The sequence below is a fragment of the Chelonia mydas genome, chromosome 13, assembly GCF_015237465.2.
Source record: "Chelonia mydas isolate rCheMyd1 chromosome 13, rCheMyd1.pri.v2, whole genome shotgun sequence".
NCBI lineage: Eukaryota > Metazoa > Chordata > Testudines > Cheloniidae > Chelonia > Chelonia mydas.
Window position 1 is genome coordinate 10,599,453 of NC_051253.2, and position 72,089 is coordinate 10,671,541.

At 43.3% G+C, this 72,089-nt stretch overlaps 1 protein-coding gene and 1 long non-coding RNA gene across 2 annotated transcripts; one reads left to right on the plus strand and one right to left on the minus strand.

The window, feature by feature from the left end:
- Positions 1-11,916: 11,916 nt before the first annotated feature.
- EDN3 (endothelin 3) lies at positions 11,917-46,966 on the minus strand. Its single transcript, XM_037877117.2, has 6 exons — positions 46,499-46,966; positions 46,046-46,321; positions 45,236-45,512; positions 14,914-15,090; positions 14,359-14,464; positions 11,917-13,471 (listed from the first exon to the last, which is right to left on the minus strand). The coding sequence occupies exons 2-5, from the start codon at positions 46,095-46,097 to the stop codon at positions 14,392-14,394; spliced, it is 579 nt and encodes a 192-aa protein (XP_037733045.1). The 5' UTR covers positions 46,098-46,321; positions 46,499-46,966; the 3' UTR covers positions 11,917-13,471; positions 14,359-14,391.
- A 5,382-nt stretch (positions 46,967-52,348) lies between these two features.
- On the plus strand, positions 52,349-57,801 carry LOC122462646. The gene is made up of 3 exons (XR_006285334.1): positions 52,349-52,570; positions 52,813-52,959; positions 54,813-57,801. It is a non-coding gene; the product is annotated as an uncharacterized LOC122462646 (long non-coding RNA).
- The last annotated feature ends 14,288 nt before the right edge of the window (positions 57,802-72,089 follow it).

Sequence of the window (72,089 nt, forward strand, 5' to 3'; positions counted from 1 at the left end):
AGAAAGAGCCAGCTGGCCCTGAATCTTCTTGGCGCTCTTCAGTAAGTAGTTGCCTGACCCTTTCCCCCACTCTGGCTCTACGTTGAAGTTGGCTGATTAGGCCCACTCCTCCCGTAATCCTCCCCCTCCACACACACACAGTGGGTTGCCTGCCCAACCCTCACCTTTTTAGTCCACTTTAGCTAGAAAGGGTGATATAAGAAGTATAAAGATTCACTGAAATCCAGGATAGGACCAGACCCTGGTTGTCTATGGTGCATGAATTGCTGTCTGTCTAGCTGCAAAGAGCTGAGCATTCTCACTAAAGCCAGGGGGCTACTCACCTTGGAGCGCTCAGCACTTGCAGGGTTAATCCCTTAGACTGTAAACTCGTTGAGCCAGGGAATCAGTTCTTCTCCTCTCTTTGGTACACCAGCAAGCCATGCGACTAGAAAGGCAGGAGAACTGTAACCTTAGGTTGTTGCAATTTATTTCAATCTCCTTCACACAAGAAAGTCAACAAGAACAATTAAGATCAGATGAGCAGCTAGCTCAGTTTCATGGTTCAAAAACAAAGGCATATCATTTATACCTGGGGCTGTTTCACATTAGACCATGAAGAGTCTGGTAACTGAAACGTCCGAAAGAAACAAACGTTAAACCATTTGATAAATGAGAAGGAAAGAAATGAATTCAATGTGTCCTAAGGAAACAGGGGTTTGTTGTTGGGTGTTTTGTTGTTGTTTGGGTTGCGGTTTTTTTTGTTTTTTTGTTTTTTTTTGTTATTTCCATTTTATTTATAGTAATTTAGAACAAATGGGGAGTTTGTGTATCTGAGATAATCCTGTGTTGCAGACTGTTACAATTTTCTATAAACAAATGCTGCAAATAAAACCCCTTGATTCAATTTACGCTTTAATTCTAAAATCGAGCTTGCTGGAGCAGTGGGCTAATAAATGGGCTGTGCTGGGCTTTCTTGCATGCCTCTCTGATTTGCACCGGGAAAACCAACTCTGCCTGGACAGCAACATAGTTCTGCCTTGACATGCTGGATACAGATGTCATCTCACTGCAGGATAACTAGCACACAATTGGGATACTGCTACCTGAACACCATGACCATTAACATTCTTCACACATTTCCTTCTGGCATTTTTCATGGCGAGGCGGTGTGTCAACTCTCGGGCCTGCTGCGGCCATGGGCTATTTACTTAGTAACACAGCTCTGCTTCACGCTGACATCCAGAGTTATAAACAGCAACTACACAGGTCTCTGGTTTCCTCAGCCAGATGCAGGTCAGCACTTAATACTACCACATCAGATACTTGTTCTGATCCATTCTTTTTTTCTCGGATACTCTCCATCAAAAGCACCCAAGATCCAGGTTTTCAGCACGGTGCCCTCAAAGAAGGCATGTCTAGTCTGCACATGCCTTTACCAGGTCTGTGCACATACTTAATCAGACATCTAGCAGTCCATATGCATGCTCCTTGTGATGACTGCATTTATAACTCTGGTGACTGCATGGGCACATGGTTTTACACTTCCAGTTGCTCTTCTGCAATTCTGAAAATCTGGATCCTATGAAACAAAATAGCAGCAGTAGTGTGTGCCTGCCCGAGGGTATGTCTACACTTCGGTCTCGGGGTATGACTCCCTGCTCGAGGAGACACACTTGCACTAATGCTGATTGAGTTAGCATGCTAAAAAATACTGTTGCCATGGTGGAAGGAGGGGCTAGCTGCCCCAAGTACAGTCCCGTCCAAGATGCTAATAATGGTCATTAAAAATTAAATATCAACTTACCAATGTGTCTTGGTCTTCACTGGACTGCATCACCAAAGCACATTAGTTTTAGCCATTGGGGAACACGTGAGAAGTGTAACGGATCACGTGATAGTGGGGCGATAAGTTATGTCTTAGATTGGCTAAACCATGTGTCAATCATTCTGTGGCTGTGTAAGCACTGTGAATGATGCAGTAGTAGCGAGGCTTTGCATTGCATTGTAGTTGCTATGGTTTGACCATTGCTAAGCAGTAAATTTGAATTGTGTCGAGGGGAATCCAGGACAAATGTTGTCCCAGAGGCATTCAGTCTGGGACCGGGACTTGAAATCTACATTTCGGGACTCTCCTGCCCAATTAGGGATGGGCGGTCAACCTAATTGGAGCAAGTGAGTCAAGTAACTAGGAACTACATTATGAGAAGTCCCAGTTCAGTAGCAACTTCTGGTTTGACTCACAATACCGCTCACTGGTGTTCCCTTTCTCACAGATAGGTACTTCAGGAGCAGGAACTCTGGAGCTCTTGCAAATGATAAGGCAATGATTGCCTCTAACTAACGTAAGCTAGTGTGAACATGTCATCACATGGAAGATGACTTTAAAGCCCTCTAGGGACACTAGGCATAACCATTTATGCATAGTCCCTCTGTTTTTATTTATGATTGCTTATATAATAATATGGTTTGTCTCTCTTCCCCAAATACTGCCATCTACTGGATGGGATGTCATTAGCACACCTGATCAAGTGTTGGTGATCTTGTCTGCTTTTACTGCCTGTAACGTAGAGAAGCTGTAAGCCCTGAAGTCTGAACTTTTCCCAAGTGCCATATAAGCCTTATTTTGAGGGCTTATGTGCAACTAAAGAGGTGCTTTTAGCTTATGTGGGCCCTAACTTCCACTGAATGGGAACTGAGGGCCAGATTTTCAAAGGTATTTATGAACCTAAAGATCCAGATAGGCACCTAGTGGGATTTTTTCAAAAGCACCTAAATTGGGTTAGGTGCCAAAATCCTATTAATTTCAAGGGGAGTTCAGTGCCTTACTCACTTAGGTGCTTTTGAAAATCCATCTAGGCATCCATCTGCAGCTTAGGCACCTAAATCCCTTTGTAAATCTGGTCATGTGTGCCTAGCCCCTTTCCCCGCCCCCGCCCAGGTACATCAAAAACCCCAGCCTACCCTAGTATAGTTATATTCCCATGATATAGTTATATTTCCATGTTATATTCCCATTTTCCTATGGTTTGCTAGGCCATACCCAGTTTACTTTGTCTACAATGGTGGCTCTCAACCTTTCCACACTACTGTACTCCTTTCAGGAGTTTGATTTGTCTTGCTTACCCCCAGGTTTCACTCACTTAAAACTACTTGCTTATAAAATCAGACATAAAAGTACAAAAGTGTCACAGCACACTGTTGCTGAAAAATTGCTGACTTTCTCATTTTTACCATATAATTATAAAATAAATGAATTGGAATATAAATATTGTACTTACATTTCAGTGTGTAGAGCAGTATAAACAAATGATTGTCTGTATGAAATTTTAGTTTGTACTGACTTCACTGGTGCTTGTTATGTAGCCTGTTGTAAAACTAAGCAAATATCTAGGTGAGTTGAAGTACCCCAGGAAGACATCTGCGTACTCCTAGGGGACATGTTCCTCTGGTTGAGAACCACTGGTCTACAACACTGCAAAGTCCTGATGGGCTGTTGACTTCATCCAGCCTAGCAACTCCCTATTGCAACAGTGTTTTGCACAGCTTTTAAATGCACAGAAAAACATCACTCTATAGATATCGATTGTTTAAGAAACAGATACGCGCCATATTGTAGTGGCAGCATTTTGCTCTATTTTGCATATGGAGCTATAAGAGTTTCATTTTAAAATGCTGGTTTCATCTTAAGTTTCTTTCCTTTCATCCTTTCTTGCATACGTTATTTCTCTCTGGTGTGCTGTCTTATTTTGTTTTTATTCTCTGAGGAACAACTGACATTTTAAAATTGTTTAGCCAATTGTTTGTGGGGAAAGAAGTAAAATCAAATCTTCCAGTATTGTTGTTTGCAAATCTAATAAGAGTAAACAAAATCAAAACAAATGCTAGTGAAAAAAATCCATATATTATTGCTTAATGTGAGTAATGTTGCTGAACACAATAGAAGGAGAAGTCATACTTTTAAGTAATTAGGATGAAATTCCTCCTTGTTTGAGCCGCGTCCAGCTCTCATTGACTTGAATAGAAGTTGGATCTGATTCTCAAAGCACAGCTTTAAAAGAAGTGGTTAGCTAGTAAATGGTAATGTGATGTCCACTGACACAGCATTAATCATTTTATATGCTCTGGTTCTACCATTCAGATAAAACTGTATGGTCCCCAAATAGTTCAGCATTAAAATATTATTTTTAATGTACTGTCATTTTAAAGTGCCAAAGTGACTGTTTCCACGTGGTTAGTACATACGGTAACAGGGAAAATGAGTGGTAGAACATAGAACTCCAGATACATGGCAAATTGCAAAGACTTCTGCTCATCTGAAAGCTATTAGCCCAGATCCTCAGTAAAGTGGCATAACTCCACTGAGTTCTGCCAGTTTATTCTGAGTATCTGGCTCATTATGTCCATTATTAAACATCATATGATAGCATATGGCAAGTCTATATTGTAGTCCAACTAACCACCCACTTAAAAAGTCCACTGTTACCATAATATCTGAACTCCTCACTACTTTTAATGGAGTTATTCTCACAACACCCCTGTGAGGTAAAGGAAGTTACTGTCCCTGTTATGCAAATGGGAAACTGAGACAGATTATTAAAGCTATTTAGGAGCCTATAGGTGCAGAGAAGTGCATAATGGGATTTCAGAAATGTCAAGCAGCCTAATTAGTTTAAAAATCTAGCCCTAAGTGACTTGCATAAGGTCACAGGAAATCTGTGGCAGAGCAGAGAATGGAACGTTGGTCTCCGAAGCCCAGGCTAGCCCCCTAGCTAATGTTCCGTTTTCCCACTCTTGAGAGCTACTATCCTTCAGCATGAGTAAGTCAGCACAAAGAAGCCTTCAGAATGTAAATTTAGGCACTGCTGTCTTGATGAGTTCCAAAGCCATTTAGAAAAGCTTGGAAGCCAAGAGACCAAAACAAAACAAAACGAACAACACAACAAACCACCATCACCAAATTTTATGGGCAAAAATTACTTTTAAATAAAGTTCAAGATACCATTTTACTGTAAACAGAACAGTTCAATATTCTTTGTTTAAATTGCCTGATGTATTGTAAGCCTCTTAATCCTGTGAGGTTTCTCTGTTCTGGAAACCCCTCCACAGTAGATTAGAAGTGTATAATTTCCGAACATTATAGCCACAATAGCAGACATTGTTTTCAATCTCATCTGTTTAAAATTTTGCTTGACTATTATTCCAGTGGCTTCCAAGCCATGGATTTAAAGGTTTAAAGTTCCCATGGCTGGAATCTGTTCCTTTTCTCATGATAGCCTTTTGTTACCCTTTCATTGTCTTACTCCCATCACCTACATATCATGCTTAGTTCCAGGAACATTCTTTTCTCCTTAAATCATCCAAGACCAGACTTTCCCAAGTGGCCTCCTCTTTTGCGTGACACCTCATTTTCCAGCATGCTGAGCACTTTCAGCCACATTGATTTCACCTGGACTAGCTCACGCTCAGAGCCTCTGAAAACCAGCTCCTAGAGAGACAATCTTGAAAGATGGTGAAGTGAGCATGGGTGGAAGCTGCTGAGTGCCGCCAGTGGGAACCCAGGGTGAGAACCTTGCAGGGCTGAGCCCTTGGTGTCAAAAGCTGGGCTCCCCAAAAATCAAGGTCATTTTTGAAAATGTGGGGCCTTAAATATGGATAGCCTTTTACCCTGCTGCAACGAATCGTGCAATGTTGTAATAGAATCAGTTTTACTTCTATTATAAAGTGGAGGATTTAGGGCTCGTGCAAGTGAGGCACAAATAGCAGTGGCCAGAGGTACACAGTATAAGTACTGGTTTCAGGGTAGCAGCCGTTAGTCTGTATCCGCAAAAAGAAAAGGAGTACTTGTGGCACCTTAGAGACTAACAAATTTATTTGAGCATAAGCTTTCGTGAGCTACAGCTCACTTCATCGGATGCATTCAGTGGAAAATACAGTGGGGAGATTTATATACATAGAGAACATGAAACAATAGGTGTTACCATACACACTGTAATGAGAGTGATCAGGTAAGGAGAGCTATTACCAGCGGGGGGGGGACCTTTTGTAGTGATAATCAAGGTGGGCCATTTCCAGCAGCTGACAAGAACGTCTGAGGAACAGTAGGGGGGAATAAACATGGGGAAATAGTTTTACTTTGTGTAATGACCCATCTACTCCCAGTCTTTATTCAAGCCTAAGTTAATTGTATCCAGTTTGCAAATTAATTCCACATATCTATTATTAATTCCGCATATCTATTCAGGGGACAGCATCATAGGACCTAATCACATCAGACACACTATCAGAGGCTCGTTCACCTGCACATCTACCAACGTGATATATGCCATCATGTGCCAGCAATGCCCCTCTGCCGTGTACATTGGCCAAACCGGACAGTCTCTACGTAAAAGAATAAATGGACACAAATCAGACGTCAAGGATTATAACATTCAAAAACCAGTTGGAGAACACTTCAATCTCTCTGGTCACTCAATTACAAACCTAAAAGTGGCAATTCTTCAACAAAAAAACTTCAAAAACAGACTCCAGTGAGAGACTGCTGAATGGGAATTAATTTGCAAACTGGACACCATTAACTTAGGCTTGAATAAAGACTGGGAGTGGATGGGTCATTACACAAAGTAAAACTATTTCCCCATGTTTATTCCCCCCCTACTGTCCCTCAGACGTTCTTGTCAACTGCTAGAAATGGCCCACCCTGATTATCATTACAAATGGTCCACCTCCGCCCCCCCCCCCCCCCCCCCCCGCTTTCCTGCTGATAATAGCTCACCTTACCTGATCACTCTCGTCACAGTGTGTATGGTAACACCCATTGTTTCATGCTCTCTGTGCATATAAATCTCCCCACTGTATTTTCCACTGAATGCATCCGATGAAGTGAGCTGTAGCTCACAAAATCTTATGCTCAGATAAATTTGTTAGTCTCTAAGGTGCCACAAGTCCTCCTTTTCTTTTCTTAGTACAAGTATTGCAAGCTTCTCCACGTAAGTTGTGTTAATGCGCATCAGTCCTAACCTGCAGCATCCCTGATATTTTCTAGTCTTTAGCCATCTCTCCTGCACCCTGTATGGTGGTTTAGGGCTGAATGGCTAAGCAGTAGCTGTGTTGGGACTGCTGCTACTTATGATACTCATTGTCACATCACCCTTATGGTGTCCTCCCTTGTGCGTCTGTATCCATGAATTGTGTCTCATCATATACTTGGATCAGGGTTAGCCAGTAGGTGGACCGCAGGCCAAATCCAGACCACCAGATGCTTTTGAACGGACCCCAAAATCTTTATTTACTTATCATCATTATTGTTGTTGGAGTGTGAAAAATGTTTCTCTGGAGTCTGGACCTTGATTATACCCTGACCAAGAAATAGGGACCTTGACAAAAAAATAATTGACTACCCCAACCAAGACTGTGAGCTCTTTGGCATAAGGACCGTCTTTTTGTTTGTATGAAAGGAGCCTAGAAATGGGGCCTCTTGGCATTATCATAATATAAAAAGGAATAAATAATGTGTCACTAATGACTAGGACCAGACCACTAAATATTTTACAATGAAAAGCTCACCGAGGTTTCTTCACCTGGAATTTTCTTCCCAATGAAAAACTCATGGACCAAATTCTGATCTTAGTCATTCTACATTTACATTAGTATACTGAGCGCAGAATCTGGCCCAGTATGTGTATTTTATGTCCATTTTTACAGTGCTATTTTAAAAATACTTTTGAGGGTGCTGAGTCCCTGGAACTCCCAGTGCTCAGCAGCAAACAGATATCACTTACGAAAAATGTTGATCTGTTATGAATAGTAGGAGCTTTTGTACAAGTGGCCCTGTGCTGGGGCAGTCCCCCCACCCTAGGAAAAGGTTAAAGAGGCTCCTTTGGGCACAACCACTCTCAGACCAGCTCATCAGGGCTGGGCAGGTCCTGAAAAGGAGGCTCCTTGCTCAGGGCAGGGTGACATTCTGAAGGAGCAGGACTCCCAACTCACAGCTCTGCAGCCCCTGGAAGGACGGGTTGCTGTCTGGGGAACGGCTAGAGAGCGTTTGCCTCCCGAGCCCTCTCAGAAAGGAAAAGGTCCGGTACTTCTCTCTTTTCTTTGGCTTCCCAAAGGCCCAGGACTCTGCTTTTTGTGGGTTGCAGAAGCATCTTGACACCTTGGTTGGACTGTTTTAACGCCCCCCGCAACGAGGCACAGCCAGAGGCCTGTGCTCAGGTCTCTGAGACGGGAGCAGCGCTCCCCCTCCCCAGGAGATGCTAAAGAGAGGTATCGCCTTTTACAGGCCCCGGTTCTGAGTTAAGTGGGGCTTTATGCCACCTGTGGGCAACTAAATTCTGGATTGGTCTGTGGGGCTTGCATGGACCCGAGCGTAAGTCTGCCTTCTACTGCCTCCAACTATTTGCTGTCGAGCCATCCAGTAGCCCACTGCAGCCATTCCGGCTTGCGGAACATCTGCTCCTGCCCACAACTCCTCCCTGGGGTGCTTGTACACCAAGGGCAGCACAGGGCTTTGCCAGCGTGGAAATCCCTTTGTGTCAAGGGAATCCACAACCTGGAGTGGGGGGCTGGTAATCAATCTAGGTCCTGGTTACTAGAACACGTCCCAGAATTGGGGCCACTGTGCCTACCTATAATCATGGCTGAGAGGAGTCCTAAAACTACATCCTTGTATGTGAGACCAGGGGTACACCTACACAGCAAGCCACACAAGTCTCCAACCCCAAGGCAACAGACGTGGGCTGGTGGGGTCAGGCTGTGGCACTAAAAACAGCAGTTGAGATGTTGCGGCTTGGGCTCTGAAGCCCTCCCCTTCCCCCCAGCTTCAAAGCCCAAGCCATAATATCCACCCCGTTATTTTTAGCACTGTAGCACAATCCTGAGTCTGTTGACCCGGGCTCTGGCACTCGCTTGCCATTCACTGTGTAGACATACCCCCGGTATTCCTCTCCAACAAGAGAAATGAACTGTGCAAAGACGCTAATTCATTTCTAAGACTTGGGAATGTTTAGGGATATGGCAGTGTGTTGTTAAAGTGGCCATTGTTCTTTATTAAGAGCATTTTCTTCAGCTGCGTTGTTTAAAGCAGCTTTTTCAAATACAGCAGAATCCTCATAGGAGCTGGTGTATATGCTATAGGAAGGTGGAAATCCCACTGAAGTCTTGCCATGCATCTTAAATTTGGTGGGACTTTTGCCTGCATAAGAAGTCTGGGGTCTGGCCCTTAATTAACACAGACAGACCTAACTAGAAATATGCCTTTGTTCAGCATCATTGGAAAGCACTTCACTCAGTCTGTTTACTGTCAGTCGTGTCAGTTAAGTGGGAGTATTATATCATTGGAGATAAGATTAAGTCAATTCTTCTGCATTTAATAAATAGTTTCAGGAAATCAAAGTTCCAACTCAGCACATTCTTCTAAAGCAAATGAAGAGCACCTCAGCTCGTCAGAATTAATTTTCTGTTGGCTAAAATTATATCTGTCCATACACACAATAATTCAAATACGATTTTATCACATCCGTAAACCATGTATCTGATAAATTCCAGTGTGTTACAAACAGCATTTCCTGGGGCGTATTCTCATTTTGTTTGGATTGCTTTATAGAGGTGAGATGGTCTTTCCAGTTAAATAAACAAATAATCATTGTGTCCCACTAACTTTAACTTGTAGATTCAAACCATAATTATCAATTTTGTCATCTCCATATTGAACTGCTTTAACTGGAGACTGAGACATTTAGCTAGAATTCTTTTAAGCTAAACTAGGGCTATGGTTTGCGGGTTTACTATATTATGCACCAGTGTTTTTAAATTGTAATTAAACCTATTAGTAACATAGGATTTGCTATGCCAGGACAGAACAGAGATCCACCAAGTCCAGAATCATGCTTTCATCAGTTGTCACAGGCAATATTTCAGAAGAAGGCTAAACCACACATCCTATAATGCACCTACCCAAACATGCTAATTCTGCATGTGGAGGAAAATTCCTTTCTGACTTCTGCAAATGATCATTTTATGCCCTTAGCCATCAGATTTTATGAAAAAAGAAAAGGAGTACTTGTGGCACCTTAGAAACTAACCAATTTATTTGAGCATAAGCTTTCGTGAGCTACAGCTCACTTCATCGGATGCATAAAGTGGAAAATACAGTGAGGAGATTTATATACACACAGACCATGAAAAAATGGGTGTTTATCATACACATTGTAAGGAGAGTGATCACTTAAGATGAGCTATTACCAGCAGGAGAGTGGGGTCGGGGGGAGAGAAAACCTTTTGAAGTGATAATCAAGCTGGGCCACTCTCCTTACAATGTGTATGATAAACACCCATTTTTTCATGGTCTGTGTGTATATAAATCTCCTCTCTGTATTTTCCACTTTATGCATCCGATGAAGTGAGCTGTAGCTCACGAAAGCTTATGCTCAAATAAATTGGTTAGTCTCTAAGGTACCACAAGTACTCCTTTTCTTTTTGCGAATACAGACTAACACGGCTGCTACTCTGAAACCAGATTTTATGAGGCTCTGTTTAGCTTACATAGCGACACATGTCAGCTTTTCCATGATATGTGAAATGAAAACTGCATGTCATTTCCTCAAGGCCAGATTTTCAAAAGAACTCAGCTCCCATCTAGGCTCCCAGATGACGTAAGCACACCTTCAAAAGGACTCCCCATCCACCAGCTCCCATCAAGAACAGGTAGAGCTGTCAAGAAGTTTCTAAAACTTTTCCCTAACTGCCTTTGGATCTTCCAGGGTGAAACTTGCTATAAAAGCATGAGGTTATTATTTATTGAATGTCAAGCCCATTAACCTTTTCTCAAGTAGGAAAAACTGTAGTTCCATCACAGGTAATTCTAGGGCCACTGTGAGCCTAATGTTCAGGCATGGGCTGCATTAGTTAAGATTCAGCAGAAGAGGGCCATAGATGACTCTGCTTTTTGCCTCTCCTGGGTTTGGTATAACTTTCACTTACTATGTTTGTTTTCTTCATGTTGAGGCCCTGATGATGAACTAATTTTCATGTGGATTACAACATTACGTTGGTAGAACGATATCCTCTGTTGTGGGGCATCCCAAAAGCAAACCATTTTAAGGGAGCATTCAGATGTAAAATCCAGTAATTTTCTTCCTGATGCCAAAGCACAGCAGTCTCACCAACAATCCAACACTCCAGGGTCAAATCCAGTGCAGTGCCAAAACTTGCACAGGAAAGTGTAAGTTTACATCATTACAAGATGGCATAGAATCTCAGTGAATCTGGCGCGCAATGTTTGGAAAAAAGCACTGTAGAGAAGACATGCGGGACTTAGGGGAGGTGAGACTCCGTGTAGGGATACAAAATTTAAAGTGGAGCTCCCACCCAGGAGACAATAATAGGAATCCAAAATATATTCCACTTCTACTGGCGAGAGCCTGCTAAACAGTAACAGTGGAGGCAGCATTGAGTCAGTAGGATGCTAGACACCTTGAGTCTCTTTATTGCCTGATCCTGAAGTCAGTGGATCTTCCAGTTTAGGCAAGAGTACAGAGTTCATAACTAGCCTGGATTGAGTGCTTCTGCATTTGTCCAACAACTCCAGTGAGACCAGATATGAGTTATACCGAGGTATCCATTCAGCCATGGAAGAGACAGAAGATTAAATTATATCTTTTTAATTCATGGTTATATCAAAGAGCTCTTTTTATTGTGATTTTGATTTTACTTAATTTTCAGATTATTAGGAGAACTACCACTCTCCTTTGAAGATGGCAAATTCTCAAAATCCTAATCGTGCATATGTATTCCAAAAAAAGTTATTCACGATTATAAATGAACATTATTGCCTTCATAACAAAAGGTTGGTTATTTAAAATATATATAATATATATATATATGCACACACACATTCCCTTTGTTACATTACTTTAAAAAAACCACACCAAAAAGCCATAGGTGAAGTGTTTTAACAATAAATAATCTACTTTTCTATAAACATACAAAATCATGCCAGCAAGTAAAAAATAGTGATACAAATGTGATAACTGAAAGATATATTCACTTTATAACTCTAATAATTTATTTATGAAATATATCTATATATATATATAATATATATATATAAATTTTTAGAAGAGACCTTACCCTTTGTTGTTTCAATGTTTATTGCCACTGTTTAACCTATATATCTATTTGTATTATGAACTCAAAGTTCAGTTATATTCAATTTACAGTTTTTGTTTTGGTCTCCAACTATCTTCTGATAAAATATAAATGTAATTTGCTCATAGTTTCACCTAGGAAGATTTGTATGAAGGTCTAACAAAGGAAATCAGTAATGCCACAAGTTAGGAAATTACTCTGTTACATTTTAAATCATATCAAAGAGCAACATTTGGAAGTGTTATTCATCCTCTTGCTTGTTCTTTTGTTTCCCCCAAAAAAACAGTCCAGTCCATACCTGCTGATGAAATCACTTTTGATGATAAATTTCCAGGGACCAACATTGTCGTTGTTCCCATTTTCTTGACATTTCCACAGTCCTTCAACTGCTCAGTAAAGTGGTTTGAATGAAGGGTTAAAAACATTTCTTAAAACATCAGCAAATAGGAATGTATGCACTGGGTATGAATGGCACAGCACATATGGGATTAGGAGAGAGAGATGTAAGATATTTTGAATGTATGAAGTTTAGATAATGCTTTTATGTCTGTCAACTCTTAGTTTCATCCTCAGCAGGTTCTTGTTGGTGGATATTTGGAATTCCATTCATCAAATACAGAGTATCCCTAGATATTCATTATAGATGTGTTTCTGGATTGACCTTTCCAGCACAGAAATAATTTGTGCCTTAATTAAGTAACCTATTGAATACTTACTGTATATTGCTAACTTGCTATATTTTATAATGATATAAATATTAACCATTCATATTTATTCTGTATAGATACTGACATTTAAACATCTGCCAGCAAAGTTACAATATGATGATTCAGGCCTGCATCTATTAGCAAGAGACATATTTTGTTTCTGTTTATCCATAATGCAAATTCTTATACAGACAATTCTCTAATTTACCAGATTCTCCAATCATAATTGCCTGCGTAAAGCCGGAGCTGGGTACGTCACACAGGCAGCAAGCACTAAGTGGAACAGTATGTTTTTATTGTATTATTTTTAAAATCAGGTAAAAAAAGTCATTCTTGAATCTGTTTGTGTTGCTAAAGTTTGAATACTCCTTTCTCCCTCCCCCCACCATCTCCAGGGTACATGCAAATACTCATCCTGTACTGCATAGTTTGAGACTCTCGTCAGAGAAGTATGAAAGGATGCAAAAAGCTCTTCACACAGGTTCATGTGCCCTCAAACTGTCATCAATGCAATAAAGGTGTTGCATACTGCTGGATTATCTATTGGCAGCCAGCCTGAAGCATTCCAATATGTCCATCTCATGGGAGATTTGTAGCTTAGGTTCTTGCTTCTAAGCTTCGGCAAACAAACACTAAACCTTTAAAAAAAATAAATTTGAATGAAAATTGTTGGATTATGTTGCACTATATGGACCTGATTTTGAGACCAGCCTTGACATGACCTCAGCAAAATTGTGAGTACAATATTGTACCCATGATTATTTGTGGGTGCAATGAATGTCACTTGAAAATCTAATTATATCTGATTCTCAAACAAAATCAGCAGGATGAATTCAAATCAGGAGCTTCTAATCCAAACACCTCCCTTGAAAACTGCAGGTATGAAGTTCCAGATTTGGCATGTCTAGTTCTACTGACTGCTGCGTTTCACCTCAGAACTGAAAGCATTTTGCCTTATTCTGATGTCAAGTGAAGTTAGTATTAAGAGTGGATTGGGGAGTGGAGGTGGAGGGGGTTAACAGAAATCAGGATCTAGGCCAAAGTTACCTCTCCACAACAGCAATAAACCAGATTTACTGTTGCTTCTAAATATTTTCTCTACCCAACTTGTTCCACTTTCTGTGTCTTGGCAATTTAAGTTTTACTGGAACAATACATGAACAGATGTGTTCAAAGTTGCTCCAAGGCAAACTGAACAAAATCAAACCTAAGTAAACAGCCACTAAAAACACCAAATATGTGACCAGTGCCAATAAATCTGTTTTAAGGTCTGAAAGACAAAATCCTTAGAAGTTCTGGCTGATTCATCAGCATTAACTGAGGCCATTCCTGTGAGAGCTCCTTAAATATTTCTGCAAAGTAATAAAGTTACAAAACAAACTGCTTGGCCAAATTCTGCTCTCATTTCAGCTCATTATACTTCACTGATTTGAACTAAGAGCAAGATTTAAATCTTTGTATGCACAGGCACTCAAATTAACATTTCTATCCAGCATAAAGTAGAATTTGCAGATATATACTGTACCTCTCTGTTCAGAAACTGCCTGGACCCTCTGTGCTAATGAATGAGGGCATGTTCATTTTCTCTGCGTTGCTCTTTCTCTGCTGTCTTTTTCAGTGACCCTTGATTACTGTGGAAAAGATAATGAGTTTAGGATTATTTTAGTGTCACCACTTCCATTTTGTCAGTCACCAATAGAGAGCTATTTTTTAAGATATCAAATTATGTACTTTTTTCTTGGGAAAGAAGAAAACAGGCATATGCCCTGGATTTTTTTTTCCTTTTGTCTGAAAAGAATGTAGGATTAAACATGCTCTGAATTATCCTATTCATTCTCCCAACTGGACAGGAGCTCTGCTACTTCATGGATGCCACACCATTTAAAACAAAAATCCAGAAAGCAATATTAAACTACTATCTGTGAGAATTTCATTTAGAATCAACAAATTTGTTAATCAGTTTCATTTATTGTGTGCAGCTTGATTAATTCATTTGAATGAAATAGCTAATTGTATATAGGTTCAGGGATGTTCAGAATTCACCTTACTATTTTTAAAACAAGAAATCAAAGACCCTCACCATCTGCTGTCCTGGGTTCTTGTGCAAAACAACATGCACTGTTTGTCATGTATGTCCAAACAAGAGCACCGTGATAAAGACCAATCTAAAGACTCTGTGCTCTTGCAAAGCTGTCCTGTAGACCTTTTGCCTCTGAAACTGCCTCGGTAGTTAGACAGCCCATATGGTACAGTCCTCCTGTAATGAGAAACACAGACACTATACAATTTTAGGAGCTATTTTGGATACAGTTCAGTATCTGTTTCTGTTCATTTATTTGTTTCCATGTAATAAAACGGTCTATTGCTCTGGGCTCCTGAACAATTCATTCATGCTGCAAAATTCACACAGAAAGTCCTTCCCTAACCAGATTGCAACTCCTCCAAGTTGAAACTGCACATTCAGAGAAAGGCAGATAAAATGTCATATGTGAAAATGCAATCCTAATAGACAGCAGCAAATATCAGCATGGAAAACAACGAATCTGGTTTCTGCAGCCCTATTTGTTAATCACAATAGACCAACTACCTGAAATCTGAATAGAAATACAATCCTAGGTTGTTGCTCATTTTAATTCTCACTGGTCCTTATTCTTATGTATGGGCCAGTCTCAATCCACTATGTAGAATGTTCCTAGTGAAATTACCTTGATGATTTACACCATCTGAGACACAGATGGTGTGCCCCCAGACACAACTGCCACTTACACTTACTGCATGATTTTCATGGAGTGTTACCTGTTTGTTCAGTTCACTGTGTTGGGCTTCAGGACCTAGCCCAGAATCCCTAAATATGGGAATCAACTGGACAATCCCCCTGATGTGGTGGTCAACAATTGTGGAGGCGACCATGGCCAGCTGCTGTAGCGCAGTGACTGTGAAATGGCTCTGCTACTGCTCATCTACTAGAGACTATAGTCACTGTATCATATCAGGAAGAAGTCCTCCTTAATCCCCAGCAGTCTGCCTACTTCATCATTAATGATGGGTGTGCAGTCGCATTGCCGATTGCTTTTTGCAGTGTTTGCATTGTTTTTCTGAGTGGGTGCTCATTCTGCTAATATCCAAATGCATATGCCTCCTGGCAGCTGGTGCGATAAATCAAATTATCGGGAGAATTACCAGAGGGCCTGTATTACCACCATGTGGCTACCACATGGGACTTCTGAAAGCCCATGAGGCAGCTCTAATTTATGCAAGGGTCAGGTCCATCCCTCCAAACCACAAAGTTGAAATTAGGGAAAAAACTATCCTTATTTCTAAAGGAAACAGGATGAGAGAAGAACAAAAAAATTGTCATTTGGACAGAGGGATGCAGAACAAAGCCTAGCTGCCTGCGAGTAATTAACTATGTAAGACGGACAAATATTGCATGGTTGGACTGCTCACTTTTAATTTGTCCTCCTTAAATACCATTAGGCTGGCAATCAGGGATCTGCACAAGTTTTCCATCAGTACATACTGGAGGGCTGGAGAGTGCACAGCAATATCTTCCTGCTGTCTGCAAGAACACAAAGCTCTGAAGATTCTAATTGCTATCCACTAAAGTAATGCAAGTTATTTATTCAGTGTTACCCACTTTTAATACATCATCTGTTTGTGTGCTGTCTTCACAGCTTTGTCTGCTGGAGCTGCAGTGGACTTACCAGGCAATCAGGGCCAGCTCCAGGCACCAGCGAAGGAAGCAGGTGCCTAGGGCAGCCAATAGAAAGGGGCGGCACTCTGTGCGTTATTGGGGCGGCATGTCCGGTTCTTCGGCGGCGGGTCCTTCATTCCCTCTATTTCTCTTCGGCGGCAGCTCAATCGGGTTTTTCTTTTTTCTTTTCTTTTTCTTCGCTGCTTGGGGCGGCAAAAAAGCTGGGGCCGGCCCTGCAGGCAATGAGTAAAACCTTCCCCATCCCACATGAAATCGCATCCGAGGAGGGAAATGGCTTGGAAGGAAAGAGACATCCTCTGTCTTTCCAGTAGGAGTTCATAGGAGCTGTGCTGTGATTGGCTCTTTTCCTACCTCCTCTAAAGGGCCTTAGGAACAGCAGAGCAGAAGTTGATGCTTAAACTAGTAGCATTAAATTCCTGTGCAAATCTCCTCAGGCAATCAGATTTTCCAAGGGACAGTGCTCAACAGAGCAGCTGTACCTAGCTCCACTCCCACCCCAGTAACCTGTTGTTTTGGAAACCCATTGGGCATAAACACAGCAGTGGGACATTCACCTGTTCTTGGGGAAGGGAAAGTATTAGAGCCCTTAGACTCTACTCTGCCCCTTCTACATGGACCGGCTAGTTCTGTTGTAGATGTACACTACTTTCATCTTGTCCAGGCCTTAAAACAGAAGCTGTCCTGGCATGTGAAAGTTAGTCTTAAAGTTTCATCTTATTTAGGGCTAGACTGTGGCGCTCTTTACTCATGCTGATGGTCACCTACTCACAAAACTGTAAGATCTTCGAGGTAAGGGATAAGCTCATTTGTACAGATGTTATTGTACATTTATAGTGCTAGATGTGCATACGCATGTTAATAATGCATAAAGCATGGAATGGATTTTGGTGTGATTTGAAACTGAAAACTCTATTTTATGGCACACAGGTGTTAGCGGAAAATGTTTATTCTTGCGGATAGGATTCCATCACATACTGAACAGATATAGAAAAATTCCAATAGAAATGTACAGTCAAGTTTTCCTCACACTGGCCAAACTGATTGCCATGAAAAAGTCAACATTTTCCAAAAGTTAGCACGGTCATTTCCTACGAAACTGGTGTCTTATGCTTCATGTCTCGGAAAAAGTACTCACAGCTTTGAGAATGTATTCAAGAGCGCTTCATCCGTAAGGACCAATAAATGCCCCATAAACAGGGCCAAAATCAGTGACAGTTTAAGAAAGTGTAATTGCTATAAATGCTAAAACACACATAAATGAAAGTCTGTATGTAAGCCCATGTGCAGACTGGCCAGCCAGGGACAGAAAAATTACATCCCAACAAAAGGTCTCTTCACATCCCTGGCTTGAGATCTTCCTTTATTTCTAAAACACAAACTCAAAAGCAGAACAGAGGTACTCAGAGTACTGAGTATATCAACCCAAGGCCTTTCCCACTTCAACCAGCTGGGAAGGGAAAGTATATTCCTTCCTGAATACTGTAGTGAGACCCACATTAGGGTTTTCCTCTGGGGTGCCTATCTGCTGCCCTTGGTTAACAGGCAAGAAGCTTTATTTTTGGCTTCCTGTAGGTCACATGCTTGTGCCTAATCATGAGCTTGTATCTACCATTCCAAGTTTCAAAGGGCTCAATGGCCTGGGACATGTACATGTTCCCCCATGCCCTGTTACCTCAGGCTATTGACAGTTTGGAAAAAGTCAGGCTCGTGTGCTATATTCAGTGCCTCTCTGTTAACCTCTCTGTCTCCTCCTCACTACTCCTATTCTTCTCCTACCATTTCCTCTTTATTCTGGGTTCATGCACCCATTCTGTAATCTAAAACTGTGGTCTGGTATCACATCTGATATTACTGAGGGGAAGGGGTGTTGCATTAGCCTGGTGCAGAGCATTTTGCAAGACCCCTCAGAGTTCAGGCCTTGATTTCTACCAAGCTCAGCAATTTGTTTGGGCACAATCCTGTACTCCACAGACAGGCCCAAACCCCATTGATTTGTGTGTATTGTCTGACTGTAGCTATTTTATGACGAGTTCATAAACTTCGAAGGGGTCACGTTCCACAGGCAACAGGGATAAAGTCAGTGGGAGCTATGCACTCATGTGGTATCTGGGCCAAAACTTTCAGTTGCATCTACTTAGATCAATTAGATCTATTGAGTATAACAACCCTGCAGCTTAATCAGCTTTGTAGCCATAAACAGCCAAGGATTTTAAGATAATTTGAGTTTATTACAAAGGAGAGGAAATAAGACAATTTAAGAAAGATAGGTTGGCCAAGAAAGAAAGAAAGCAAGCAACTACAAACTCAGGGCCAAATTCTGTCCTCCTGTTACACCACTGTAAATCTGGCATAACCCTACTGCAATCATATTCACTGACATAACTGAGACCACAATCTGGCTGCAAGTACTTGAAGAAAATTTTAGCCAGTATATATGTATAATTCCAATAAGTGACAGTGTTAGTGTTTCAAGTTAGTATATATCTCTGTCTCACTCCTTCAGAAGTGAGAAGAATGGCATGGTTGAGGGCTTGTCTACATGAGAAAGCTCTTAAAAATAAGCTAGAGTGTGAATTTTAAGTGCGCTCCTCTTAAAGTAGATTAAACTAAAATGCACAAAAGGACTCTTTGTGCAGTATAAGAGTGTCCACAAGGGGAGCTGTTGTGGAATAGCTACCGTGGGCTATTACCCTGTGCAGAAAAGCCCTGAGAGATCCAGAGGAGTAGATAACAGAAGCATTTGCCTAGCGGCCTGCTTAATCTTAGACTGTTACACTAGAGTAATCAGTTGCAGGTGTTTGTGCAGCAGGCTTTTGTAGAGATGTAATCCTTCGGTTCAAAAGATGAGAAGTGGAAATACACTTAAGACACAGTGTGGTAATTAAGTCTGTCAACACTTTTACATTTATATTGCAGCTGTGCCTAGCGGCCAACCGGGCCCATTGTGCTAGATACTGTATAGCTCTATAGTTAATGACAGTATGTCTCTGTTCATATTTTATTGTCTCTTTTTTCAATCACAGCATCTGACTGATAGCACAGGCAGGGCAGCTTGTTTCACAGCAGTGAAGATGAGGGAAACCGAACTGGTACCAGTTATACCCAGTGTCCAACACAAGCGAGGCCTGTATTGAATTTTATCAAGGAGAGGACATTGTACAGCACTGGGGACACTGGTGATAGATACAGTGCTTCGCTGAAGAAGAATCAGTCTTCTAGTAACTGCAGTGTATTCTGTAAATGGAGACCTACTGCACAAGCTAGGTTTCTCCTCTCTGTAATTGACAAAGTGGAAGTAGTTTCAAAGGCACTGAAGCTTGGATTTTCAAAACCTGGGCTAATAAATATTGCTTACGTATTTAGGGATGGTTTCTCTTCTAAGCCCAGAGCCTGAGTAACTGGACTGGTGTGTGGGAGTTGGAGTCCTCCTACCAGGCTGTGGAGCGGTAACAGAGTTACGGTAACCTGTATAATCACTACATTTGCCACCTCTAAGTGGGGGAATGGCAGGTGGATCTGCGTAGTCATCCACTCACTGCCCCATGCTGAAGATCTGTCCAAGGCAGCACAAAAGCAGCGCCAGCAGCTCACAAAGGATGCCGAGGCTTCTGGCATCGTAACCCTCTTTGCATAAGTTTCATTGCATTCAATGCCTTCAAATGGAAAGGCAGATTTTTCCACATTATTGGCCCCAATCCAGCAAAGCACTTAAGCACATGCACGGACTGAAGTGGGACTACTCATGCGCTTAAGTACATTGCTGTATCAGGGGCTGTAAGTACCACTTTTGATGTAAATCTTTTACATCTCTTCGAGGTGGGAACAAGCAAGCTGTTGTGCTAACTGGAGTGGATCGGAAATGTTTCGATGGATTGTCCTATGCCGGCAGCCAGGGGGTTCTGCCAGTCAAAAACTGCACCTGCAATTTAGGTACTTAGATGCCTAAATGCCTAGATGGTTTCTGTACTTGTGTGTCCACAAATCACAGGCACAACAAGAAGAGGTCATCATGTAAAAGTCAGGCTCTAAAAACACTTTCCCCTCCCCTCCTGAAATTAATAATGACACATGCCACAATGGTGCATGTTTGAAGAACATCATGTGTGCTTAGGAACAATGAAACAGCAATTTTGAACTGATGACATCAGTGAGAATTTTGCCCAAGCAAAGACTGCAGGATCATACCCACTAACAGAACATGGCATACAGCATTTGCAGGACTAGTTAGTGCAGGGATCGGCAACCTTTGGCACCCGGCCCGTCAGGGAAATCTGCTGGCAGGCTGGGACAGTTTGTTTACCTGCAGCGTCTGCAGGTTCAGCCGATCGCAGCTTCCACTGGCTGCGGTTTGCCACTCCAGGCCAATGGGGGCTGCGGGAAGCGATGCAGACCGAGGGCTGTGCTGGCCGCTGCTTCCCGCAGCCCCCATTGGCCTGGAATGGCGAACTGCGGCCAGTGGGAGCTACGATCAGCCGAACGTGCAGATGCTGCAAGTAAACAAACCATCCCAGCCCGCCTGAGGATTTCCCTGACGGGCCGTGTGCCAAAGGTTGCCAATCCCTGAGTGAGTGAATGAATGATCTGGCTACTTTCATAGCTCCTGGCCAGTTATATTATAGTGAATGTTCTGTATCTAGACAGCCAGAATCCAACAAGTTTACTTTTCCTTTTATAACATGACTATGCCTGTCACGCTACAATTAATTCAGAAGCAGCTACCATTTTCCACTTTCCCAGCCACTTAAATACAACAGAAGCCTGAGAGCAGTTCTGAGTTTCAGCCAAAAATAAATAAATGGGGGGGGGGGAGAGGAACCCTTCAGCGTTCATTTAAAGATACCACGAATTCAGCATTAGGCAATATTTTCTGGCAAATGTCCAGGCCAGTCAGACTACAAAAGGGGGAGAGGCGGTCTCCAAAACTTTTGAGTGTAATCTTGAAAACTGCAGTGTCAAGGAGAATGCAGAATAGGAAGGACGCAAGAATAATTCTCAAACACCTTTCAATGAAACAAAGGGCCTTATAGGTGTAGGATGAGGGGCAAAAACTGGCAAAAAGATCCTGGTGGATTTGTTTGATTCCCTATAAAAACTCCAGAACCCGATTTGCTTTTATATTAAAACTGATCCAAACACTTGTAACTAATTTAGGTAACAGGCCAAGCATTGCAGTGACACCCATTTGACCACCTAACCCCATTCACGTCAGCATGGCTGTAACAAAGCAAAGTCTGGCCAAAGAGCTGTTGGCTCTGGATGTTTGGCTAAGCATTGTCAGCAGAAGGTAAACAGTGAAAAAGAGACAAGCAGTTCACAGCCGGGCAAATCACCCTTCAACACCCACAGGCATGGAAGGCCTTGAATGAAGTCTGTGTCTTGGAGCTGTATTCCTGTGGAGCTCCACATGCCCGGGGCAGAGGGAGGTATAGGGACTAGTGGATCTGCGACAGGTGTACAGTCTTACCATGAGCCTCCCACCTGACTCACAAAGAGACACGGCACCACAATCACAGAGGATTCAGAGCAGCCTCACTACCCTATTTGCAGCCTGCCTGCCCAGCCTACAGGTTCCCAGTCCAGGCCCATTCATTTGGGCTGGGCACAACGACTAGGATTTGGTCTATATTGTTCACAACTGACACACACACCATCTCGCCAAAATGTCACAAAATAAATGTTTTCTTCCCTTGGAAGCAACAGAGTTTATACATCTTTGTTTCTAGATCCCAGTGAGTCCAAACCACAATTAATGCAATAAGTTAAATTCCAGTTACACCTAAATTAATCCAGAGTAATTCCACTGACCTCTGTTTAGCCGAGATCAGAATTCAGCACAAACCTCCAGGGAATGAGAGGTTTGACACAGAGCTCAGTTTACTAAGTGCATTTGTTGGAATTGCTGCGTATCTGAGAATGCCCTAGAGCGGGAGAGGTGCATTTTTTCCTAGAAACATAAGCACTCTAACCTTTCTTTTCCTGCTTTACTTGTTCCTTGGTGCAAGTGAAACACTTTTGGTGTGATTTATACCTCAGGCAAGCTGAATGGTCACATCCATCACAATGGGCAGCACATTTCTTTGCTGATGTCAGGCTTTGATGGAAATAATTAAACCTGAGGCTTCTACAGACAGCTAAGAGAAAAAGTTCCCATGGCTGGAATCTTGCTCATTCAGAGGATGGACTAGGAATCCCATTTTTGATAATTGCATTAGCACAGTAAAATAAAATGTAAATATTGAGGCTGCTGCACTACAAAATGTGCTGTGGTCACTTTGTCTGACAAGAATAGCTTGCCTTTAGTGATGGACAATGTTTGAGTAGCTAACAAATGCAATACAGTCTATGTTGTAAGAGCAACAGAGTGCTAATAGTCAGAGATCTTTCTATGACACTGTATGAGGATATGGCAGGACAATTCAATCATGGGCTGCAGAGAATGATAAAAAGGAATCAGGATTTTTTTTGGCAGAGAGAAGACAACAAAAATAAAAAGTCAGTACAAATGCCCCAGAAACCTGAGATAGATGGCTTTGTTTAACACAGTTTCAGGGTGTCTCACACCCATATCCTGGGACTTGAGATCTAGGAATTTAACTCCTTCCAGGTCCATTAGCTGGAACTGCTGCCCCTTAAGCATCTTGCTTATCACTGGAGTTTCCTATTTGGATTCACCCTTTTAAAATGGCCTTCCCAGCATGCTCTTCTGTAGCCCTTTATATCTGGGCAGCCCTAAAATGGCCAATTCAAATGACTAACTGCTGCTCCTTCCTCTATTCCAGGTAGGAACTATTTTAATTTCTGTAAAAAGAACAGGAGTACTTGTGGCACCTTAGAGACTAACCAGTTTATTTGAGCATGAGCTTTCGTGAGCTACAGCTCACTTCATCGGATGCGCATCCGATGAAGTGAGCTGTAGCTCACGAAAGCTCATGCTCAAATAAACTGGTTAGTCTCTAAGGTGCCACAAGTACTCCTTTTCTTTTTACGAATACAGACTAACACGGCTGTTACTCTGAAACCTGTAAAAAGAACGAGTACTTGTGGCACCTTAGAGACTAACAAATTTATTTGAGCATAAACTTTTGTGGGCTAAAACCCACTTCATCGGATGCATGCATTGGAAAATACAGTAGGAAGATATATATACACAGAGAACATGAAAAAATGGGTGTTACCATACACACTGTAACGAGAGCGATCAGTTAAGGTGAGCTGTTATCAGCACGAGAAAAAAAACCTTTTGTAGTGATAATCAGGATGGCCCATTTCCAACAGTTGACAAGAAGGTGTGAGGAAGAGTAGGGGGAAAAAATAAGCATGGGGAAATAGTTTTACTTTGTGTAATGACCCATCCACTTCCACTCTTTATTCAAGCCTAATTTAATGGTGTCCAGTTTGCAAATTAATTCCAATTCTGCAGTCTCTCGTTGGAGTCTCTTTTTGAAGTTTTTTTGTTGTAGTATTGCGACTTTTAGGTCTGTAATCGACTGACCAGGGAGACTGAAGTGTTCTCCAACTGGTTTTTGAATGTCATAATTCTTGAAGTCTGGTTTGTGTCCATTTATTCTTTTACGTAGAGACTGTACGGTTTGGCCAATGTACATGGCAGAGGGGCACTGCTGGCACATGATGGCATATATCACATTGGTAGATGTGCAGGTGAACGAGCCTCTGATAGTGTGGCTGAGGTGATTAGATCCTATGATGGTGTCCCCTGAATAGATATGTGGACAGAGTTGGCAACGGGCTTTGTTGCAAGGATAGGTTTCTCAGTTAGTGGTTCTGTTGTGGTGTGTGGTTGCTGGTGAGTATTTGCTTCAGGTTGGGGGACTGTAAGCAAGGACTGGCCTGTCTCCCAAGATCTGTGAGAGTGAGGGATCATCCTTCAGGATAGGTTGTAGATCCTTGATGATGCGCTGGAGAGGTTTTAGTTGGGGGCTGAAGGTGATGGCTAGTGGCGTTCTGTTACTTTCTTTTTTGGGCCTGTCCTGTAGTAGGTGGCTTCTGGGTACTCGTCTGGCTCTGTCAATCTGTTTCTTCACTTCAGCAGGTGGGTACTGTAGTTGTAAGAACGCTTGATAGAGATCTTGTAGGTGTTTGTCTCTGTCTGAGGGGTTGGAGCAAATGCGGTTGTATCTTAGAGCTTGGCTATAGACAATGGATCATGTGTTGTGATCCGGATGAAAGCTGGAGGCATGCAGGTAGTATAGTGGTCAGTAGGTTTTAAGTTCTGTGTTGTTTTTGCCTTCTCTCATTCCTGAGATAACTTAGCCTCCTCATACACTGTGTCTGCTATTACGTTTTGCTGACAAATGAGGAAGAAGTGCCAGGATTTGTGCCACATTTGACAGGATAATGTATAAATACTACATCCAAGTTATTCCCTGTGGTATGAGAACATAACTCCCCTGGCAGAGAATGTATCAGCTAATATACTAGGCTAAGCTTTCTAAAAATGACAAGTGATTTTTGGCTGCCTCTGTTTTTGAGAGCCCAGCTTCATACTAGAGCTGGGTAGGAAAAGGTCCCGTGACTATTTGAAAGTTTGAAATGTTTTCTAATCTTGCATGAGAACAAAAAGTTGAAATCTCAGAAATATTTGCAAATGAAAAAAATGAAAATTTTTGATTGGGTTAATCAAAGTGTTTCAATAATTTCTAAATAGCTAGTTTCAATTTGACCCTTGAAAACTTTTTTCAAAATGAAAAGTCATTTTGAACCAGAAACTTGGGGGTTTTTTTGTTTTGAAGTGTCCATTTTGTTCGTTAATTTCAAAAAGTTTTCCTGGACTTTTTTTTGGGGGGGGGGGGGGAAATTCATCAAACCCAACCCTGTTTTGAACAATTTTCATTTCAACTAAATGGCTTTTTTTTTTTTTTTTTTTTTTTGGCAAAAAAGTGCTGAGAATACCATCTGAAAATCAGGTTGTTTTAGACCAAAATGGAACGTTGTATTGCTGGATGGTGAGGTCAGAGGTGACAACCAGTTATTGTTCTGTACAGCAAGAACTTCAATTCCATTAGTGTAATAAAAGCCTTTTGGTTGAAACGTTGTGAAGATTGTTTTCAGGAGAGGCGTGGGGGAATCTCTCCCTTCCCAGCTAGAAAGCAGATCCCTGACTACCAGTGACATGTTTTGCAACCTGACGGAAAAGTTCCATTCATTTTTGGCTCTGCAGACTTAAGAGTGTTAATTGATAAGAGTTCACAGTTACCCTGGTTAGACAATGTGCTGGGAATTGATTGTATAAATACAATGTCCACCATCTTGGCTTAGAACGTAAGTGAAAGCAGCTATACAAAATAAATATAAGAAAGGGAGACAAGGAGAAGCTGATATCAATGAATATAAATTAGAAGCTAGGAAGTATAGAAAATTGATAAGGGAAGCAAAAGGACCCAATGAGAACTCTTTAAAGACAATAAAAAGGAATTTAAGTATATTGAGAACAAAAGGAATCCTAATACTGGTATTGGTCCATTACTAGATGGACACGGTAGAATTGTCAGTAATAATGCAGAAAAGGCAGAAGTGATCAATAAATATTTCTATTCTGTATTTGGAAAATTAAGAGATGGTATATACATATCATAAGATTATGATTAAATACTTTCCACTTCAGCAGTAACTAAGGATGATGTTTAATAGCAGCTACTAAAGTTAAACATTTTTAAATCAGCAGGTCTATATAACCTGCATCAAAGAGTTTTAAAAGAGCTGTGGAGCTCTCTGAACCATTAATGTTGATTTTCAATAAGTCCTGGAATTGACACCTCCTCATCTATTGTTGGGAGTGGACTTCATCCACCCTGATCGAATTGGCCCTGTCAACACTGGTTCTCCACTTGTGAGGTGACTCCCTTCTCTTCCTGTGTCAGTATATTTATGTCTGTATCTTGTAATTTTCACTCCATGCATCTGAAGAAGTGGGGGTTTTACCCATGAAAGCTTACGCTCAAATAAATCTGTTAGTCTTTAAGATGCCACCAGACTCCTTGTTGTTTTTGGGGAAGTTTCAGAGGACAGAGAGTGAGCTAATGTTGTGCCAAAATTTAAAAAGGATAAATGGGATGACTTGGGTACCTGTAGCCCTGACATCAGTTCCAGGCAACATAATAAAGTAGTTGATACAGGACTCCTTTAATAAAAAAAAAAAAAAAATTAAAGGAGGATAATAAAATTAACGCCAACCAAGATAGGTTTATAGAAAATAAGTTTTTGTCAAATTAATTTGATATTTTTGGTGAGATTGGTTCATAAAGGTAATAGTTTTGATGTAATATACATAGACTTCCGCAGGTTAGTGTTTCTAGTAGAGTCCTGCAGGGATTGTGTTCTTGGCCCTATGTTGTTTAATATTTTTATCAATGAGTTGGAATGGGGGTGGGGGAGTGCAGGGAGGTCCTGGAATGTTGTTTCTTTTCTCATTACACTTTCTCTGGTTGGAGATTTCACCCAGGGTTAAAACAAACCTCATACATATGAATTTGTTTCAGATAGAGATTATTATCTAACGATTTGTTGTAGAGTGTTGTAACTCACATGCAGCACACTGCAGAATGAGGTGTACAGAGAACTCCCTTGTGATTCTCTCCCTGTGTCTCCTTACAGTGATTTCTCTTTATATCAGGACTTGTGCACCGATGCAAAGAGGAAAGGATTTGATCTCCTTTGCTTATGTTTTTTTGCAGTTACTAGCTCTTATGAATTCTGTTGTAAATACATTTGAGAACTACCTCTGCAATACAGAATTGAGGTAATAGATTCAAAAGAGCATATCAGAGCAAAAATAACTACAGGTGCAGTGGAGGGACAGAGATTCTTGAAATTGGAGGCACTGGCCCAGTTTCTTTCTGAAACTGATTTTGAGACACCTCGCTCCTTCCTTTGACAGAGGTGAGAGTTCAAAGGATACTACTGTGCATCTGTGATCACCCAAGTAATATTGTCCAGATAACAAAAGTTCATTCCAATTCTGAATATGTGCAATGTAATGCAAATCTGTTTCCGTCCATGTTTACTAAAGTAAAGATGTTGAAAACTGGGTTTAGTTTTAACACAAAAACCTTCCTCAAGAGAAGTAAACTTCTTTTCTTTAATGAGTAATCTACAGTAGATGTACAAAAATTGCACCAATCTCCATCAGTAATTTAACCCGTGCAGTTTACATCTACATGAAAAAGTGAATGCCAGTGGTATCTGTTTTTACTTGTCCAGGGAAAGTTTTGATTCTATTTCTTTTCATTCTTCCTTAAAATCATGCCCTCTTTTCCCACAACCTAAGAGTAAGCACCCTGGCTGCTCCCCTCAGCCCCCCATCTATATACCAGCCCCCTGACCTCGGCCCCCACGTTCCCCCACAGCCCCTATCCTGACTGCTCTCCTGACCAGTCCCACACCCATATACCACCACCCTAAACCCAGGCCCCGCCTTGTAGAAACGGCATGTCTGCAGCTTCGCACCAGAGCGACTATTTGCCTCCCTTACCTTCTGCTAGCCCTTCTCCTCCATGCCCCAGATAAGTTCCTGTGGCTGGAATGGAGCTATGCTGTACAGCCACCTCTTCCCAGAGACCCAGGAAATCCAGCACCTCCTGTGTACTCTAGGCAGGAGCCCATTTGCTGCATACAGGAAAAGCAATTTCAAAACTTCCTGGGGCTTTAAAAGACGAGAGGCATATGCCTGTGTATCCAGCTGCAGAGCAGTGGAGTTCAAAACAGTGACAAGAGTGGGCATTGTGGAACACCTCTTGGAGGCCCCTTAGGACACCGTAAGCATCGTAGTGTCTACACTGACACTGCCTTGCTCTAAATATGTCACCCTAAGCTCTATGCCTCTCATCAAGGTGGTTTTATTAGGTCAGCATAGCAGGAGAGTTAAAGTAGCGGGAGGAGCACTGCAGCATGTACACCTCCAGAGTTCGGTCGACATAAGCCGCCTTACATCAACTTAACTTTGTAGTGCAGACAAGCCCTAAAATAAACCTCTGTGTCAGCTAGCCCATAAATGAGTGGCAAAGTCAAATTATTTGCTTTTTTTAATAAAAGGAAGTCACTCAGTACACAAATTGTAATAACAATTTCTCCACCAGCAGCCCCCTCCCACTAGCATTCCGAGAATGTTCTCAGACACAGAGCTTTCCCCTCCTCCCCCACCCCCCAGAAATACATAGGGTTGCCAACCCTCCCACTTTCGCCAGGAGTCTCCTGGAATCAGGCTCAAGCGCCCAGAGTTTAGTTCAGCCAAACCAGGAGATTTTGGGCACTAACAGTCCGGCATGGCAGCGGGGCTAAGACAGGCTCCCTTACCTGCCTTGCTCCGCGCTGCTCCCGGAAGCGGCTAGCACTATCCCTGCGGCCCCTGGGGGGGCGGGGAGGGGGTCTCCGTGCACGGCCCCCACCCCGAGCACCAACTCCGCAGCTCCCATTGGCGCACGGAGACCCCCTGGCCCCCCCACCTAAGAGCTGTTGCCAAAGGGATGTGTCGGTCGCTTTCGGGATCTGCCCAAAGTAAGCACCAACCCCCTGATCCTCTCCTGTACCCCAATCTCCTGCCCCAGCCTAGAGCCTGCACCCTGAACCCCCTCCCCCGCACACCAACTCCCTGCCCAAGTCTAGAGCCTGCATACAAACTCCCTCCCAGAGCCCCCACCCCAACCCCCTGCCCCAGCTTGGTGAAAGTGAATGAGGGTGGGGGAGAGCGAGCGATGGAGGGAGGGTAGATGGAGTGAGAGGGGGCAGGGCCTCAGAAGGGACAGGACAGGGGCATGGCCTCGGGAAAGGGGGGTGGCAGGCATGGCAAGGGTCTTTGGGTTTGCACGATTAGACAGTTGGCAACCCTAGAAATACATCAGGAGAAGGGCAGGATCCCATAACCCAATACAGGGGTGGACTAGTCTATCAAGGTGTTTTAAAAAAATCATTGCTGCAAAAGTGCATTCAATGTTTCCGAAATCAGACATCATGAGAATAGTCACTGGGGCTTCCCAAAGGAATGCTAAAGTATGTTCATTTCGGTTAGCATCTAAAAACACAGCAGACTCAGGAATTATATGTTATATTCTTAGAAGGCAACAACAAATCAGACTAGCTAGGCATCCCAAATCACACTAATGAATTTACCTCTGCATCAAGAAAATATTTACCCACACTGAGCTTTCATTTGCACCCATGAAGCCTAATTGACTCCACTGAGATCCCATGGGTATGCTAATCGCGTATAATAGCACCTAATGGTAATCTAGAGTAGGAGTCATGCATTGCACTAAACCAGTACAAATACTTAGTAAGACAGACCCTGCCTTGAAGAGTGTAAGATCCAAACAGACAAGACAGAGCAAGATTGCGAAATAGGAATGCAACATACAAGTATAAGAGGAGGATGGGAACATAAGTATCAGAACTAGCATTCAAAAGGGCAAACACTCCCGGGGAAAATAAATACTTCCTCCCATCCCCACCCTCCTCATTTTTCATTTTCTGGGAATCTGGCGGTGGGCCAGCTGACTGACTTCAGGGGGGAGTGTGTTCACTGTGACTGGGGGTAGAACTATCCATGGCCAATATGCCACAGATATCAACTAACGCATGTGTCATAGGGAATGGAATCCCCCTAACAAAAGCCTGCTATGGGATAGCACAGTAATTGCACTATGGCAGTGTTTAGGATGATGTATTTCTGCAGAATACAGGTGTATTTTTTCCTAAAGGCCACAACCTTCAGTTTGAAAAATATACCCCAAACTCTTTCTCTCTCTCTCACACACACACACACACAGGCCACTACCTAATGAAATAACATCCCCATAGCTTTACAAGCGGAGAAACCTGCCTCTTTGAAAATAGCATTTCCCTCATCCCTCAGGATCTCCCACTGCTCCCAGCCAATCTGTGGCCTGGGCCCAGTGTAAAGAGGAGTGGATGAGCTCCTGAAAGGAAGGAGCAGCTGGGGAATGAAGGGGATTGGGTGGAAATAGGCAGCCAAAGAGTAGCTGGCCCAGAACAGGAATCAAAGCGTTCTGCAGCCACATTTTGAACCCGCCATGTCGGTGTGTATGTGAAATGAATTAAAACAAGTTCTCCCCGTCAGATCTTCACTCCACTCCACCGCATGTGGAATTCAAAACTGACTGTTTGCAAAAAGCTGGGGGGGGAGGGTGGAATAAGTGTGAGATGTTAATTTCATGCTTGTGAGAGGTGCTAGCTTGACAGCCCTGGAGACTGAAATCCTCTGTTTATTCTCCGAATTAGAACAGCATGCGCAGTGCTAGTGAAGCTTCCATACACTGCCCTATCAGAGTGCCTCAGTCCCTCCCTGTCCCCCTGCCCCTGAAGGGCCAGCCCGAAATCTGGAAGGGAGTTCAGCCTCCCAGGCCAAGTCAATCCCAGGCCTTTCTGAGGTGGTTATCGATTGTGATATTAATGTCGAGAGCACTAGAAGGGTATTCAGTGCTTTACAGCAAAACACAAAGACCCTGAGATTACAATCTAGCTCAGTGGTTCTCAACCGGCAGCCCACAGGCCATATGCGACTAGGGTTGCCAGGCATCCAGTTTTCGACCGGAACGCCCCGTCGAAAAGGGACCCTGGCGGCTCCAGTCAGCACTGCCAACGGGCCATTAAAAGTCCGGTTGGCGGCGCAGCGGGGGCCTGGGGCTGAGGCAGGATCCCTGCCTGCCCTAGCTCCGTGTGGCTCCTGGAAGCCAGGTCCCTCCAGCCCCTAGACGCATGGGCGGTCAGGGAGGCTCTGCACGCTGCCCCTGCCTGAAGGCCGGCTCCACAGCTCCCATTGGCCGGGAACTGGTCTAACTAGATCAAAGGGAGGGGGGGAAATACACAGTCGGAAAACATAAGGCCGCGTGTCCACACTTGGTGAGGATCAGTATAGGAAAGTTTCAAGCAAGAACAGGGCTTTAAGAAGCAGAGGGAGTAAGCCCAGCAACACAGGATGTGGGAGGCTGCTGCTCCAAGCTTAAGGAGAGATATGAAAAATTATATGCAGAAACTGGGAGAAAGAGACAAGGGACTGTACAAACAGAACAAAAAGATGGTCCCTGTTACAGGCAGGGGTGCTGGAACAATTTTTATAGTGGGGGTGCTGAGAACCATTGAACCAAACTGTAAACCTTGTATATAATGGAAATCACTTCAAGCCAGGGGGTGCAGCAGCATCCTTAGTTCCAGCAACCATGGTTACAGTCTGAATATAAGACAAGAGTCAAGAGATGAATATAAACAGGTGAGGGAGTGTAAGGAAACAATGAGACAGTATTGATGAGCATGATCAGCAGTGGTTTCTGCACACTAGCAGCCTAACCATTCAATTACGTTGTCCAACTTTACAAGCAAAATCATTGAATGCAGGGCCGGTGCAACCACGAGGCAAACTAGGCGGCCGCCTAGGGTGCCAAGTGGTTGGGGGCGGCCAAAAGCACGCTCCGGGGAGGCGGTGGAGCGGAGGTGAGCTGGGGTAGGGGGGCGCGGGGAGGGCCACCTCAGCAAGTAACGTGGGGGGGCCGGCGCGCAGGGGAACCGCTCCCCGCCCCAGCTCATCTCTGCTCTGCCTCCTCCCCTGAGCACGCCGCCCCGCTCTGCGTCTCTCCCTCCTAGACTTGTGGCACCAAACAGCTGATTGGCGCCACAAGCCTGGGAGGCAGGAGAAGCAGAATGGCAGTGGCGTGCTTGGGGAGGAGGCAGAGCAGAGGTGAGCTGGGGTGGGGAACTGCCGCACGGCTCCCCGGGGAGGGAGGGGGGCGGAGAGGTGCCACACGCTCCCCGGGGGATGGGGGGAGCTACCGCACGGCTCCCAGTCCCTGGGCCGAGGGGGCCGGGGAGCTGCCGTGCACGGCTCCCTGGGCCGATGGGGGGGGGCGGGGGTGGGGAGCTGCCGCGCACGGCTCCCCTGGCCGGGGGGGGCGGGGAGCTGCTGCAGGGCTCCCGGAGGGAGCGGGCACACGGTGGAAGTTTGGTCTAGGGTGCAAAACATCCTTGCACCAGCCCTGATTGAATGTGATACCTACAATTTAGAGAGACCCATAAAGCTTTAGAAGCTTTGCAGTAAGTGTCGCTGTGAGATTATTTACTCTAAACAGAGTTTGCTAAAGAAGAGGCTCTCATGCCATGACTGAAGATGATAAAAGTGTAAACTGGATAAAGCTGAGCCTGAATCCAGAGACCAAAAACCACTCTGGAAATCTTAGTTTCTCGAGCAGTGATTACAAAAGTCCTAAATATAAACATATCTCAGATCCATTTGTTTTCCTACAACTATTACAACATCAATGCACCAATATAAGAGGGATCAGCCAAATGTTATGTCTCCCACCCCCCTACGATGACACAGGCCAAATTCAAGGCATGAGAAATTAATTCCTGTCTCGCAGGGTCTCATAATCATGTTTCTGCAAAGTTGCAAACAGATGCAGCTCAAACAGCTTCCAGAAACGGGAAGGAGAAAAAAGAGTTACAGTAAATACTAATTTTAAGTAATGGATTTGAACAAGTACAGAACTTTTTTAAATCAACAAACAAAAGCAACCTGGCTTAGTTTAAATATGCGGGGGGGGGGAGGGGGGAATTCCTTGTCCCTCAAAAGAGAAAAAACCCTCACAACTAATAGCACTGTTTATTGCAGTAAAATCAGGTTCAATTTTGCATACCACTACAATAATTGCGTATGCAAATTAGGCACACCTTGATCATGCACAATTGCTCACCTGACCTGGCTAAAAACCGGGCCCTAAAAATCTAGGCAACGTGTGCAACATAAAAGATAGCAATGACAGAATCCAGTTATTATATTAAATAAATCTGTCTTAATTTGAAACATGCCTGTTTTGCATGGGAACATTTGTTCAGAATCCATGCATTCAAAATGTTGCAATTTTTGTGGTTAGGAATTTACAAAAAGAACTGTTAAACTTATATTTTAGCTTGTTGTTCTCAACAATTTCTAACTGAAAATAACAAAAAGAAAAGAAAAACAAAAAAGGACAGTCTCCAATCAGTCAAAAGGAACTAGTGGATTCCAGAAAGGCTTACCTGCTTTCCATTTTGCCTGCAGTTTTACCAATGGGTGTGACCACAGAGTCCATGATCTCTTCATTATTTACTTTTAATAGCTTGTAAGGTTTATTTTCCTTTAATCTTTCTCTGTTTCTGTCATATAGTCTACCCAGTAAGAAGTACAGAGAGACAGTAGAAGAATAATAAATAATAATAAGGCCAAACTCATGTTTACTCCAAGGCACCTTTACACCATTCTAGCAGTCTAAAGGGGCTGTATAGACATGAGAATCAGACCCATTATTTTGTTTCCAAAAGCTTTTAAAAAAATTAAGACTTACTAATTTCCTACAGTAGGGACACCAGGCCTTAGCTATCTGTAAAATGCCATGTACACCAACAGTGCTGTATCAGAAAAACTCTTTTTTCCCCCCACCCAGCCAGTGATGACATTTATCCTTTCTGTTCATCTGTTTCTATTACAGAGTTCTGAAACTTTCCTCCACTCCCAGGGAAGGACACAAGGACACTCCACCAATCACAGAGGAGGACAAGCCAAAATTCCCAAGTATCCCTTCTGACACAGACAAATACTTTTGTCTGTTAGAAAATAGTTTGTTCCACTTCATGCTGCAAGATGACAGCAAAATTTTCAAAGGCGACTAAGTCCCTTTTCCAAAGTGATGTAGGCAGTTAGGAGCCTAAGACTTATTAAAAACAGGGGAAATGAGACTCCTATGTCACTTTTGAAAACATTACCAGACACCAACTAAAGCATCTGACAGCTCACTATAAAGCATTAGGATACTCTGTGTTATATGGAAATATACTGGATGGGAAACTATGGGATGAATTCTCAAGAGCTGTGTGAAGTCCAGATCCTCTAATTTAAGACAAAATTAAGTGGGCCTGATTCTGCACTTGTTCCACATGCAGCACTCCTACTAAATGGATGGGAGTCTTCCATACAAAAGGGCCGCGGATCACGCGAGAATACAGAAGCAAATTGTACCTGTCTGTGGAATACTGAACTTCAGTAATATGATGACACTGATAACTATGGTAATACTACCAGATTACCTAGCTCGGTTATTAAAAAAAAACCACATGTTTGTCAGTAATTAAATATTATGTGGAAAGGGGCCCAAAACACTAAAAGTGTGACTCTGAATCAGTATCCAAACTTCTAATTCAAGCGTTGGGCACACCAGGGATTTAGTTCAGGTCCATCTTTAATACATGATATGGTTAGGTCTGTCTCTCTCAGGAGGATTACTGCTGTCATAATTGATGTTAACTTGATATTCTACCATTCATAGTGTACATCACAGGGCTGTTATTAAAGTGGTCATCCCACAAAAAGAATAAGGAACCCAAAAAAATGCTTAAAGTTGCTTAAATTAAGTTAAATAACCATAATGTGCCCGGATATATGTAAGCAAATGACAATAATTCAAATGCATGAACGCAAGCTGGCTTGGGGAAGATAACGGGTCTAGGATCAGCATGCAGCCATCCCTTGCCTGTATAGTCATTTGAACAATAAATGTGTGTATGAATGTGTGTTTGCACAATCCAAAAGAACTGGTGCACATTTTTTTGTGGTTGTGGATATACGTAAGAACATAAGAACGGCCATACTGGGTCAGACCAAAGGTCCATCTAGCCCAATATCCTGTCTTCTGACAGTGGCCAATGCCAGGGGCCCTATAGGGAATGAACAGAACCGGTAATCATCAAGTGGTCCATCCCCTGTTGCTCATTCCTAGCCTCTGGCAAACAGAGGCTAGAGACACCATGTGTATGACTCTGCTGTCATACCCCCTAGGATTGAAACCGTGTGTTTAGATTGTTAGGTTTTTGGATTAGTAAATTCAATCCTCCTGATTCAGCAAAGAATCTAAGTGTACGTTTAACTTTACTTGGCTTCACTGGAACTACTCGTGCTTAAAATTAAACATGCATAAGTGATTTCCTGAACTGGGGTTTCATAGCTGCATTTTGTGTTTTCTAATTTAATAGGAAAACAGGCTGGATCTGTCTGCCGAGCACAGTGTGCTTAACTAATAATAATAAAAAAATTCCCTTTAAACACCGTAATGCTAATAGCAGTTTACATTTATAACTCCATATCCATAAGGTTTACAGACTACAATATGTATGGGGTTTAGTTTCAACCACAAACAACCTCCAGCAACCTGTGAGGTGGAATATAACAAGAGGATAGTATGTGGGAAATGATCATTTAGACAATCAGTGTGACATCCTGTTACAGCAGCAGTTTGAGACAAACTGCACAGGAGTTTTCTCTTTCACAACAAGAAAAGGAGTACTTGTGGCACCTTAGAGACTAACAAGTTTATTTGAGCATAAGTTTTCATGAGCTACAGCTCACTGTAGCTCATGAAAGCTTATGCTCAAATAAATTTGTTAGTCTCTAAGCTGCAACAAGTGCTCCTTTTCTTTTTGCGGATATAGACTAGCAGGGCTGCTACGCTGAAACTCTTTCACAACAGTATCCCAAGAGGTCCTTTCCTCATTCTGTTCCCTGTTAATAAAAATTTTGTTCCACAGAAAGGATAAATATAGACTGATAACAGGATATGAACCCATTCAATTTCTAGATTGGCATTTTGAAGCTGACCTAAGTCAGTCATGAATGAAGGTGATTAACTTCTGATGGGTATTAGTGGCCTACTGTAGGTGGAATCAGTTGTTGTTGTCAGTCTGACACCTTGTGTATAATTCTCACTCCACAACAAGCCGATGCCAGTTTTAGCAAAAAGCCCAAAGCCTGAATGTGCATGGAAAGCAAATACCCAACTACCCTTTCTCACCCCTAGAGGTGGGTCCCATCCTGCCAACTCAGGAGCGCATAATTTAATACAAAAACAGGCTGGAGCTGTCTTCCGAGCACAGATCATACTCTTAAATGGCAGTCAAAATCTGGAATATCTGAATCACTAATATTGTTGGAATCAGTATGTGTGTCCATTATTCGCTGACAAGAATGTTTCAGCATGTTTATGAGATGCTGATGGCCTCATCCTCTGCCAACCCCATCCTGAACACTAAAAGTGCAGACCACTGGGCTATGTTTGTACTCTTCCAGCCCTGCAGGATATATCTGGATAAGTACAGAGGTTCAGAACTGGGCACCCAGCACAGAAATATTAGGTCAAATTCTGCCTTTAACTACACCCATCCAATCCTGCCAATTCATAATTTCATATTTTAAAGCATCAAGGGGACCATTAGATAATCTAATCTGACTTCCTGTATAACACAAGCCAGAGAATTTCATCCAGTTACTCCTGTACTGAGCCAGTAACTTGTGTTTGACTAATGCGTAATCTTTCTGAAGGCATCCTATCTGGATCTGAACACTTCAAGTGATGAAAAATCCACCACTTATCTTGGGAGTTTGTTTGAGTGGTTAATCATCACTGTTAAAAATCTCTTATTTCTAATCTGAATTTGTCTGCTTTTAACTTCCAGCCATTGGTTCTTGTTATGTATTTCTCTGCTACAGTAATGATCCTTTCAGTACCTTGTATTTTTTCTGCATGAAGGCGCTTCTACACTGTAATCAAGTCACCTCTTGTTCTTTTACTGACATCACTGCAGTGGCCCAGGCAAATTTAACCCAGTCAGCATATCCCCGATGACCTAAATAACTATCAGCAACACTATACAATCTATTTATTGGACCACACATTGCTTTTGAATGCACATGCTCAGCTCCCATCAAAAGATAAGGGGCCATTCAAAGTTTTAAAGATGTAACCTAGAAAAGACTTTGGTTTCTTCTCTAAGTTATTTCATGGGTAAATTTTATAATTGAGCCTGTAAGTCAGTGGGTATTGCCAAAAAGTAGTAGTTCTTTCTATTAAGAAATTTTCAGTATCTTTAATTACAGATCGGAGCAAGATAAAATTCATCACTTGACAGAGAACACAGAATCATAAAGCAATTCTGTCATTATTACTGAGTAACAGATCGCCTCGGCATGCAGCATATACTAGCTTTGCATCTGATGAAGTGAGCTGCAGCTCATGAAAACTTATGCTCAAATAAATTGGTTAGTCTCTAAGGTGCCACAAGTACTCCTTTTCTTTTTGCGAATACAGACTAACACGGCTGCTACTCTGAAACTTTTCATAATGGTTTTGCAATGTAACCTTTTGTCCACGAGGATAATTAATTGCTGCATCCTGCTGTGACTTTCACTTAGGATGCCCTCCTTTCTCTCTCATGCGCTCACCATTTCCAGCAAACAACACTACAACGGTATCAAAATGACACCAGCTTGCTCTGAAGGCTGAAGTGACCCCAGTAGTTCACTGAGAAGTCCAGACAGATAGACACATGCCCTCACTCTCTTAACGCGGGGGGTCTCCAGGGTCAGAGCCTAGAAGCGCTGTAATTTTCTGCCTTCCAACACCTCCCTACTTACTGACCTAAGCCGCTTCTCAAAACCAGGGTCTGTTTTGAATGCGTTACTACAATGTTTAAAAGTATCTTCTGTTGCAAGAGGTAGGCAAAGAAATGAGGTTGGGAAAAGAGGAGAATTGGGAAGCCTGGTATATAACAGGGGTAGGCAACCTATGGCACGTGTGCCAAAGGCGGCACGCGAGCTGATTTTCAGTGGCACTCACACTGCCCGGGTCCTGGCCACCGGTCCGGGGGGCTCTGCATTTTAATTTAATTTTAAATGAAGCTTCTTAAACATTTTAAAAACCTTATTTACTTTACATAAAACAATAGTTTAGTTATATATTAAAGACTTATAGAAAGAGACCTTCTAAAAACGTTAAAATGTAATACAAGCATGCAAAACCTTAAATTAGAGTGAACAAATGAAGACTCGGCACACCACTTCTGAAAGGTTGCCGACCCCTGGTATATAATAAGGAAGGGTAAAACAGGAACTAAGGGCTATCGGAGGGGATAAGAAGTGAGGGAGGAAGGATGTAATTCAAAGGGGATAATGATGTTATGGGGAGGAAAGAAAATGGGGAGATAGTGAAAGATAGGGTGACCAGATGTCCTGATTTTATAGGGACAGTCCCGATATTTGGGACTTTTTCTTATATAGGCTCCTATTACCCTCCACCGCCTGTCCCGATTTTTCACACTTGCTGTCTGGTCACCCTAGTGAAAGATGATGCTGAGCATAGATGGGAAATGAGTGGTGAGGAAGTCAGAGATAAGAAAGGAAAAGAGGTGAGTAAACAGAAGAAGTTTCAGAAAACCATCCTTCTGGCCTCCTGCTCCTTTTATTTCCTAAGAGTAAATGATGCTCTTTCTTGGGGTGCCAAACCTACTTCTGATCAGCTTTCTTTGACAGCCAACTATTTCACTGTCAAATACTGTCTCAGCTGCATGCACTCAGCAATGGAGACAAAACAGGGCCACTTAGAAACACTACATACATATCGTTCCTATGGACATTGTGGCTACTCCTATTCAGAAAGAGTAGGCTGAACGCTAGGGGATATTAAACTACTAAGCGCGGGCCACATTCCACTCAGTCACATTCCTGATCAATCCAACGAGCTTCAGGGTGAACAGTCAGCACAGTAGTAGGGCCTAGATGTCTGACACTAAAACCCAGTCGTGCTCTTGTTGCACTGGACGTGTGTATTTTCAAGAAGGGTCAGTGTCTCCATGCACAGCCCTTCCATCTGCTCTCAGATATATGTGCCTGCGTCTGTGGAAGCTCCCTGGGTGTAGCTAAGCCAGTGCTGCCGAGTGTCATACATCTCTGATGTATGCAGTGTTGTAGCTGTGTCAGTCCCAGGATCTTAGAGAGACATAGTGGGTGAGGTAATATCTGTTATGGGACCAATTTCTGTTGGTGAGAGAGACAAGCTTTCAGGCTTACAGATAAAACCACAGCTCAGTGTAAGCCCAAAAGCTTGTCTCTTTCACCACCAGAAATTGGTCCAATAACATATATTACCCCACCCACCTTTTGTCTCTCTCTATATCTCTCATGACATTCTCACATTCCTGCAGCCTAGCAGGAGCCTCAAGCATCTAGCTGGGCTGAGGACAAAGGCTGTAGTTACTCCTTCTGTCCACCAAGGTCTGCAGGGGCACCTCCTCTACAGGCACCTGCCTCTCTGTCTCCCATTTAGACGTTCCCCCTGCTGGAGGAAGGCGGGAAAGGCTCAAGCAAAAGGAGGTCTGCTACCTGGGACAGAAGGTGAGTGGGTTCAATACAGGCACCAAGCTCTCCCGCCAGAGTACAGCCACCTGTCTCCTTTACCCTCCACTCCCTGGGAGACTCCAGCGGCCCAACCAACCCTTGGGGGTATCCAGCTAGCATTCCCCCAACCTGTACCGTGCACCCCCTGACTCCAGCAACCCCAGCTCCCACTAACTCACACCTCTTCTAGCACCCACACAACCCTAGCTCCCACACATGCCAGCTGCTAAGTTTTATGCAGCTTTGTGGCCTACCCCTGCCACTGCATGTGGGACGCAGTGTGCTGACCATAAACTGAAGTTTATGCTTAGATGCAAATATTTGAAAATGTTCATAACTCATTCATTTGCATAAAACTTCACATCCAGCTGCATAAAACGTGACAGCTTTGCTAAGGTAGGATATCAGCCCTCATACTGAAAGCCACAAGTGCTAGATCTGTACCCAAGTGTTGTGGGACTTCCTGGACATTTTTTAATACAAGCAGTGAGAGCCTGATTTTCCCACTCCATTATACCAATTTATATTGGTGGAACTCCTTGGGCTTGAGTGGAAAGTCACTAGTTTTTACACCAGAGTAACACAGTGGAGAGTCAGTCCCTGAGTGTTTAATTTCTGGACAATTATGCAGTGGAAGTGCTTATGTTATTGTCACTGCAAAAGTCATCTTATCAAAAGATTGGTCTGTTTGAATCCTGTCTCATTACTGTAAGTTGTCCTTCTCTACTCTGAAATTAAAACCATATGATTGATTTACTGGTGAAATCCAGTCTTTCGAAAATACGGGCTTGACCCTGAAAACCGGCCATGAATAGTCCCATTGAGCTCAATGGCATTACTGGCATAAGTAATGACTGTGATCAGGTTCTGTTCAAACTATTTGACTAGGTTATTTTTTTAATTGAAGCATTTAAACATTTACACTTGTTTTAAAGTTTCAATAGAGGCAAAGACTCAAATACTGATTAAAAATAAGCACTCTGGGTTTAAATATTCCTCACGATCAAGCCAAAACTCACACATGCACTGAGTTCACAATGAGGACTTCAGATTAGTGGATATTTTTAATTTATTCAGTTGAAAATAATATATCATCCAGACAAGAAGTTTAAGAAATGTAGGATGAAAAGGGTAAATTTAAAAAAACCTACCCTGAAGGACTAGTAAATCAATGCAAATGAAGCATAATATGGGTGTTTACACTGAAATCATACACTTCCTTCAATCATTAATCAAATTCCTTTGATTTTTAAAAATACAAACTTCTATCCTAAACCTTTCCTCCATTTGCTGCTCTCCTCCCTGGGAAAAAAACACCTCAAGTGAAAAAAAAAAAATAGAATTCTACTTCACTCTCCCACACTATCAATGTTACACGACCGTCTCTTAGAACTGACCCAAATATGCATGTACTGTACTTGGTTTTGATTTGCCTTGCCACGCCATTCATGGGTCCTTCTGAACTGATTTCAAATGGGCCAGGGTCAACGTGCAGCCAGGATTCATACAGTTGTGGCCAAAGACAGACAACATCATGCATTACTGACGACTGCCCTCTGACCAGATTTGATGGTGGGCTGAGGCCTCTGCACGTGACTGATAAGGGCCACAAATCAGCTTGGCAAGCACCCCGCATCCATAAGAAGGCTGCTATATTCAGAGACAAAGGCTCAATCCTATTCCTACTGGAGTAAAAAGGGACTTTTGTCACTGACATAAAGGGGTGCAGAATCTAACCCCAAACAGTTCAAATCAGTTTTGGAACTCATGGGGAAAACATTTACAATGAAGTTATTGGTTATTAAAAGTTTCACCAGTCAAGCCTTGGTTTAAATACGAGTGATAAATATTTAGCTAACATTACTCCTAACTAAGCCCAGCGGTGGTGAAGTATGGAGCTTCAAGGACCAGGGTGACTGTCTGGTTACTGCACATTTATTGAGTTCAAAAGACATGTCAATTGACAGTGCTTCCAACTGGAATTGGTTGGTGCAGTCACAAAGGAAGTGGTGCTGGATATAGCCTGTCAGTCAGGACCCACTAGCTTCATTAATTTTTACTGTTACTTGATTTTTCTCACTGTTATTTTGAACCAATTAAAGTCCTTGTAGTTAATTAAAAGGACATGTTTAGCTTATTGCAAAAGTTCCCAAACTGTGGTCAGTGGACCAGTTGCTGGTGGTCAGTGGAAAGCTGGATGGTCATATGGGGCTGACTCCTCTGCCTTGTTTCCAGCTTCTAAAGTTCATTAAATGAAGCTAAAAAATACATTAAGTTCTTTCCTAATTACTTTTTCAAGGTACAATTGCTGTGGCTACCCCAGGGATGTTATCTGATTACCAGTAGGAGACAGCCCATGAAACATTCCCCTTAGGCGACATCTACACTATGAGCTAGGGTTGTGATTCCCCTGCTCGCATACACATACTTACACTGGTTCTCACTGAGCTAGTGCAAATATAAATAGCAGTGGAGGCATGGTTTAGCTGTGCCAAGGTCAAACCTGCCTGAAACTCGTGGGTACGTACCCAGCACAGCTAAGCCACATCTCTGCTGCTACCCACGCTCCCACGGCTACACTGCTATTTATACTTGAGACAGTGCGAGTATGTACGTGTGAGCAAGGGAATCACACTCCTAGTTCACAGTGTAGTCGTGGCCTTAGAATATATTTAAGATCTATTGTTTCAGGCAGGAGATCGGAGCACCCCCAGTCTAGATACAGGAGCCAAGGCTCAGAAATTGAGGCTGTAGGCTCAGTGTTACTCTGTCCTGGACTCAGTCTTTCTGTTAATCCATCTAGGTACGGCTCCTGCTGCTCAATATGCAAGCTCCACCCAGCCTGAGTTCTAGCACGTGAGACCTCACACTGCAAACACTAACCAAAAGAAAAAAGGCACTGTACTTAACAGGGAATTAAGTGCTGCGCGTAGTTAACAGCAACTTCAGACAAGTGTCTGATACTCTGTTTAATTTATCAGCAGGCGTAATCCTAATGGACAATGTATGTTGTAAGATGTTCACCACCACTTTGTTGATATGTTTGTCAGCACCTCAGCAAAGTGATGAGAGATACTGTCAGAGGAAAGACTGTGTTGAGGCACAGTATGGAGAAGATTAGTAGAGATTCAGATTATGCCGGAACTTCAGGATGTGCGTATGTCAGTGAAATGGATAATGCGCAGCCATGGACAGAAAAGAAAGTAAAAAAATTTCTACCTCAACAAATCTGCTCCCTGAGTGTACCTTCAGTTTTCTCTGCTTATTTAGTGACAAGTGAGATTTTATTACACTTATACTTCTGTTAGCTTTGCAAAGCTAGTGAGTTGACGGTTCTATTCCAGTTCTTGCATCAACAGAATTGTTAACTAAGGGCTTGATTCCCCCCTTGATTGCCCTTCCTCATATGATAGTCCCTTCGATGGGATGACTCAGATGAGTTCTCCGCATCGGAGGGGGTCATTAAATCCAGCACCAAGTTCCAAAGGAAGAATCCCAACTAACTTGTGAAGAAGCATGAGCCAAGACCCCAGATTGAATTGACAGGGCTGGCACTGAGAAAAGCCATCTTTTTCCTGGTTAACGCAACAGATTTGCCCTGGGGTCACTGAGCGACAAGAAACATGGAACCTCCAGAGAGTCACTTTTCAGAGCAGAACTTTAATGTTTTTCTCTCTGTGCAAAGGACACGATGGGATAGTTCACTGGCTACAAACAACCCTTTCCATTTATTAATTATTATTATTATGTAGAATCTGACTATGGTAATACCTACAGAACACTAGGCACTTTCGGAGGGCAATCTCAAAGAGCGTGCAATCTAAAAATATGGCTGCTGCTGTCATGCCTTCCCTGCACCGATATATTAGCTCCCTGGACAAGAGCTGCTCTAAGTTTGGCACACATTCACACGCTCTCATTCAGGGGCCTCATAACTGGTAAGATGGCCAAGTAGCAGCTGGAGAACTTGGTGCATGGCTCTCTGTAGCCTCTCCCCTCTTCTGGGCAGGGAGCCCCGGCCCCCACAGCACCCCATCCCTGAGGGGAACCCCTTCAGCTGCAGTCTGCAAGAATCATCCTCCAGCCCTCCTGTACCATTCCCAGGAGGAAAGGGGACAGCACCCTCAGCTCCTTACTCACTCTGGTGTACTGGTTCCCAGCTCCCCCAGGAGAGGAATCTCCTTACTCCTCAGGGACACAGCATCTTTTCCCTTCCTGAAGGGGCCTTGCTCGCTCTAGGGGGCTGAGCCCAATAGCCCCTTCCCAGGCAGGCTCACTCCCTGTGGCTGACCCCCTATCTCCACTGGGGTCTCCACTCCTCATCCCCTTCCTTTTCTCATCCTTCAGGGCTTGGGAATAGAGCAGGGACTCATGTCAGGGGGCTGCTCCCCTGCCATGGCCCGTCCCACCCACCGGGTCTCTGGCTCACTCACTTTGGAGAGCCAGTCCCCATTTGCTCACTCCAGCCCAGCTCCAGCTCCCCTGGGATTGCCCGAACTCCAGGTGCTACTCCCATCCCCGCGGGGGTCTCTCACCCCAGCCCTCCCAGGCAGGCGGCTTCCTCCTATCCCTGGGGTCTCTCCCCCAAGTTCTCCCTGGGGTGCTGCTTTCCCCCGCATCCCTTCCTGGGGTCTCTCTCACCCCAGCCCTCTCTTGGAGTTGCTCCCCCATTCCCAGGATTTCTCCTCCCAGCTCTCCCTGGGGTGCTGCTCCCCCCTATCCCCGGGATCTCTCCCCCCAGCTCTCCCTGGGGTGCTGCTCCCCCCCTGTCCCTGGGATCTCTCTCCCCAGCTCTCCCTGGGATGCTGCTCCCACCCACCCCTTCCCGGGGTCTCTCTCACCCCAGCCCTCTCTTGGAGTTGCTCCCCCATTCCCAGGCTCTCCTCCCAGCTCTCCCTGGGGTGCTGCTCCCCCCCGTCCCCGGGATCTCTCCCCCCAGCTCTCCCTGGGGTGCTGCTCCCCCCTGTCCCCGGGATCTCTCCCCCCAGCTCTCCCTGGGGTGCTGCTCCCCCCTGTCCCCGGGATCTCTCCCCCCAGCTCTCCCTGGGGTGCTGCTCCCCCCCTGTCCCCGGGATCTCTCCCCCTAGCTCTCCCTGGGGTGCTGCTCCCCCCCGTCCCCGGGATCTCTCCCCCCAGGTCTCCCTGGGGTGCTGCTCCCCCCTGTCCCCGGGATCTCTCCCCCCAGCTCTCCCTGGGGTGCTGCTCCCCCCTGTCCCCGGGATCTCTCCCCCCAGCTCTCCCTGGGGTGCTGCTCCCCCCTGTCCCCGGGATCTCTCCCCCCAGCTCTCCCTGGGGTGCTGCTCCCCCCTGTCCCCGGGGGTCTCTCCCGCCCCATCCCTGGAATCTCTCTCCGCCGCCCTCCCTCCCAGACGTGCTGCTTCCCCCGCCCTGGGATCTCTCCCGCCAGCTCTCCCTGGGTGCTGCTCCCCCCCCGGGGTCCCTCGGGGGGGTGCCGCCCGCCGCACTCACTCGGGGGTGTTGATCCAGATGATGTCCAGGTGGCAGTAGTACACGCACTCCTTGTCCTTGTAGGTGTAGCAAGTGCAGCGCTTGGCTCTGCGGCGTGGCGCTCCCGGGCCATCCGCCTTCCCTCCACGGCCGGTCCCGGCCTCGCCGCCGGCCAGCAGCCCCCCTGCGGCGGCCCGGCCCGGGCTCTCCGCACCGACCCGCTCTCGGGGCGCGGGGGGCCGCGGGCCCCGGCCGCTCTCGGAGAGGGGCCGCGGGCGAGGCACGGGCAGCGAGAACCCTGCAGGGTGGGGAGAGAAGAAAGGCTGACCCGCGGGGCAGCAGCCGCTTGCGGGGGGCTTCCCTCGGCTCTGAATCCCCCCCGCCCCCCAGCGAGGGGCTTGTCCTGTCCACTAGCGCCCCCCCCGTCACTGGATTTCTTTTGCTGGGTGGCTGAGCTTGAATCCTGGCGGGCGGCAGGTCCGGAGGCAGCCCCCGGGCTCTCTGCCTGCCGTGGGGCTGCCCCCCGGGAGCACGGCAGGAGCAGCGTGCCAGGGGCCCCGGCTGGTGAGCGGGGATTCAAGTTCCCGCTTCGGGTTCGGTTCGGTTCGATTATCAGGCGAGAGTCAGGACGCGGAGGGCCCCGTGGTCAGAAGAGTTGGGTCTCGTTCGTGCAGCGGTCGTTTATATTCTCTTGTCTCCTTTAAACTCCATCTTAAACTACCGATTTGGGTTCCTACTTACTGACCACACACCAGGCGCTGCAGCCCCCCCGCCTCCCTCCTGCAACTTTGTGCGCCAGAGCGGGCGACCACCCAAGAAACCCCCTTTTACCTGCGCTCGAGGTCACTGTAAGTCCAAAGAGTAACCAGAATCCCAGCTCCATTCAATCCGAATGGCCAAACGTGTCAACGGCCGGCAAAGGTGGCGTGGGCGGGGGAGGGAGGAGGGGGTGACTTTGTTCCAGGAAAACCGCTTCAGGTTGGAGGCAGGGGAAATCCTAGGTCTCGAGGCAAACGCTGCTCCCAGCAATTAGTTCCCACACGGAGGTGTGATCGGTGCTTCTGGCTTGTTGGGGTTTTTCTTTTTTTCCCCCTTGCAGAATTAGTCCTGAAGGGGAGAGTGTTGTCAAAGGAAGAAAGGATCCATTGCTGCGCTTCTCGCACACACACACACACCCCCAGTCCGATCAGAAAGCGGAGCTGCTGTTTTAAAACTGCAGTTGCCTCCCACAAGCCGACAGCTGACTGCTCAGTGTATCTGGATGGTGAGGTTTCGATCACTTACCCCCTCGTGGTTTCCCATGGCTTGCAGCCTTGCACAGGTAGAGAGAGGGAGGAGGCGCAAGCTGCTGCCTGAACGCCCTCCCGGATGTTCTGAACTTGCTATGTGGCTCTTAATCCATCGCTCTCACAAGAGCTGGCCCTGTTGCGTTTGGTATCGGCTCAGAGAGGTCGGCTGGTTTTTGTGGTCAGAGGGCTAGATTGTGACTCAGATTTGTGCTCAGTTTTTTTGTTTCTGCCACTGACTTCCTGTGTGACCTTGGGCAAGTCATTTAGGCACCAGATCCACCAAGCACTTAGTTTCCTAAATCTTGGATTTAAACAGCTAAATCCAGTCCCATGTGATCCATAAAACTCCCTCTGCGTTCTGCAGGCACCTCAACTCACTCAGTGGCTAAATTTTCAGGGTAAAAATTCCCTGGGTGCCTATTTTTCTGCCTCAGCATAAGAACTGCCGCCTCACTCTAGGCATCCAGATGCCTATCTCCTCGACTTGTGCCAGAATGATTCAGGAAAGGCAGGGAGACAGGCATTCATCTGTCTAAACTGCGTGCAGCCCCCAATCTGGTAGGCGTGGGCTGTCTGCCTCACCGGGTACCAGCCAAAATCCAGCTGGAGGAAAAGGAGGTGGTGCTTGCCTCCCTTATAACTTTTAGTTCTGGCAAAGGTCTCCCACATTCCTGGTGAGTGCTCTAACCACTGGGCTAAAGGGTATAAAGTGAACACCTTCTCTGCAAAAAGAAAAGGAGGACTTGTGGCACCTTAGAGACTAACCAATTTATTTGAGCATGAGCTTTCGTGAGCTACAGCTCACGAAAGCTCATGCTCAAATAAATTGGTTAGTCTCTAAGGTGCCACAAGTCCTCCTTTTCTTTTTGCAAATACAGACTAACATGGCTGTTACTCTGAAACCTTCTCTGCAATCACTTTTGGTATGGAGCAAGGCAGCTGCCTAACTCATTCCTGTAAGAAACACCTAGCCACCTGATTCCAGCCATCAGTGCATTCCCTAAGCCCTCTTTCATAGGGGATGGGAGGGGGGAACCCTACAGACAATTATGCTCAATTTCTGGTATTTCATAAGTGCACTTTTCTCCTTCCCCAGGAAAACTACACAATTCTCCTCCCCTAACTCCCTCCACCCCCAAAAAATACCAACCTCTGGTGTGTGTTATTCAATAGCCACACTTTATATAAAAGCTCACTTCAATATCATGTTCCATTAATTAAGAAACTCAGTCTTGTTGCCTGTTTTCAAAGATGTAAAAACTGAGGCAGAGAGTGTAAATACTATGTTCCTGTCTAATAATACAAAGAGACATAATGTCTCTGAAAGTGACCACACTTTATGACATGTAGCTATAAAATATCAGAAGCAGGAGACTGAACAGGTACTAAGTCCAAAGCCAGGCTGAAAAGACAGGATCACTGTGAATTCTAAGAATTATTAGTTAAATCAGAGTTTCTGGTAACAGTGAGCCTCAAAGAAGCTCATAGAACAAGGAGTACTTGTGGCACCTTAGAGACTAACAAATTTATTTGGGGATAAACTCAGGTCACTAGCGCTACACTGAAGTTTGGCCCTGATCCAGCAAAGCATGTGCTTACCTGTAAAGATGAGAGTATTCCCATAGATTTCAATACTCTCCCCTGCTTAAAGTTAAGCATATACCTTATAACTTTTAGCCCAGTGGTTAGATCACTTGCCTGGCACCTGGTAGAGTGGCCTGTTAACATCTCTGCAGTCATAGGACTAAAAGAGGGGATTCGTGAATTATAGATTGTTGTAATGCAGTGTGTTGACTGGTCCCAGGCAATATGTGCTAACTACTTATGCTAAACAATCTATTCCACTTTGCATTTTGCTTAATGCTGGGAGTACCTTGTCAAGAGAAGCGCTGTATGGCTCGAAACCTTACCTCTGACACCAACAGAAGTTGCTCCAGTTAAACATATTACCTCACCAGTCTTGTCTCTGTAATATCCTGGAACGGACACAACTTCAGCTTCACTGCATAATGCTTGACATTGCATTTTCACCTATCTGCAGGAGAAAAATTATAGAGGCATATTGTGCCATTATTTCTCAGTCAATGGGAAATACTGTTTATAAATTGAGGGTGTGATAATTTCCAAATGATATGATTCTAAATTCTAGTTTTATCACCTGAGTTTTCTTTTGTTGCAATATAAGAATTTTCCTTCTCCCTAATAGTGAAGTATTCTCACAGTAATAAGAGAAACAGTGAAAGAAAGGAACAATGTAGCAGTATCATCATTTTGTCATACTTATGGACCGATTAGCAATACAACAGCCACCGAAGGCAATGTTAGAATGTCCCAATCTCAAATGCTACTGAAAGGCAGTATTCTGCTTTTAAAATCCTACCATTTCTTTAAATAGCACCTTGAATGTGCTCTGCTCTTTCTTATATGTGCTGTTTTCACTCTGAAAAGACAAGGAATGCTGTGTCAGCAACTCGAGTGCAGTGTAAACAAAAAAGTAATAAAATATATCCTAGAATTCTTAATCAAGGTTTATAAATTAAGAACCCAAGGGCAAGGTTTTGACCAAATGAGCTGTAAAAGAAATAAAAGATTAGATGTAACTTCCACCGCAAAAACAGAGAGACCCTTAGCAAAGAGATTATTATTTCTGGATTCTGTGTGGCCTGATCTTGCTCTCAGCTAGATTCACTTCAAAGGAATTATTTCTGATTTCCACCCAAGTAACTAGGAACAGAAACAAATCTTTGTCATGCATTATTATTAGGCTTTTATGTTAGGTAAATATGTAGGCTAAGTCGTCACAAATCAGAAGTTGTCTGAAAACACACATTGAATGTCACAACAATAACTAGCACAAAGATCATGCTTTTTCTTACTCAATAAGCAATTTCAATTAATGTGCTAGGTTCAGAAATGTCGAATGAATGTTGCATGAATATTCCATATTTATTTCTAAATTAGATATATAACCTTTAATTTTAGACCTGCATGGGAAATATTGTTTTACAGATCATTTTGTAGCTGTAGAGATGCAAACACCTGTAATCCAATACAGTGCCAAAATGTCTGCTTTCTCAGTCATTGTTTCTAAACGAGGCCCAATGCAGGTATATCTAATCTAGTGTTCCAAGTTCCAGGAGAGCATATCGATAAGCATAACTGTTAATTTCATATTTACTGTAATGGAAGAATGCCTAATTAGTCATTAGACCCAAAAAAGGAATGATGGTGCTAATCTTTTACTATGGTGATTTTGAATGAGGTTTAGGCATTGAAGTTTACTCATTTTTTGACATACAATAAAGGTGACTTTGTGAGACCATTTGAGAGCAAAGCATTCTAAAAAGTACACTAGCAATATTACATAGTCCTTTGTCAAAAAACCTAAAAGTGAATTTTTTAAGACATACCCAGCAGGAAGTGTATATGAGGAGACAGCATGGCTCAGCAGATGGGAAGTTAAGAGACCTGATTTACACGCTCTTTTACAGCTTTACCTTTGACTTGTTGTGTGACTTTGATAAGTCACTTTCCCCGCTATACCTCAATTTCCAAATCTTGAGATCAATGTGCTGCATAGACGCTAAGTATCATTACCATTAATACTCTCTACCCTCTTCCCCACTTCTACCCACCTCCAACATGCCCCTTTGTGCCCCCTGTGTTGGTGGGTTGTAGAGGGAGTGATGCCAGGAGTCAGCTATGCTGGCACTACACCCATAGAGTACTTCCGCACACCAGGGCAATCCCAGCTAGGGAGATGCAGCCAATCTCCCTTCCCATTGGGCCACATGAGCAGCTGAAAGGGAGTGAAGAAGAGCAGAGAATCTGTCTCATTCCTGAGTGTAAATATTTGAGAAGAACTTACTTATAATTGACTAAAAGGCGAGATATGTCTCGAACAGAGACAGGGCTGAGATTTAAGGAGTTTTGGAATGTGGAGCAGCTGAAGAGAAGGCGTTAGAGTTTCCAAATCAGACTGACAGCAGGAATTCCCAAGAAAAGTGAGCTCACAGATTCTATATTTGAAAATTTGAGACTGTTAGTGTAATTAGGCACCTTTGGGTTTCTTTAATAAACAGTTTGTTTTTAACATATTTGTCTGATCCTTGTCTCCCCATCTTATAAATACTTCTGTGGAGGGGATTGATTACTCAACCAGATACTTTCTACCAATAATCCCATAGCATTTAGTCTCCAAACAAGTGCTACACAAAATAGTTTTGAGTTACTAAAAGCTTTAGAGCTGTTTAAACAAGGGAGACCACTAAGGGGGAACATTTAAAAAAAAAAAGACTTCCAGAATATACTCCCCTACTAATAAACATTGTATTAGAACTGGATTATAAAGGTTTGAGAAGTAGTACACACAGATGTGCCACAGATGTCTGTTCTTACAACTACCTAGCGGCCCAGGAACAGAACCTAATTCACATAGGATGCATATTTAAAAAATAAATGTACCCACCCATTGTTTTTTATTGTACTTGTTTAGCGGGCACCGTTAAAATCTCCTTCCCCACCTGCAATTCCAGCATTAATCACAATATTATTCTATTCTTGGAACAGAAGATGCTGTAGAACTGCAAACATTGTGTTTTTAATGGCACACGTACCTTTCTCAAATAATAAACAGAAATTAATAGATGGTGATTGTGTGTACAATGCAGTGAAATCAATAAGCTCTCCAGAAACACAGTGTTGTGATTATTATTTATTAAGTTACTTGTTGCTTGAGCTGCACAGCAATAAAATCCCAGAGCTGATCATGTTTCCCCTGCCACTTTAGTTGCCAGACAGCCTGATTCAAAGTCCTTTGAAGTGAATGGAAAGAATCACATTTACTTCAGGGGCCTTTAAACCCAATTTAGAAAGATGATGACCACGTATGGTATTTTAGGAGCTTACAGGTCACAATTTGGTCACCCCTGTCTAAAGGAATCTTTCCCTCTGCCTATCTCTTTCTTTCTTCCCTTCTTTTATTATTATTTATATAGCATCAAAAGTGAGCTAGATGTTTAATAAAACAAATAGGAGGACCAGGTCCATATTCTGAGGAGTTTACAGTCTGGATAGAGCCCTGGAATTCTTTCCTTTCTTTTCTTCCTTCTCAACTCTCTTAGCATCAGGGCAACAGCACATAAATATAAATATTCCTTCCTCTTTCAGCTGTTGTGAAATCTAGAAAGAAGTTTTGCATAAAATAATACTCCTTGCTGTTATAATTTATTGCAGGTAAAGCTCATATCTCTGGATAAAAAGTGCTATCTAAATGCTAAGTACTATTGTTATTAATACTGTCCACCCTCCCCCAGATCTGAACCCTGACCTAAATCCCTGGATCCAAACAACCTCAAACTTTGGAGCAGTTAATAAAAGGAATTAAGAATAATATTTACAATAGTAAGCACTGTTAGATGAGACAATCTGTTCACTTGAAATTTGTTCAGGTGTGGAGGCAGCACTGACAGAAGAAAATTCTAGGATAAAATATGGGTAGTCAACTAATCTGGATACTTTATGCTGTTTGCATAAAATAGGGATTGAGGGCCACCAGTGAAAAAAGATAAACTGGAGGGTGGGAGCTGAGATGGCTGCCTTGTGGGAAGAACTTGAGATATATAAGGAAGAAAGGAAGGGGTTATTTGATGGGACAGACTGCTTATTCTTTGAGGTACACTGGCTGGAGGAACTGCACAGGCCAAGGCAAATCATCCAGGGCAGATGGAAAAAAATGAGGCTCTGGAAATGGATGGAACCTGCCCTGCAGATGGGCAGGTCTCTAGGAGACAAGGTAGGTGAAAGGATGACCTGTACCTTTAAGGGGTTCAGTTTCCAGGGGCCTGGGTTTCTCCTTTCTTCCCTTGCCTAGCTGCATGGGTACAGGGCCTGCTGGGAAATCTCAGGGCCCACTGCTTCTTATTAGGTGAAAGGACTGGCAGGAGCAGCACTGTCCTGGAAGATGCTCTAGAAACAGAGGGAAAGGCTGATAGTCACTCCTTGCTGAAAGGAAGCTGGTGAAGGAGGCAGGGAGAAGCTAGCACAGGTCCAGGGAGGAGGCCTAGAGGTGAGTTACAGAAGACCCCTGTATAAATGTTTGTGCATGGGGGAGTGAGGGGAGGAGGCCTGAGCAGAGACAGGCACTGTTGGAACTGGCCCTGGGAAATAGGCTTCAGCAGATTTCTGTCCTGGGGCCCCATGTGAGGTTCATGCCCCCAGCCATTATGGTGCTACCTACAGAGGTGGTTCAGAAACCCCTCCCCTCCCCCCGGAAAGCACTAATACAGGGCCTGCTTGTTTTCTGCTTAGACTCTTCTGGTTTGCCTTAGAAGAAAAGGACTTTTGGTTTGGCTGGAGGGCCAAAGCAACAACACACTTTAAATCAATGGCCCAGCTCAGGAAAGACTCTCTCCAGTGGGGAAACTCATCAGAGCCGTGCATGGGGACATTAGAGAGGTAAGCCTGAACTCTCAGTCACTATGCGCCTCCCCTACTCCGGAGCCCAAGGGCAGGGAACCTAGAACATATAGCAGGAGGGACGGTTACTTCTGCCCCTGTACTAACTGCTGCTGAACTGAGTCAGTGAGCGGAGCAGCATCTATAGTCCAGAGTCAGACAGCTTAACAGCAGCAGCTGCTCTGATACTGCCCAGGTGCTGCCACGAAGGTTACATTAAGGCAGAGGTTTTCAAAGTGTGGGGTGTGTCCCCCCAGGGGGGCACAGAGGAACATTCCGGGGGGCCCTCAGGCCTGCTTAGGGAGGGAGTGTCATCTGTGTTATTGGACTGTGTTATATCATTCTCTGCTGGACTGAAGAGCCCGTTATTAAATATTTGTTCCGCATGTAGGTATTTGTTGACTATAATCAAGTCACCCCTTAATGTTCTCTTTAAGCTAAATAGGTTGAGCGTCTTGAGTTTATCACTATCAGGCAGGTTTTCTAATCCTTTAATCATTCTCGTTGCTCTTCTCTGAACCCTCTCCAATTTTTCGACATCCTTCTTGAATTGTGGACACCAGAACTGAACACTGTGTGTACACAAATAATAAATTATATACAAATCTATTGTATATAATATATGTATATAACTTGCCCTGTAAACCAGTTCAAATGTTTTTAATCGTGGTTTTCTTCCTTAATTGTGGGATTTTAAGAATACTTTACTAGATGGCCAAAAAGCCACAAACAATTCTCAATTAAAATTCACTTTTTTTCTGATTAAATTCTTCCTCCCGTCTGATTTGGCTCATAATTTTTTTCAGCTTTGTGAAATTAGCCCTTTTAAAGCATTGAGTATATATATTATTGGTCTGGATTTTATTCTATTTACACATTATAAATATGATTATGGCACAATTACTTATACCTCAGCTACTGTTAATTTTTAGTTCTGTGATCAGTTCCTCCTCATCTGTTAAGAAAAAGTCTAATATAGAACTCCTCCATGTTTGTTGCAACATTTTTGAGTTAGGAATTATCATCTATAATATTTAGAAATTCCAAGGATGTTTTAGTATTGGCAGCATGAGACCTCCAGGATGTGCTACTCAAACTGAATATCCGAATGCAGCTTTTTTTTTTTTCTTTTTTTTTTTTTTTGCCTAGACATTACAGATAATTGCATAAGGAGCCAGCCATCCTGTTCCCTAGTGTGCTTTGGCAGTCTGTAGCAGACACAAACTAATACTCCATCTTGTGCGTTATCTGTCAATTTGTTGATCCATAAGCATTCAAGTCAATTTTTTTCATGTTATCAGTGACTTGGAAACAGACAATTCTATTTTTGACATAGAGTGCCACTCCTCCTCCCCTTTTGCCCACTTGATCCTTCTTAGGTAGCCTTTAACATTCTAATCATGCAAATCATCCCACCAGGTTTCAGCAAATATCAGTTAGATCAAATTTATGTTTGTAAATGAGCAATTTCAACTCCAGTTGTTGGTTATCCAAGCTCCTAGTGTTAGTGTATAGGCAATTAAAGAATTTCTTCTCCTCGTGTCCTTTTGTTTCTTGATTAATTTTGTTTTCAGCATCTTGATTCTGTGCTAAATGAGTGCTCAGATGTTCCTTCTTTTTACCCTACCTTTTTGTTATTAGTTTAACGCCTTCCTGACGACTCTAGCCAGCTTGTTCCCTAGGAAGCTGGTTTCGCTTCTACTGAGGTGGAGGCCATTCAAACTATACAGCTCCCTTTCCCCACAGAAGGTGGACCAATATTCCACAAAACCCAAACTGTCTATTCTATACCACATACCTACCCAGTGGTTCACTTTCAGAATTTTCTGTCTTTGTTCTTCCTTTGCTCACAGAGCAAGCAGTATCTCAGAGAAGATCTTTTGGACATTATTCTTCTTCACCAGGCTTCTGAGTTTCCTGAAGTCACCTACTATCTGCGAGATATCCTACAATGCAGTGTCATTAGTATTGATATGGACCATCACCAGTGGATCGTTGCCTGCTGACTTCAGAGGCCTATCCAATCTTAAAGTGACGTCTCATGTCTTGGCTCCAAGAAGACAGCACACCTGTTGTCTGCTTGTCCCTTGCAGAATGTTCTTTTGATTTTTCAGAGTATTGAATCCCCAACAAGGACTGTCTGTCCTCCTTGGACAGCTGGAGAACTCTTTATGGGCAAGCTTGCTTTTCTTACAGGTTGGGCTGAGCTGCCATAAGTGTTTCCTGTACATCTCTCCATTCCCATGGACCAGCTGGATCTTGGAAGGCATCTTCCACAGTTTCCATGTTGAGGAGCTAGTGTCTATTGGAAACTTCTGTGTGGAATTCTTCCTTGTCCTCTTCCTGGTGGTCACAGCCTGCCCATCCTCATCTGTGTCCAGCTGTGAAGAATACTGATGTGATCTCTTGCCTCTGTCAGTAACTGAAGAAACTGTATTAGGCTATAACCAATGTTGTGCATGGAAAACTTCTGCTGTAGAAAACACACTTCTGAAAAATTATATTGAAATAGATATCTTCCAACAGCCAGCCTTTCTGCAATGAGAGGAGGGCGTTCTCCTCTGGAACAGAGCTCAGCATCATGTGTATGAAACTTTAATACAATCCATCCCTGTATGTTATATTATTAGCAGCTGAACAACATTATTATTCATTCTGTGCTGTCCGTGTGATAGGCGCTAAAGTGGAAGTTACTCATGGAGAAACAAACTAAATGATCCTATCTTCTTCCTTCTTCCAATCTGTGTCATACATTCCTTTGCAGATGTGCTGCTCAAATCCAGCCCTAGTAAGCAATACAGAAATGCTAGAGTTAGAAGCTCATGTTCCTGCATTGTACTGAATTTAGTACATAAGCACAAAAATTGATTACGAAGTCACTATCTGTCTGGTAAAGTTGGTGTCTTGCCAGGGGGTCTCTGTAGGGAATTACTTCGTAATACAAGTGCAAACCTCTGGCTATGGCTCTTCTGGGGGAGCCACAGCCGAGTCCCATCAATCTAGCAACAAATCTGACACTGTGTTTGAATATGTGACCTTTCCTTCTCACTCCATGTAATTTATCTCTCCACCAAGGAAAGACTTCCAGAGAGAAATAAACAAGTGTCTGCTGGCGTGAAGTAGTCAAAGGGAAAATAAAATGACAAATGAACCTCTATGACATAAGCAGGTTGACATGACAAACTGCCAGTGCGTTCACACCTAAGCCCTCTGAGAGCTAGTTCATCTGCTGATGGTTAAGGAGAGGAGCCTTCCGCCGTGGGTTCTGTATTTGTGAATATATTCTATTATCTATTGACTCGCTATTAAAGCTCTCTTAATGCCCTGCAGCCCAATATTTGGGAAAACTGGATGAAGTCACATTACTGTCGGAAGACAAAGACAAGGCCGAGTCAAGCGTCTGTGGGTCATCAACACCGCAAAATCAAAAACATGGCAGCAAGTCTCAGAGTTTGAGTCAATTTACTTGGGCTTGCACTATGGGGCTAAAAACAGCAGTGTAGACTTCCCACTCAGGCTGGAGCCTGGGCTCTGAGACTTTCCCTCCTCCCCAGGTCTCAGAGCCCACGCTCCAGCTGGAGCCCAAACAATACAAATAGTTAATAAGAAGATACCAGGCCATCTTGGTGAGCTTTTATTTAGGGCTTTTGGGGTGTTCTACTATTTCCCTGGCAGAAATCTCTCAGCTACAAACATTTCCAGGCTATGGGACTGAAGAATGTTGTTGGGGGAATCTGAGATTGTTGCTGGGTAACGTTCCTGTTAGCCATACATTTTTTTTCTTTTAAATTGCACACCACAATGGCAGGCAATTAAAAGAATATTGAGATCAACCTGGGACAAAGGACAAGTTTTGAAAACTGTTTGTTCTTCAAGGGACTCTAAGATGGAAAGAAGAAGTTGCTGCGATTCGTGCCAGCTGGCTGGCCCTCAGCCTGTACTGTAACCAATAAAACTTTCTATATCCACTGAACAAAATAACCCATGTGGAACGAGGCCTTGAATGAGACATTCTACATGTTGCTTCTAAAACGCACCCTTCTGCACATAATTTAACTTGCATAGTGGTGGGGAAGGAGAGATTTTTCATGATCTCAGTAGGATGGAATCATTGTTCCGTTTCATTTTCAAAAGCCTGGTGATGACCCAGAGTCACACCTCACCCCATCTAGCAGATTGTTTCTCTGAATCCAGGGTGACTGACTAGAGAGAATGTGTCCCAAAAGCAGCCCTGGATCACAGGTGCATGAGCATATTTGTTTCCAAAGACATTTTCTTTCTTCTAGGAAAAACAAGAGCTGTGATTGTGCTCCCTCTGTTCAGTTTAATTGCTTCTATGCCTCTTGGGTTTTAAATGAGATCATTTGTTTCACATATTAGAAAAAGGGCATATTGGGATTTACTGTTCATGTCTCCTAAATTTGTTGTGTTCTCTTGTTTGGTATGTGGCTTTTTATGCTTCCTCCAGACCAAATTTTTTTTTTTAATCTAAATGTTACAGCGGGGAACCGAGAGTGTGATTTTTAGAACCTGGTGTACAACATTTTGCAGGCAAAAAGGAACCTGTAGTTACCATGGCTGCCTGTGCACATGCATCATCACAGTAACTGTATCTGCAGTTAAAAGTGCATTTAACCTGCAGTAATTGTACACAGCGCTTTCTTCCATCGTTCACTTTTTGCCCATGCAATTCTAAAATCCTTGTCCCTATACTGAACTCTGCCCTAAACTTAACGTGACTAGACCAAGAGCGCACAGAAGTCCCTGCAAGATTCTCCCAGATGTGAAATGAGTGATGATTATTGGTGGAGCTGGTTAAAGAGCCGAATAAATATTCCATTGAATAAAAGTATTCAGTGGGTATGGCCATTATTCATTGAATAAGTGATCTGATAAGTATTCAGCTAGCAATAGAGCCATTCTAATATCACACACACTTATTTTTCAGTAAGGTCATTGATGAGTAGTCGCAATGCCTGAATAATAAAAATAACCGTCTCTCATATTTATGCCGGAGGGCATTCTGCACCAAAAAATTAAAAAATTTGCACACAATATTTTAAAATTCTGCAAGCTTTATTTGTCAATAAATAAATGCAGAGGCTCCAGCCTGGCCGTGGGGAACTCAGGCCACTGGTTATACGAAGATGGGAGACCACCCTGCAGCTTCCCCACCCCAAGACACAGACTCAGGGGTGAGGCTGCACCCGACCCTGACACAGCACAGGGCCTGGGCCTACCCCAGAAACACCCTGAAGCCCTGCCCTTCTGTGCCAGGTGTGGGGCAGGCAGGCTCAACCAGGCAGAATCCAAGCGTGGAGGGGCTCAGTGTGGGGGGATCCAGGTGTGGGGTGAGAAGATTCTGTGTGGAATAATCTGGGTGCAGGCAGCTCAGTGGGGAGTCTAGGTGTGGGGGGATCTGGAAACAGAGCGGCTTGTTGAGGGGGTTCCAGGTGCAGGGGTAATGGGACTCTGCAGGGGAAAGTGTTTGGGGCTCAGCGGAGGGTCCGGGTGTGGGGATCACAGCAGTGGGGTCTGGGTGCTGGGGGAGGGGGCTTGGTGGGGTGAGGGTCCAGGTGCAGCTAGTTGGGGTCAGTGGCATGGGGGTCTGGATGTGGGGGCTCATCAGGGTGGGGGTTTGAGTGTAGAGAGTTCAGTGGGTGCAGGGGGCTCCAGATACAGGGGTTGAGGTTCAGTGGGGTGGAGTTCGGGTATGGAGGGCTGGGGGGGTTGGTGTCTGGGGTGAGGCTTGGTGGGGGTGTCTGGGTATGGGAGGTCCAGATTCATGGGGGTTGGGCGGTTGGGGGAAGCAGCTCCCCATACAGTGACCCCTCTCCCCGCAACTGAGGAGTGATGCGGGCAGGAAGCAGGGGAGAATGCTGAGCTTCTGGCAGCTGGGGGAGGTTTCTGGGGGTGGGTCTTATACAGCCCCAGCCACTCCTTACAGGGGAAGAGGAAAATCCTATCCTACCCTGCCTCCAGCCCAGCCAGGACTATCAGCAGATTCTAGCTCAGGATAGGAGCCATTGGCTGGGGTGTCCCAAGCCCTGCAGTGATTTACCTCTTCACCAGCTGCTCCAGGTGCCTGAAACGATGTACCTGCGCAGGTAGGGAGGGGTGCGTGACTGCTTTTGCAGCTTCCCTTTGCTTCTGTGTTAGAAAGTCATTTTTCTGCAGAGAAGCAAAGAAATCTGCAGAGGACATGAATGCTGCACATGCGCAGTGGCGCAGAATTCCCCCAGGAGGAAATATTTACTGACCTCAGAGGACTTATGTTAGGCCTAATTCATTCATGTTTGTGAAGTGAGTTGAGAGATTTAAAATGGAAGGTCCCAGCAAAGTATTAACAATTCTGATCTTTACTCACATGGATTCCTTCCTTCCGCAGACATGCACTGATACATGCTTTGTACTGCACTATAATTTGAACAGCTGTTCATATCAGTGTGTCCCACATTGTAGTGCTAATGATGCCCAAAAGTCCACAAGTGTCACTAAACTGAGCATAAACAACACCTGAAGTTTGTAAGCTTCAGCCACTGAAAACAATGGGACCTGCTGGGCACTGATCATGTCTGAAAATCTGGCCCAGATAAAATATTGCTAACACTTCTGATTTATTAGCTTCTGCTATAAACTGTTCAGATCAGACAGGCATGGCCACGCTATAGAAGATTCAAGTGTGTTTCCCCTCTTTTCAGCAGCAATTCTTTTGCTTTCTATTTTTTCCAAGTAATCTTTTTATTGCTTTCAGAAGAGAAAGTGGAGACAGGGAAGGAGAAAAGTTATGAAGCAATAATACAAGTAACCTATTACACAGAGTGTCACAATAGAAGAGGCAAAAAAACTAATATACATAGTTATATATGCGTTTCTGTGCACCTACTGTGCCCGGTTGTGTACACGCATACCTATACACTCACAGGGACTGCAAATAAATCATGGGGAAGATCCTATGGTCCTTATTGGAATGATCTGAATAGTGCTATTGAATTCAATGGACTCCTCATGTGAGTGAGGGTTTTGCAGGATCAAGCCCATGGCAAATCCCCTTGACTGTTAATCAAAGCTGTCAAGAAAGTAGGACCATTTTTTGTTTTTATTTTTAATCCTCAATTTATCATATTAGGTAATGGCTGACTCCATCCAGATATCCCAGACCAGTATGTCACTCTATTAGGTTACATTTTGGGTGCATTTTCCCAGCATTTAACAAATGCTGACTTGGCATTCTGGCTGGATTTTCAATAAACAATTCTAGTGATATCTGAATGTCTGGGAACCTATCAAGATAGCTATTCATAAAATGTTTTGGGTCACAGGCTAAATACATATTTAAAATCATACTTATTTTTCTAATACTCTTCTTCAAAGAAGTAAACACCCTGGGGGAAATCCCACTGCATGCAAAATAAATCTCTATTTTCCTTACTCCAATTCCCCTATATGTTGTTGCATCTATTAAGTTAGAACATTTTGGCAGAAATCCAGCAGGATTTATGTTGTCTTCAGCTGTTTCCAATGTAGCAAAAATGTCTTAATACATCTGTAAATCCATTGTTTGTAAGTGAAGTTTAGATTAGGTTGATAACTCTTTGTCCACTTAACAAACATTTTTCCCCCCTGTAAGAGATACTTTTCAGTCTTTTCAAAGTAGAGAGGCATAATACAAACAAAACAGTATTACCCCACCCCACCCCTACTCCTCCCAGATAACCATTATATGCAATGCAATGGAATAAAATTGGTCTTTTTTTTCCCCGTTCCATTGTCAACAGCTGCTTAAATTAGTGCTCAGTGCTTAAGGTGCTTGCAAGAGACTTCCTTTATACTGTGTCCCGTTCTAAATGGCTATGTATAAAAACCAAGCATTTCACAGTGCCCTCCCAAGATTCTCTGTCTGGGAAGCTCAGCCCACAAAGGCACAGTCCCCAATATCTACATCTTCCCTGTCATGCCAAAACTTAATAACAGTTACACTTAATCCTCTTTCTCCCCCGTGCCCCACATTAACATAACCCACAACTGCAAATACTTATTAGGTTGGATATAACCAAAGTAACAATGTTCAGTTGGTCTCTGAGGTGCTCTGTGCTGTCTCTTGGACATGTGCGGTTTCCCTGAACGATCAATACTACTGCTGTCAAGAGGTGGCAAGTCCACTAGTTCTGGTTGTTCCATGGCGTAGAGCTCTGTTGTCTCAGCTTGTTGTGATTATTGCCTGCCTGAGAACTCTCAGGCAATATGTCCAACTCAGTGCCTCCTATCTCCCCCCGTACTGGGATTTGCTTATTCCTTTGAAGTATGTCCCCATCTGGGGTGACAGCCTCCTATGACCATGGGCATCCTCTTGTGACAGCACTGTTCTTTGCAACCACTGTTTCCCATCATAGAGATGCACCATATCATTTTCCTAAAGTGTTGGCCATTCCCATGATTTCAAATCCTATTGCTTTATCTCTCTTTATATATCTGCAAGTCCCCAGTGACTCTGACATGAGGCTGTAACAGTGCAGACATTCTTTTTGCCAGTTTTCTGCTGCATGAAATGTCAGCAGGTAACCACTTGCAGAATAGCACCAAAGAAGCATAGGTTAACAGTGTTTAAATGTGAATCAGAGTCTGACTCAGCAGCCTTTTTCAGTAGGTGCGTTTTTATTCTGATACTGGCTTCCACCAGCCCATTGAATTGGGGATAACAGGGAGTAACAATTACTTCACTTCAAACTACTTACCACATGTGCCCCCTAATCTCTGGCCCATTGTCAAATATACCATTGCTATGCCATGTACCCTCTCTAGCAAAAATAGATTTGACATACATTATCACCTGTTTAGCTGTAGTTTCTGACGGTAAGGCTATGTCAGGGAAGTCTGGACAAGTGCATAGTTTGTTCTAGCCAGTGTAAACAAATCTGTGACTACTTTGCTTCAGAGGGCCAATTTTTCCTTTGCCATCAAAATGGGCTCTTTTGTTCGATCTGGCCTGCATTTTTGACATCTGCCACAAGCTTTAACATGTCTTCAATCTGAGGCCAATATAAAATGGCTCTGGCCCTTCTCTTTAATTTTTTTTTTTCAATCCTTAAATGACTTTCATGTATCCTCTTTAACATTTTTCTGTAACACCTTAGGAATCACCATCCTGGTGCCTTTAAACAAAATCCAACCTGGTATTGAGAGCTCTCCCTTAAAATGATTATAAAGGCTGGGAATATGCTGTCTTGGCCAGTCTGTAATAACCTTAATTAAGTTCTGCAGGGTCTTATCCTGAGCAGTAGCTCTGGCAATCAAAGAGCACATTTCACCTGAGACTGTGCAGGTTTTTTATCATATTGACTTGTACGAAATCTAGCTTTGGACTTTGTTCCACTGCACTTTTGTCAAACACTCAAGAGAGAGTCTGCAACCACCAAATCTCTCTCAGGTTTGTATTCAATTTGAAAATCATACATTTGTAACTGAAAAAAAATAACCTCTATATTCTAGGGATGGCGTTTGCCAGGCCTCTTTGACAATGACTGTAAGTGGGTTATGGGTTATGGTCCATTTCAGCTAACATAGGCCTCCTGCTAATAAAAGACATGAAAGTTATTATACCTGTGAACTAAGGTCAAAGCTTTCTTCTCCATGTAAGCACATTGACATTCAGTTTTTGTTAGCATGGACAATGCGTAAGACACCAGTCTCCAGTTTTGGTCATGCTTTTGTAAGAGGTCTGTGTCCATACTCCCTTTGGACACATCTTTGGACAACTTAGTTTTGTGCTTACTATAACAGTACTTCAGGAATAGAGTTCTTTAATTCCTTCAGTTTCTCAAATTCTTAATTAGGATTCACAAAAAGAAAAGGAGTACTTGTGGCACCTTAGAGACTAACCAATTTATTTGAGCATAACCTTTCGTGAGCTACAGCTCACTTCATAAATTGGTTAGTCTCTAAGGTGCCACAAGTACTCCTTTTCTTTTTGCGAATACAGACTAACACAGCTGTTACTCTGAAACCTGTTAATTAGGATTTGCATCCTATGTCCATTGGATATCTTTGCACATCTAGTGCTCTCTCTAGAGCATCTAGTTCTCTCAGGTTGCTGGTTCAGACAGTAGATTAGGTGCCAATTTCCCTACATAATTCTATTCCAAGGAATCTTTGCACCTCCTTCCTTGTCTTTTGGGGCAGGCATATTGATGATGGTCTCAACCTTACTGTGATCTCACTCTGTTAACTTCTGTCCCTGGTGTGTTGTTTCAGCTAAATGAAATTCATATTTTTGTTTGTTTAGCTTTAGCCTGGCATCTCTGGTTCTTTCTAAAGCTGTTCAGAGCCTCTGTTCATGGTCTTCTACTGTTTTCCCTAGAATAAAACATCATCAGAGTATACCTTAGTGCCCTCCAAACCATCAACAAATTGTTGTATTTTTCTGGTGAAACACCTTAGGTGACCAACACAACCCAAATGGCAGTCTGTGGAACCATGTCTTCCAAATGTAGACAGACATGTGCTCTGTTTGTCTAAGGACACCTACCAGTGCATCAAGCATAGAAAAATATCTGGCATCAGCCATCTCCCAAAAAATTTTCTTCCCTTGTAGAGGTAGTGGAAAATGTTCCCATCTTACATAATTATTTAATTCTTTTAGAGCTGAACACCAGGCTAAGGGGTCTGCCGTGGCCCCCCCCCCCGCCACATAATGACCAATAGGCCGACTCAGTTGGTTTTTCTACTTGCCCTAAGATTCTCAGAGCAATGAGCTTATCTAGTTCCTTGTTCAGCCTCTACCTGAGGGCGAAGGGCACTTTTCCTAGGGCTTGACACACACTTAACCCAATAATGGATGCTCGTTTCCCTGGTGCTATTACAAATTGTACCTTTTTTTCTAATTTATTTACCCATGCATCTTTGTCACATATACCTTTAGTGGGGATAAGTTCACCACGGTGAGCCCTGAGTGTTCCCTGTTTCTCTGTCAGTACCTGTAGCTTTTCTTTTAGTGCTCACAGTGCTGTTTCTGGCGACACCTTGGCTTATGCACCAGTGACAATTGAAAATTAATAAACGTCCCCACTAGCTTTCAGGCGGATAAGCCATTTATCTTCTGCGGCAGTGTTGTCCATTGCTCCTATGAGGAATTCAACTGAGCAAGTGGGGCTGTCATTGTCTTCTTTGTCCATGCTGTGCACACTCTGCTGGTACTTGCAGTCTGTTGCAAAGTGAAATAATCCATTACTTACTTGCATCTTTTCCCATTGTCTTGGCTCATGTTGATTGCTACAGCACGTGCAGCTCCGTGCGCTGTTTTTGCTGGACTTCAACTTTTGGCTACACAGGTCTTTTTACCTTAGGTCTCTTTCTTGTGGTATTTTGTTTTCTCTCTCATGCATACAGTGTCAGAACACTGTCCACCCCTCCGTAAGCTTCATTAGGATTGGGTGATGTGCTTTCCTTTGCAAATTCTAATTGCTTTGTCAAGGGTTAATACTGGGTTTTCCAATAGTCTCTCTGAGTTCTTGTTACAGATCCAGTCACTCTCTGGTTTCTTATCAGGGACTCAGTTAATCACCCAAAATCAACTCTTCAACCTTAGATCACTCACAGATCCTTCTACAGTTTTGTGTGGAGTGCAAAGTATCTCCAATTTCTGTAAAACAGTTTCATAGTTTGCGTGCTCTGCCTGAGTTAACTGAAAATTTTGAAACGCATCAAGTGCTTCAGAACCAGTTATTGGCAGACATAAAGCTGCCTTCTGACTGTCTTCCTTTTTGTTGGCACTGTTGCTTGAAGATACAAGTGGAAGCGCTGTTTAAATCTCCAGTTCTCCACACTTAGAGAGTTTTAACCCTGATGGGGCTTTTAACTGCATCATTCTTCCGCTTGCGGTATTCTTTAGGGCTTGTCTATGCAGGGACGTTAGTACACAGCAAGCTAGAGTGTGACTTTACAGGACACTAGGTACCTCACACCAACTCCCCGTGTGGACACTGTTACTAAACACATAGTACCTTTGTGCATGTTCGCTTAATATACTTTAATGTTTATTAAGTTTGAAGTGGATTAAACGAACATGCACAAAAGCACTTTTAGTATCCAGTAAGAGTGCCCACATGGGGGTTAGTACAGAGTAGCTAGAGTGCTGTAAATTCACATCTTAACTTGCTGCACACTGGCTTCCCCACATAGACAAGCCCTTAGTTCCTTGATACTCCTAATACCATGTGATGCTCATAGATAGCACGTTAAGCTGTTAGCAACATCTCCTTTCTTCTGCATCTGGTTCTGACTGGTTGTACATAGAACTTCCCAGCACCCCACCCAGGCTCTCTGTCTGGGAAACTTTACTCAGCCCTTAAAGGCACTGTCCTCATTACAAACAAAGTGTGTTGGGATAAAGTTGTATGTGTGGTATACTTGAAGGGCCCTACTAAAAATGATATGAGCCTTTTTTTTTTTTCATGTATATTTATGGTAACGCCTAGAGGCCAAAACCAAAATTGGAACCTAAACCTGTACATACACTCAGTAAAAATCTGTCTGTCCCAGAATGCTTGCATTCTAAATAGACAAAATAAGCAGAGAGTGGGGAAAAGGAATTATTATCCCCATTTTACAGGTGGGAACTTGGAATACAGAGATGAAGTGATTTATGCAAGATTACTAAAAAATCTTAAATAAAAATGAGAGCAGACGAGACGAAAATATACTATAAAGCTCACTAGTTTGGCATCAAGCACAATAAATAACTCTCCGCAGTTTTGTGATACAACATATGCAAAACTTTCCAAGATCAATACCACCAGCATACCAGAGCATAACAAGCCCAAAACAAAATTAAACTCTACTGAGGTAGGTCTGGCAAGAAAACTCAGTCTCTCCAGGAAATGGCTCAGACTGTCTCACACCATGTTCCCTGGGGAATGAAACTGGTAGCAGCTTAAGCTCTTACGAGAGGCCCATTAAAATTGTATACCTACTCTATAGCATGCACACAGAATCCAGGCCAGAGGCCCAAATGAACAGAATATCGGAGAAGATAACTTCAGTGCAGAAAAATTTCACCAAAAAAAGAACCTCTCATTTGTGCAAAAACATCTTAACATTTTAAAGTAAATAAACATCATTAGAACTATTAAGTCCTTGAAGAGGAAGAGGATACAGTGTTCTCTTCCATTGTTTCAGCGTCTTTCCTCTCTGTAAAACTACTGATCTTCATTTTATTTGAAGAGACACATCTGCTCCATACACACTATAGATAGCATATTAAACTTCAGTGTAATGTCTAGCTCAGCTACTACTTCAGCTGGGAATTCCCTGATGAAGTTATCCACAGAAGCATTTCACCCCTTACAGACAGTTCATCTCAGGATGATACCTGCAGCTCATCTCTCTCTCACTCACACTCACACCCCACCTATTACAAGGTCCTGTTCATCTTTCTCATTTTTTTCCTTGTCCTCCTCCATATCTCTTGAGTAATCAGGAACCTAAGCCGGAGGTGCTTCAAATTATTGTGGGCTCCCCGACACATCATTAGTACACTTACACCAGGGGTAGAATCAGCTATAGTTGCAATGTACAAAAATAAGAGAATAGAAATGATTCCATCAGGCACCGAGTGCAAATGAAAGTATTGTAGGCATAGCTGGTAGCAATGCCTATAGCTAAGGTTGCTTTACGTGTCCCATTATAAAATCCTGGTTTCAGCTACCTACAACTTTAACTGGTCAAGCGGAAATTTTCCATGCCAGGTGTCTGCCTCTGGCTGAATTTTTTGGGAATGGTTCAGCTGAGAACTATATTAAGGGGGAAAAACATAGTTTTGCCCATGTTGAAAAAAAATCTAATTGAGAAGTTCTAGCGCCTTCGTGCTTTTGGATCAGAGACTTAAATTTAGCAGGGGGTTGTCCTGTGTCAAAGATGGCCCTGCCATCCCTGTGACTATCAATCCAAATTTGGCCAAGTTTATAAGCCTCTGAAAAATCTTCGTTTGCACGTCCTTGGTAGAGACTTCTTAGAGTATGGTGGCTAAATTCTCTGAGGATTCCATCTACACTGGGCATGGTCCAGCCTGCGGCTCCAGGGTTGGACCCTACCCAGCTTCCAGATAGCTCAGTGGTTTGAGCATTGGCCTGCTAAACCCAGGGTTGTGAGTTCAATCCTTAAGGGGGCCATTTAGAGATCTGGGGCAAAAATTGGGGATTGGTCCTGCTTTGAGCAGGGGGTTGGATTAGATGACCTCCTGAGGTCCCTTCCAACCCTGATATTCTATGATTCTATATGATGTAGGACAAGTCACTTTGTCTTTCCCCATCTCTAAAATGCTCCTTTTGTCTTGTCTATTTAAGATACCAGCTCTTGGAGGCTGGGACATTTCTTGCTAAGTGTACCTGTAGTGCCTATCATATTAGCCTCCTAGGCTATATCTACACTGCTACAGTAAGTTGACCTAAGTTACGCTACTCCAGCTACGTGAATAATGTAGCTGGAGTCAATATAGCTTCGGTCAACTTACTGCAGTGTCTACACCGCGCTTGGTCAATGGGAAACACTCTCCGGTCGACTTACCTTATTCTTCTCATTCAGGGTGGAGTACCAGGGTCAACCGGAGAGCGATCTGCAGTCAATTTGGCGGGTCTTTACTAAACCCACTAAATTGATACCCCCCCCCCGTGCATTGATCGCCAGAGCGTCGATCCGGCTGTAGTGTAGACATAGCTCTAGTGTTGGTCTGGTCTCTAAGTGCAACTGTAAAATGAACATAATCAAGGGCAATGTCTCACTCTAACAAGTTCAATTTTTTGGTTCATTTTCACCCTTTAAGATACTGTACTGATGACTTCCCTTTCTAAGGAGTAGTAGCCTACATAAAGACCAGCTGATGCAGCAGCAAGTCTATCCCTATAACCATCTATCCTCTTGCTTATAAAACTTGAGGATATTGTTTCAGTGAAGCTCTTTGGAGTGCTGGTCTAATTTTGTTTAAGATGCAGATATTTGGTGTAAAAGTTTAATGATCATATGCAACAATAGGAAAGGTTTAGCATTTTTGGCATTTGATATGCTGTGGGTTGTTTTTCCTTTTAATTTCTTCATGCTTGCTGCATTTGCAGTTGTGCCTGATGGTTTTCTGTAAAAATCTTCCTGTACCTTATAGATAACGTCGTGCACCATTGTTTTCTGTAATGATGCTTGTGTGTTTGAATAACTGAAAACTGTTGTTTGAAGGACACCAATTACTGATTTCAACACTAAGTTAAAACTACTGATTTCAACACTAAGTATAGCTGATGTTTCCAGTTGATAGACAACTTGCTCTTCCTTCATTTTTGTGTGCTCATTTGGAGATTGCATTATATACTCATGTTGAAGCTTTTAGCGTGATTTCTTTCTAAAAAGGCTAATAATTCCACTCCGCATTATGAAGAGCATAACCCATCAGTATGCAAGTATGGTTTTGGAATTACATATCACTATATATGTTATTTACTTTAATCATAAGGTGCCCTCCCCTGTGTAATAAAATATTTCAGTAAACACTAAGACCTACAAAAATGATTTATGTAAATTAATCCACATCATGCCAGCCATTCAGGAGAAGACCAACACTGGGCAGAACCAGAAACACACCCGCTGGAGATCAAAAATCTGCAGCTACTGCACTACAGAAACATGGTTGGACATTTGGCAGCATTTGAAGTATAGGGCCATGGAGCACAGAAATGTTCAGAAAATTGCTATGAATCTTCACAATCTGAGATGAAAGCCCCACACCTCTTTATGTTTGCAGATGAGCCCCTCTATCCATTGAATAGAACTGAGAGAGAGCCCTCCCCATAGCAAAGTGTAGCAGGGCAAAAACAAAACTCTACTGCATTCCTCTTTCCTTCCACATCTGGGGAGGTCATAATGGTTTGCAAGAACATATACAAGCTGGAGCATAATAATGAATGAAGTTATAGAGCTGGCATGTATTGCATAAGGATTTATGAACAAGAATCCATCAGCTTTGACTGTATATTAGTTGTAAATAGCCAGTTTGAGCTGAGTCTCCAGATACAGTAACTTAGCAAATATGTATGTTCCACTGCTCGACAAAATGGGTTAGTAATATTAATAGGCAAACCGATCTTTACCTTTTTTTCTTGAAATATACAATATGGTGATGATAGCCATATCTAGTCATAGTTTAGGAGAAGGAAGAACTGAAACATGACATGAAAATAGAAAGCTATCACAACTTTACCAACTGGGTACAAGGGAAATGGCTCATGAAATATCCTTATTACTTACTGAGCATGTCAAGCTCAATACATTCGGTCTTAATTCTAGAAGGTCAACTTGACCCAGAAAGCTTCCAAAGTAGCATATTTTTGTTTTGGTCAGATGTATAAACAGGTCACCCATTGCCAGGCATCCCACTGCGTACCAGTGGGATATTCTAAGGGAGGGTGGAATTCTATGAAGTTGCACACAGGCATCATCTGTTAAGCATGTGGTTAGTGGTGACTGAGTGTCCCCCATCTGAGTTGTTGTATGTGCACATGTGCATCCTATGCACTACGTAGCCAAAATTTGAACAAGGGTCCTTGACATCCTATCATGGTCAGGGGATGAATGTTATAGCGGGAATCACTAGGCTGAGAACTCTTGCAAAAGAATCAAGTCACTTTATGAGTTGAAAGGAAAAATCTATCCAGTTTGACTGAGGGTTTAATGTTTTTTCTTATAACTTAAAGTCATTCCGATTTTTAGTACTTAAACTTTGTCTATTAGCATTGAAAAGTAGCACTGATTGTAAGTTGTGCATTGGTTTGCGTAGTAGATGAATTCAGCCTATGGCAGCAGTAACCCTGAAAAACCCTTCTCTTTTGCGTTCAGCAAGAACTTAAACCTTTTTCCCTAGAACAATTTTACAGGGCTACCAGCTACCATTTAATTGCTTAGATTTTCTAAGGACATAAGGTTGCTCCCATGCACGGTCACATTCACCTATAATATATTAGAAAACATCAGCCCTCCCCAAAAATTAATTCCATTATTAGGAAAGAAATCTGACATGTGGCTTCAAGGGGAGATGATGTAAGTGTATCTCATTCGCAAAAGTTGCTTATTTATGGTTGCATGACTCACAAACATCAGGATGGTCTGTATGATCATTACATGAGTCATAGATATTGGGAACATGGTTAATAAAACGGCATAAGATCTTCTTTAAAGCTCAGTGGAATCTGAACAAAATCCTAATGCTACAGAGGTAATGCATAGAGCTCTCCAACAGCTGCTGGGCTTGATTCTCCAAGAAACCAGATCCTTCAGGCCTGATAAAGGGGTTTTTAAAATGTCTCCATATCGTCACTTTTTGGTATTGTGAAAGCCCATAGATCTTTATCCATTTGACATTGTCCATGGCTGAATATGAACAAACTCCTTTCCCTGAATGTCTTGGAACTATTTACAAGTCACTGTATGTTGTAGAACAAGATTACAGGAGATTACAGTGGACGAAAAGCTGGATATGAGTTAACAGTGTGCCCTTGTTGCCAAGAAGGCTAACGGCATATTGGGCTGTATTAGTAGGAGCATTGCCAGTAGATCGAGGGAAGTGATTATTCCCCTCTATTCGGCACTGGTGAGGCCACATCTGGAGTATTGCATCCAGTTTTGGGCCCCCCACTACAGAAAGGATGTGGACAAATTGGAGAGAGTCCAGTGTAGGGCAATGAAAGTGATTAGGGGGCTGGAGCATGTGGCTTACGAGGAGAGGCTGATGGAACTGGGCTTATTTAGTCTGCAGAAGAGAACAGTGTGGCAGGATTTTATAGCAGCCTTCAACTACTTGAAGGGGGGATTCCAAAGAGGATGGAGCTAGGCTGTTCTCAGTGGTGGCAGATGACAGAACAAGGAGCAATGGTCTCAAATTGCAGTGGGGGAGGTCTAGGTTGGATATTAGGAAAAACTATTTCACTAGGAGGGTGGTGAAGCACTGGAATGGGTTACCTAGGGAGGTGGTGGAATCTCCATCCTTAGAGGTTTTTAAGGCCCAGCTTGACAAAGCCCTGGCTGGGATGATTTAGTTGGGGTTGGTCCTGCTTTGAGCAGGGGGTTGGACTAGATGATCTCCTGAAGTCTCTTCCAACCCTAATCTTCTAAGATTTAGTGTGTCTAATGCAGGATTTTGGGGGGGGAAGATATGGTATCTTATGAAAACCTCTCCCTTGCCTGATCTCAACTCTCCCTGTTTCATTTACGGTATAACCTAGAAATGCAAATTTCTTGGGGGGAGAGATGGTGTCTTTCTGTTCCCCTTCTCTAAGGTGTTATGTTTGGCTCTGGTGCTGTGCAAAGATGCCTAATAATGAGTTCCATCCAATTGCCCACTCAGACATGGATTCTCACCTGTCCAGTTACATCATCTTGGTACTTTTTGTGGGGGGGGGTGGGGGGAGTGCTAATTTTGCATTTTTCATAAGAATTTTTTTTTCTAAAAGGCCTATTGTGATTAGCAAAATTCTTGCAAAGCTTGGCAATCAGCATGTCAATCCAAAGATTCCTTTTGGGACCCTGGGATCTGTTTCTTCTAAACAGATGCCAGGTTGACATTTATTTGTGTTGGGTTATAATTACCAGATAAAAGGTATTTCTTTAAGAGCATATGGCAGCTAGCAATTTAGCAGTGTATTGACCTAAAAGTTCATGTTGTTAAAAATCAGGGTCCTCTTTCTCCATTCCGTGCTCCATTCCAGCTATGTCTGACACTAATATAAAAAGGGTTATTAGGGAGTGAGCAGAGCTGTCAGTTAGCCAGAATCGTTTCCATGTGTGACACAGTTCAATAATTAGAGTAAAAAAAAAACTGGGGCACTTCCAGTTTTTCAGTTTTCTGAATCAATTAATCACTCTCCAAAGCCCGGAATATTGTAACAGGTCCTGTTGCAGGCTATCATGTTGAGTGCTATGCCGTAGGAAGCATGATATCTGTACCATGAGCTTTGTAACTGCTCCAAACATTGGGGTCTCCTATAACACTAGGGCTCTGCCCCACAATCCTTTCTCAACAAACATTTGGGAACTTCTAGGAAGAAGAATCCTTGACACGGGATGGCAGAAGAAGAAAGGCAAATAGCCTATGCTACATC

Bases quoted from the DNA above. Each gene is read 5' to 3' on its own strand.
- EDN3 (XM_037877117.2), bottom strand. From the start codon at position 46,097: ATGGAGCTGGGATTCTGGTTACTCTTTGGACTTACAGTGACCTCGAGC. The intron at 15,091-45,235 runs GTGAGTGCGGCG...TTCTCATTACAG, and splicing joins ATCTGGATCAACACCCCCGA to GAGGACTGTACCATATGGGC. The intron at 14,465-14,913 runs GTGAGGGTCTTT...TCTTTTCCACAG, and splicing joins AGAACCCAGGACAGCAGATG to TAATCAAGGGTCACTGAAAA.